We start from the raw sequence: 72,089 nt of genomic DNA, 5'->3' as shown, positions 1-72,089 counted from the left end.
ATATGTGCGTGTATAAATAAACTTCAAATTCATCAGTTGAACAATCGCACTTTAATTAAGATTTATAGACCTATTGCCTTCAGCAGGCATATGATTTTTACAGGCATATGTCTTTAAAATGGGTGCATGACGCATCAAACAGTGATATTTCTCTCTTAAATCCATAACATCTTACAATTTCCAATCTTAAACATATTCCATCGGGGAATTCAGAAACAATGAAACTTCAAAAATCCAATAAAAGTATACTTATATCTACGATTGGTATAAACAGCCTTTATTGTATGAGACTGATTGTAAAATATGGACCATATCTTTATGTTTCAAATTTAAATCATGATTTTGCTGTCGTGTCGGAGTCCATTATAAAAAAAAAAAAAAGTCTATGCTGATGCAGCTGGTTTTTTTAAACAAACCAAATCGTTTGATATTACCTTAGATAGATAGAGATTCCCCAACGCATAACTATTGTTTATCATGTTTATCAAACTTGAGTTTTTTTATCATTTAAATTTTATTGATTTTCATCAAAACATGACATTGCAAACATAAAAGACAATACATAATTTATCATTTCATAGTTGCATGATTTAGTGACACCACTTAAAGTGCACACCAACTCACTAAAGATATGATGTAGATGACAAGACAATCTTTACTATGGAAGCTTGAAACATTTGTGGTATTAAAAAGCATGTCATTAGAAAAGGTGTATTATTCTAAATTATGAATACATGGTATGTTGTCATTTATCACTATATCACCTTTTGATGAAGATACCACATTACAAGATTAAACCAATCATAAAACTAGAAGCAAATAAGCAATTTTGACACCAAACATGTACAGATAAATATTGTTTAATTTTGAAACCCGAACTCAAGGTGCACGTGGGTATGTATATATATGTTCATATATTTATATGGATGCTTATATTTAGGCATCATCTTGGTACTAATGTTTATTCCGCAACATATGTATATATGCATTTCTGACACCGCAAATGTGAAAGTTTGTATTGTCATGTTCGTCTTGTCATATTTTATCTTTAGTGAAACATGTACAGTAGCCAGTTGGAGTGGTAACTTACTCACCATGTGTATTCAATTTTAAAATGATAACTCATTATCTACACATTTTTGACATCACAATTATCAAATTTGAGTTAATTAATTTTCAAATTTTTTAAAAGTCACAACTTTGGCGAGTGTCTTTTAAAAATTTAAAAATTAAGTAACGAGAGTTAAGATAAACATGATAAACAACAGTCACGCGTTGGTGAACTTATTTAACCCAAACTTTAGCTCTATATTTATACTGAGGTGGCCATATTCTCGTCTTCATTCATGGAAACTAAACACCAAACAATGTGTAGTGATATCTTTCCGTCATAAAGCATAGGGCCTTAATCAGAGTGTGTAAACATAAATGATAACCAACTGCTATCACATTGGTTTTCCATTGTGAAACATGCATAGTTATGAGATAAATCCCAATTCCATATGCCCGAAATCCTCGCATGAGAACAATTAATGGAAGTATAAAACCCGTCAACATTGATTTTTAAATTCTAAGATTCAGTATTTATTTAAAGCAATATTATTGTTCTACGTACTTTGCTTAATATTTCTAGTATTGGTTTATTTGTCTTAATTAGTTCTCGATACTTGCATGCCATTGGTGCAATTCCTTGAACTTATAACATTACACAAATATTAATATTCCTAGCGAGGAATTTATATTTAGATTCGTTGACCATGAAAAATGTTTCATCCAATGATGAAAACTAGAATTGCAGTGGAATATAGTTTGATGACACAAGGAAGAAAACAATCTTTGCCTTTAAATTATAAATATTATGATTATACGTTTGTAAGTATTTTTCATCTATGTCATATTTATAACGTTACATAAAGAAGATCCGATATCAGGTATATGCAATTAAAGAAGACGTAAGATATCATCTAGTAATTGAAAATGTCACATGAACCTCTATGTTTTACTTGTTACATATAAATGGACCAAATAAACCGCTGTATAGGCTGCGTTCATGGATGTGTATCAGTATAATTTTACCATCAAAGATTATGCGACAAACATTAAACTATATATCCCGGTAAGGAGATTAGTTTCTCAAATAATAAAGACATTTGAAAAAGGATCATTACAAGTAAGGCCCGAGGAAGCCATAAAAGTATCTTCTGAAACAGAACCTGAGAGACGGTTTTAAATCCCAGCGGTCGATTTCAGACTCATTCAATCTCGAGATTAGCTGTTAAAATCGCCAAACTCACAGACAATTTAGAATTAGATTACTGGATGACAACACTATGGGAAACCCCGTAAGTTATCTACAGGGTGTATATACCAAATTATTACAGAAGTCTGCTGCTTCACTGGGCTTCCAAACCATTTCTATCTCTCACCTCTAGTCGACTGTAGAAACGTGTTCTGTCGGACGCATGTCTATTGGACTGCCTTGTCCTGGAGCCGGTTGGGCGAGCGATGTCAGGACCAATCTAATTTTCAAAAAATTGAAAGTGCTGGTATATTACTAACAGCCAGTCGACCTATTGGGCCTAGTGTATAACACGCTAGCTTTGTCACAGTCGGCCTACAATACACTATTTTTGTCATATTGTCTATCTTGAAAGGTTTTGACTTTCAGAACATGTAACTGCCTACATTTATATGATTTTCGTTTTATGAAAAAGTTAGGTATATGACACAACCTTTTCTTTCGTGGCAGAGTCAAGGAAGATATGAGCACATATTCGCCTGATATCATTCTGTGTAATGATTAAGTGATCTAGTGATCCGATGTATTGCCATAAGACCTCCATCTCTACAGATTAAAGTGTGGCAGTTTCCAGGTAATGACCGTAGATTGGTGTTTTTTCTCCATGTTCTTTTGTCTTTTCCTCACCTTACCCGGCCTAAAAAGGCATATTTTTGAATTTACTGAATAGTTTCCACGTTTAGTTTATGTTTATTCCATATATTCTATATTTCACGTGAACTGAACATGAAAACATATTTATCTTTTAATATGATATTCAACAAACTGAGTCCTACGTCCAGCCTCTAAATCTTGATACATTTGAATCCTTGCACTTATATACAAATGATTTAATTTTCTTTCTCTTATATAAAAATGATTTAATTGTCTTTCAGAACTGGTTTTCAAACCCTGATACATGCAAGAGAAGGTGATCTATCTCCCTGCTAAGTCTTTTAAGGTTATGTATAGAATCCATAACACCATCATTACTTTTCAATTGCTAGTTTATTTGAAATATGCATTTCATATAACAACTCTTACAACAGGTACATGTAATGTTTATTTTGACCAATAAAATGAAGGTATGTTGCTACTAAGTCTTTAATGTTAGATGTATCCAATCCAAATTAAGCTAAGTCACGTGATTATTCGTTTTATTGTTCAAATACATTTCCGGTATATTGTTACATCATTTATAAACATACAATATAGGCATTGTATGGCAAATGATAAAAGCATTCTTCGCACGCATTGTATTGAAAGCTAAAAAGGGTTATGACATTTTCCCTGATGGTTCCGAGTCATCTTATTATCGATATGTTCGTTACAAAGTGGATCGACAATGCGTCTCAAAACTAGGAAATAACGAACGCAAATACTGATATAATCTCATGGCCGCGTTCCGGCTATGACAAATATCAAATGGGTGATGGATTTCACGGAAAAGCGCAAGTACTGTTTCGGATCAAAAGTATTTCCGGTTTTATCGATGACGCCACCAATCAAACAAATTCTGGTCAAATATCCTTCAAGGCAGAGTTGAAATATGGATTTCAACAATGGCGCCACAAAACATAATGGAAATATTCCGGTCAATATCGACTTCATTTAGTAAAATAAGATAAAAGATTTCTTCTCGAGATCGGTCTGTCCTAATCATCCTTTTGAGCTGGGAATTATGTATATAGAAGTTGTCTATCGTCTCTTATCTTTTTATCGATGCAAGTATATACATAAACCCTCTTTCATGATATTCAGTGAAAATATAATTTAATCAGAACTTGTCAAATATAATCATAAACTAAAAGATGAATACCTTTATCTTTACATAGAGATTGAACAGTGTTTTGATTGCGTTAAAGGTGGTATGAACGCAATGGGATACAGACTAACGCGCTACATGTAGAATATGTCTGTATCCCATTGCGTTCATACCACCTTTAATGCAATCAAAACACTGTTCAATCTATATATTTACATAAATAAATCTACCTTTACGTACAATTTAAAACGGTGATGGTTGCTAAGTTGGGTAACTACGGTAGTCAGGATGACCGAAGATATAGTTCCGATTGTTGAATTTTATAGCTGCAGTTTGGTTTGAAATACAACAATGACACTTTTCAATTATTTCCAACATATATTTTTTTTCAATTTGATAATATATATTAATAATGTCCATTTCGAATAAAAATTGAGATAACCAAGGCGGAACGACTACCGGTATGTATCGTTGTCAGGGTAGTGATGCGGTCCGAAGTGAAGCGAGTCGCCATATTTGATTTTCAACCGAGGAAAGTGACTGTGATAAAGCCTATTGATGGTATGACCGTTGAGCTGCTGAATGTTTGTTATGTATGTATCGGTCTAAGAACGCGATATACACTAAATTCTTCGCAGTCATGACTTTTATTTTATTGTACAGAGAATAGACAAGTGTTTGCGTGTGTGTAGGCCTATTTTGAATGCAAAGACGGGGTCATTTAAGCTGATGATACTGTTTCGGATAGGCTACCTGTAATGGGTTTTTTTTCTGGAAACCTGTATATGATCTGTTAACCTATTGTTCGCTTAGACGCTCCCAGAATTATTCACCGACAATCATATGTTCTGTATATTTAGGTGAGATGAGTGACCGTACACACATGTACATCTGACGTAACTATGGGATTCCCCGAACATTCCTGAGGAAAGTCCCCCGGTTGTAGCCCCGACCAGCGATTCATTTTGTAGTTTATTACCGTTACAATGCTTAAACACATGTTTTGTTTTGATGTCAAATACATATTTAATTGGATCTAATAAAAACTCTTTATTGTTATTTTAAAATCCGTCAACTTATGACGCAAAATCCTATCGAAGCGTGAACTAGAAGTAGTCCGAACCTGCACTGCGTTTGTATTCATACGTCATTGCGTTTACGCTAATTTGAACGCAACTCCCCTCCCGTTGACTATATTGGGGCATATGTAAATACAAGTGTATGAAATATGGTAGACGCACTATCAACACTTAGAGAAATCAAGACAGATATTAAGAACTGTTTTGCTGTTCATCGATCCTATTTCCAAAACTGATGCTTATTTATGTTCTGCACTATAAAACAGTCTCACGAGATTCTGACAAACTTCCATGGTCCGTGGTTGCGGAGTAGCTGTAGTATGTTAGGACAACTAAACCAAGTGGTTACCGTCACCCCTGATAATCACACACGTCACACAGTGTATATAATGCACTAATTGACACTTTAAATGGCAAGGCTTCATAGTTCAAAACAAACTGAAATACCAAACTAAAGGGCATACATGTGTTGTTTGACAACGAAGAAAATTACCTACCACCTTATGTTTCCAATTTTTGCATAATGCAGATCTCATGTGGTTAAAATCCGTTGTTATGGTTTCTCTACGAATGTGACGTTATGTTTCTGATGTTCCGGTCACTACACTACATGCCAAAAATAGGTTTAGATGTAATTTGCAAATTCTGCTAGGATAAATATGGTTTATTATCTGTAAACAGTACTCTTAGGTTTTTTGAGAAAATCCAGAATGTAATGGAATAGAACGTCCGTTTAGGTCAGAGGACGAACATCTACTAATAACCAAAAGCAAGTTCAATCCTCGGTGGTATTCAAAACTCTGACCCGGAGATTGAAACCTAGGCACAGGATGTTTGTAATCGTATTCAGCAAACTTTGTGTGTGATACGAAGATAACAAAGAAAAAACCTCGTTTCCAGCTATTATGAGATTCATTGGTAAACTGTTTACACACTCCATCACATACAGATCTATTTGTGTGTATTCTCTGGGGAAGATCCGGTCTGGGGGACGAGTACAACACCAGACAGGCAATTAGTCAAATCAGAAGGCACCAGTAGTCACTGACGTGTGACGGAGGAAACTACAGCGCGTGAAGAATTCTCATGAAGACGACATGAACTGTGTATCGAAGTGAATATCAATGTGTTTGTTTATGAAATTCTAAAATAGAATTATACAATACCTACCAGCAGTCCTAACCAAGAGTTAATTTGATACAAAGTTACTGCCTGCATCCAATATTTCAAAATAAAGATTATTTTATTGATTGTCCTCTTGGCATTCAATAACGACTTCCTCATACCTTGGTAATTGTATATAAGTATGTAGGTAGCTTTGAAGACTGGTTGAATTTGGTTTCGGAGACATTGCGATAGAGGGATTACTTTGTAGTGTTATCTTCATAAAGCATACTAAATAACATAGAACACACTCCACAAAGTCGCATTATACATACAAAGTGTGATTAGGTTTGACTCACGAAGTCGTACAATATTCAAACAAATGTCATGGTCAATAGTAAATCCTGTGTAAGATTGCATCGATTGTTCTGATGGATCTACGTAGATATAAAGGAAAATTAAGAAACAAAAAATAATCCAGAAATGTTGAAAATATTAGTTCTATAAAATGAAACAATAACGTGTTTTTCAATAATCAAAAAGATTAAACCTGGTACATAAATCATTTATATGTTTCTGTCTGGTCGGGCCGTCATCGACGAATCTGATTAACGAAGATCGAAAGCCACGTCAAATCTGCATATACAAATACATATATTGATGACCTTTGACCTCGTTCTGATCGCCGTGACATTTGAAAGTATCGGTGTAGTCCATTCTGACTTCCCAGATGAACGTTCAAGGAGAGAATTTTACACTTGCGAAATTGATTATTTCCTCAAACTGTGCAGCTTGTCCTGAGCTAGTAGAGCAGTTTCCCGCGAGAGTATGTTTGTTTTAACCTGTGGAGCTTGTTGACATGTAACACAACTCCTACCCAGCAGGAGCTACCTAGGCACCTTATAGCTGTAAGTATGTATTAGTTATTACACGTTAAAAATGACTGGTGAAGCTATATGAAGTTTTTTCATTGATAATGGTTACTTAAACAAAAAATTACCTTTTGATCGTTGGACTACATCATGCTACCGACATATTTGATGCAATTATCATGTTATTTCACTAAAATTAACTGATTTTAAAAGCTGACCACAATATGTTACCAATTGTCATATAGTTTGACCGTTAAAAATACGAGAATAGCTGACCTATTTTGCGATAAACATGTTTTTCTAACAGAAACATAAAACATACTAATAAAAACTGTCCCTATACTACTGTATGGGAAATGAAAGCGAAATATGCGTCAAAACCTTTACGTTCGAAGAAATATGTTTCAACAGTTGATTCTATTTTTTTCTAAAATGATAAAACAAATCATCTAAAAACCAGTCTAGAACATTAAAACTCTTTATGTATATTGAACATAGTATAAAACTTATATTGTCTCCGACACCGAATTTGTATACCATAGGCCTTAGACAAGCTTTATAAAATAAAATCCTTACAATCTTTAATACACAGTACGATCCGGATGATGTTTTGATCTACTCGAATCACTATGGCATTATAAAGAGCAGTCTTTAAGACGTGACGTCAAAAAATGACATCGTTTTACGAATACAATAAATTCTTATAGACGTACATCAATATTGACATATTTACACATGTATGTTCTGACTAAAGCTTTTGAAATAATACAGGGAAAACAAATCGTATGTTGATAAATCATATTAATACAATACATCAAGAAAGTCAGACTATCTAGGGAATCTTATAGAAACAGTTTGACCATTGTGAAGATAGTGGTACAGGACGAGTGGCCAGACTATGTATTAACTTTAGTTCGATGGTTTTCTCCTCAAACTCGTCATTTTCGTCCACCAACACTATCTAACACGTCCGTTTGCTGCCTTACGTTTTATCGTTTTCCAAAAATGATTTACTGACGTCACCCAAAGGCCGTCTGCTCCTGGTTTTGATAGCGAAACAAAATGTGATTTGTCAACGGTGGAGCATCTTTAGCAATGGGTAGTTACAGATAAATAGTTTTACTATGATATCACATGATCTTGCTGGTTTTAATATAAGAATAGTAGGTTAACGCCACATAAAGATTGACTTGATTTATATGTTCTCGGACAAACAATAACCTATCGATTGTTATGGTAGTTTTGCTTGTTTGATCGGTATTAAAATGTTATTCTAGTAAGATATAATACCAAAGCAAAAATCAGTATGACACGTCTCCGTCAAAATTGCATAATCATACAAAATGATTTTTATATTTTGAAAAAACTCAACAGAGGTTTTCAAATATATTCTGTCTTTAACAAGACGCAATTCCGCGGTACAGTGTGATTCCGGGCATATTGTTGGGAGTAAGAGTTCGTTCCCGGAAGACATGATTCATTCCCAATTCCATGTAGATACAATTAGTCGATAATTGCTCTGAGATAGTTGTAATCAACATGTTCAACACAGCGGATAATGAATGAAGCCTACCGCAGCGATACGTTGAAACCATTACCGTCTGTTAAAACTGTTTCCCTAACAATAGTGCATGCGTAAAATTATACCTTGCTTGTGTCCTCGGCACAATGAACGTTCTAAAGTACACATTGATAATTTCATCTCTCCAAACATGCCTCCAGGTTGTTGGCATTTCGTTATTAATGATACCATCATCAACAACAATTCCTTAGTGTTATGTTCCCGTGTACTAGACTGGAATAATTATTGTAGTGTTTATTTTGTTCAAATTTCTTCTTTGTCCCTTCAGCCTTCTTCCTCCTTTCTTCCTTCTACATCTTTCCTTTCTTTCCCCTCCTATATCCTACCTACTGCCTCCTTCCTCTTCCTTCTCAATCCTAAATCCTGCCTCCTTCCTTCCTTTTATCCCTCCTGCCTAATATCTCTTACTTCCTTCTGTCGCCCTTCCTTCCATCCCCTTCTCCTTTCTTCCACCTCCATCCTGGTAGTGTTAAAAATCATATTGTCCTTGCGCTATGTTGGTGATGATTTGTTAGATATATTCTACATAGAACCATAATAACAGTACGTGTCCGCCCTCAATAAAAGCATGTCAGTTGAATATTTAGAAAATATCCAATCGTAGCTTCTCTTACATTCTACCGTTACCCAACCAATCAGTTTATTATTCTGTGGATTAAGTATCAATTACTCAATTACAGACACTTGTTTTGTATGGTTTTCATTACAAGTATTGCGGCTCCACATCATTTTTACCAAAATACTGAAAGTTCAAAGCATGAAAACAAATATTACGCGAAAATAAGATTTTTTTTATATCAAGGTTGCTGTTTAAAGTTGTAGGGTCAGTGACTTGTTATATTTTTGGTATAGAAAAAGTATTTAAAGTCTTCTACATAATTTTCTCCGCCTCTCTACGTTTTTAACTTTCGATACTTACTGACTTTTGTAAAATCTTAGTAAAGATATTTTGACAGAGCTAATGTATCTGGGAACTGTCATCGGTAGGTGATAATAGGTGGCAGAGGAAACATTAGCTGCTTTGAGATGAAAGTGCCATTTATCAAGTATGGTGTTAGTGTCACAGTAGAACCCGTTAGTGTTTTCGGGAAAATAAAAAAAAAATGCGTAACGTAGAAGAAACGGGTGTCAACGAGCAAACAATGTAAGACAAAACTGCCTGCCTGCTAGGGATTTTAGTCTTTTAATAGTCCTAGTATATACAAAAAAATGAACATAGAGGCAAGCCTTATAAGCCGACTTTGAAATCCAATTACTTTCTACATCATAGTTGTGTTTATGTGTAACTAGTGAGAGCTGACACGGTGTTATTCGTAAGGCCTTGTAAGGATAGCCTGACGACGGCTAAAATGGACGTGGACTCTCTCAATAATGGATCGGCTTTAATGCAATAAGTTACTGGGGATTTTCGTGAATGTGCTCCAAGTGCCACACAACCTCACTGCCACCGTTATCAGCATGGTATGGATTTAATGTCGGGAATTTCACATGTCTTTCATATTGGGTTTGTAGTCCTCTGTTTAGATTGCATAATCCATATTCTTCGTTCTTGAAAATTGTGAAAATTTATTGAATACTTTGATATATCTAACATAATATATCAAGCTCCTCTCTCGAAACTTATCGCTATAGTGTCATAGCAGACTAACATACATGTTTGATTAAATTAATATATAATGGTGTTTCAAATGTGTGTTAATTAGTTGTAGAATTTTTGTTATATTAAAGACAATACTCTTAATTAGTTTTGAAAGTTTCGTTTGTAGTATTTTATAGTTAATTGAAATATTAAAGACAGGGCTCTTAATTAGCTTTAAAAGTTTCGCTGATAACATGTTATGTTAATCAAAATATTAAGACAAGACTCTTCTTCAATAGCCCTTTCACTTATCTTGGTAAATACTGCTCTCTTCACCGGTGGACGAAAGCAAGCCTAAGTTTTAGAATTGGTATTTGTGTTTATGTTACAAAAAGTGCCTGTTGAAGAAAAAAAGTCTGATAGTTTTGATAAATAAGATTGAATTCATACAGCGAAAATGATCTTTAACTACATTTATACATTTGTGGATATGCACAATGTATACCTAAAACATCAATACGTCCGTAATAAACAGAAAAAAGTGAATAAAATAGAAGCAAGATCGATTGGAATTCAAATTAAAACTTTTATAGGTTTTCCAACTGAAAAGTGTCATACTCTATAAAGCGTAATAAGTAAGGTGTTAGTAAATGCTACTACTGTACACAGGATCATACCCCGCTTCTTTACTTGCTATGGAATGTTGCTAGAACCGGCGCCTAGTAAATTGTTGTTTAAGTCTGTCTTTATACAGATTTCATTAGAGCATATTTGGTTTAATGTGCCATCTAAGATATGTGTTGCTGAGCGGAATGACAAGCTAAGTAAAGCATAATTGTATGGTACCATTGATGATAGATATATATATATATAACTTTTATTTGGTTTATCCATTTAAGACCTTTCAAGCGACAATCAAATGAAAGTGAATAGAAACTCATGATAACTGTTACGCAACTTTTGCTTACTGAAGACTTCTCAATATTAAACTGGTGATCGCCCACCGCCACACTAAGTGAATTCGCCACCATCTTCCAGTAAACGTTCAATAAATCCAAATTATTGTCATTCCGTACAGGCTTGTTGTCTCATTTTTACTGCATTGTCAATTGTCATTTTGATTTACTTTTGGAGTTTTTGTTTTCTTTAATCTTATAACGTTTCGAAAAGTGATCGATATTTCTACATACTTGTATGCTAAACCTCTCTGATGATAGCTCGCTGCTTGTTTTAAATGATTAATTATAGTATACGCTATTTTGCATGCAGGGCTGTTAAAGTAACAAGTTTCTGATTCCACGATTGTGAAAGTCCGTTAGTGTGAAAGAGAATAAGTTGAACCAGAAATGCCAAGGACATGTTTAATAATATTAACAAATTAAATATTATTATTGCACCGATAGGATGAGCGTATTTTTCTTTTCGTCACCAATTGAAGACATGTATTTTTATTTTTCACGCGATGGATTAAGTCTATTAAGTCAATTTTCATATTTTTGTAAATTTTCGAAATTTCTTTTAAATAACTTAATGAGTTGAAAGTTATCCATATAAATTTTTCTTCAGCGTTATGTGATATTTTCGATAGGGGTTAATGATTTGGTTCCGAATGCGTTTCGTTAAGTGAAAATAGCAGTACATTTTCTTTGTTTCTTAACAGCATACAATGGCAAATATTCCATGCAAAGTAAGAAGATGTGCATATTAAAACAACCGAAAAATGTGTTATACAATGACTTCTAAACAACACTTAAAAAGTAATTACATTTCAGCTACTAGGGTTTCACAAGATAGGAGTATTGTTAATAGAAAAGGGAAAAAGACGTTCCTCGTCGATAATTATAAGTCACTTTAAATATAAGTGGAAAAAACATGCATTCTGACTTTGTCAGTGTCTTTTCCATTTTTCATTGAATTATAATTTTCAAATCGGATTTACTTAAACAAAACTATCTTCCGATATGATTTTGGCATGTTTTCAATTTGATTTGTAGATTTAATAAACTCCGTGTGTACTGTATTACCTCTGTATAATGCAGATGATAACAACTTTAAAAGTTCAACGCTCGTAACATCCTTAGAAACTGTAATCGTCTGTTTCCTTTTTTGAGAATTCGACCAATAAGGATTGTGGTATTATTGTTGGTAGCTTTGAGTAAAGAAGACATGAGATAGAAGGCTTAGTAAGTAAGCCTTTAAATATTTATGGCGTGCCAAGCGAGTCAGTTCAAAATATATTTCTAGTGGTGATGTAATGAAAAAACGATAACATTAAGAGTCGGGGATATCCGACGGCAAACATCATGTTCCTGTCCGAGAAGGTTTTTTTTAAGATTTACTTACTGTTTGTAACTGATTGTAATAAACATGACTGTTATGTTAATTTCTTTTGAACACATGGTTCTTGGTAATTAGTACACAAATGAATACGGGGGTTAGATCGAGACACCAAAATGACGTGGGTAAAATACAATTTACCATCCTCCTTCCGGTGACTGTGACGTAACAAAAATCACATCAAAATATGACGTCTTATTCACTAATGTGGGAACTATCGATGGCATACCATTCATAACCCATTTCGTTTTGATTTGTTGCATGTTGCATTGTAATACAGTATCCAAAACGAATTCTTCCCACTCGTCAGCATTGGTAATAAATTATCTGGCACTCCATACGATCCATACATAATATGAGTTGTGCAATAGAAATAACATTACAAGTCGTGATCGGTTATCGATTAAAAAGTCAAGACACTTGATCTTGGGTTCACCCAGTGTGTTGGTACAAGTTGTACCAGGTCATGGTTCCTACGACGTATCCAGAGGTAGCAATTAGACCTGGTCACAATCACATCTGCCCTTCCTGTTTTACCAAAGGATTTACAGGGAACATCCAGAACAATGCATTAGCTCATCTCTAATTGGATTCCATTCTCAGAGCTTTGATGTCGTTAGTGTTGTTACAGAACTAATCTTATAGGACATTGCCCTCCAATATATGCACTCAATAACAGATAGCAAGTTTCAAAGATCTGTATGGCATGTATTTCAAACATTTCAGTTTTTTCTTAAATTGGTTTGTTTTGCTTGAAACCAATAAAAACGAAGTTGTTTTGATGTTGTTTCTATGTTTTATTCTACATAGAAATAAGATAAGTAATCGTAATTTTTTTCATGATGTACTTTCATGTATATAACTTTGCCAATGGTGATTTGATTTTTAGTAGATATTAATTTTCGTGGACTCAAATCGCCCAAGAAAGACTCAAATTTGGTTTTAAGCATTAAAATATATACTTTCACAGAAAATAGCTTCAATGTAAAGGTGTTACATTATCTAAAGACCAGAAGCAAAAGAGTTCAATGTTTGGCATTTTATCAATAGGGGTCAAAGAAGTAATATCAACATCATGGATGTACAGCATGGATACATTTTGGTAGATCCGGCCTTCGGCTGCCACTTGCCGAAGGGTAAATTGCGCTCCATTGTGCTGTATAGTTAATTTTTTTTCAACTTTGTCCCGCATTACTGTTCGTATCCTATTATGTAATCGTGTTCGTTTTGTTTGTCTTGATAAAGGGGAAGATCGCCTCGAAAATTTGACAATTAGTTTTTTTGTCCACACGGTTGGAATTACTTCCTTGACCCGCATTTTATCAATAGATATATTTATATCTTATAAATAGCGATTTGATTTATGTTAACCATGCTTGTATGGAGCAATTCCTCTAAGGATATATTCTATGAGGCGCGTTCAAGCATGGTTAACATAAAAACGAAATTCAATCCCTATATTTACACTCACACGACTTTTTATTTATATTTTATGCAATAAAATCGTCATTTGAAAGCGACGTAATTATTCAATAAAAGTCGGTCAAAAGTGGGAGGAGTTTACTCAATTGAACAGTGAATGATGACTCTTCACGTAAGGTAAAATTATTCAACCGCGACGACTAAAGAGTTCAATATTTTATGTAAAATAAATATGACAAACAACGTCAGAGATAATTCTATTCTATCAGTAATAACGTAAAATATTTGTTTTCGACCACATGTGTGAACTCGGTGACCGACATTGTGCAGCGAGGCGAATGTGACGCACGCTTACACACTGTAGTTTGTCGAAGTTGTCAAAACACCGATGTTCAAGTAGCTCAATGTGTTTGAGATTGTCGTCTGACTTGACGATATGGAGCCATGTGATTATATAATCTACGCTTAGATCCATCGTCATCGATAGATGGAACAACTTCACTTGTGTTCGATGGATACAATGTATTTGTGGTGACGCGTAACTGTCAACACGTGGATTACTAATGGTGCATGTTTTATAATACACATCATGATTAAATTTTCAAAGAACAAAGACAAGAGGATATGTTTATAACTGACCTCTGTCAAAGGAACTCACGACCGTCCGACCCTAAGACTCGATCACAGGAGGAACACAGACACAGAGGTATTGTTTACATTTGACATTCACCATTTTTAACAAAAATGAGACTTAAAGCACTGCACGTCGCCCCGGTCGTGATATTTTTCCCCGTTTCTTTATACCATTGTTAATTCAAAAAATGTTGTATCATATATAGATATTAAACATATATGAATTGTTTACATTTTTTTCAAAATTCTATGCAAAGCAACAATATACAAGTAATGTTGCGTCAAAATGTAAACAAAGCCATGTGTTTCTTTTTTTAAAGTAACCCCTTTACGTTGCATAGAACATTTTCGTACGCAAGTTCAAAGTTCAATGTAACCATGCAGTTATGGTAAAAAAACGGCTAGTATTTGCGTATAGTGAACAAGCCTAGCAAGTGTAAATAAACGTTTATAAACTACTATTATACCGGAATGGTCGGGATAAAGTAATTTTATTGCAATTGACTTCACCAGTTGCTTTGGCCGACAAATAGGTTGATTTATACTTCTATTTATAACCAATGCCTGTTTTGCTAGTCTGTCCTCCAATGACGGCAGGAACAAACTCTCGTTTTATCATCTGATTAACCAGTTATTTCTCGGAAGAACTGACATTAATTCAATATTTAAATATCGCCACTAAAGATCAAATCTGAATTCTATAAAAATGCAATTTGTGTCTAATGTGAAGTCAGCAGCTTTATCTAAAGACACGGCCGAGTTAGTAAATGTGATAAAGCCGAACCCATTAACTGATATTAGATGTTATATAAATACGGCGTCGAATCAATGCAACCAATCGTTGTAAAATAAGTGATGCTACGGAACGACACACCCCTCTGTTATTTTGTCAAGATTAACGCATTACCAATTTCTTAATTAAATAATTGAAAACTATGGCGTTTTGCGATCACTTCCCTATTCCGTAAATAGTCTCTCCTTATTGAACATTAAAAGCTTAATAACACTGTCGGTATTGTTTGTCATTCAGTTAATTAGTAAATTGCGTCTCTGCAAGACGCTGCCAAGAATTATACAAGCTGCTTCACTGTTTGAGCGGTTTAGCCATTTGAAATTTGCTTATTAATGTCTAATCTATTTTTGTGTTGACAGACATTAGTCTCCCAAAACATATTTAGTTTCTGATTTAATTTATCGCTTAGTACCAACACAATGCGACACCCTGGGGTGAGCCTGGCGGTGTTTTATCCTTCCTTGAGGTTCCACTACAAATAATTAAGTTTCCGATGTCACAAGGAGACACAAAATAGTATGCCACTTTCAATTGAGACAAACCATTACTGCATAAATTCGCATTTAATAACACCATTGGCATTAATTGAATGTTCATTTATTGATTGAACATTAAAGTATTTTTGTTTGCTTAAAATGAAGTTCATATGTATGCTTCTTGGACTAAGGTATTTTAAATAGTTTAGAAAACACGATGGCATAAATATGTGTTACTGTGCGTGAAAGAGTTGGTAAATTAAAATATGAATATTTGATACTGGTAAAGCTTGTGGCAATTGAGTGACACTGGCAACAACATCAATTACAAGTTATCCTAATATACTTCTCTATCACAAAAATGGATAAAACGAAGTACAATTGTAGTATCAAAAACAAACACAGGTACATCAATTTAAAGATAGAACGTTTTCATGAATTCTATTACCTGTTTAAAAATTCTGAAGATAGTATATGTACTCCTTTTGTCTGATTAAAGTAATTTTTATAATGTATCTTGTAGACTTATACCTATGAGGAATTTTATAAACATTTATCATGATTGAATGAATAAAATGGTGTACTATACAGCTGAAAAGAATGCAAAAGTAAAAAAAAATTACTGCATAAATGAAGTAAATAAAACAAAAACCAGAAACCTTTGCCTTAGTTTCGTTTATTGTCTTTAACAAAAATGTTATTTATATGAGAACAAAAGCATGCTTCTAGCAAGTAATAGGATAGATGTATCAAAATTTTACCTAATTAGCATTTTACAGACGTCGTAGGACTCCTATACAAACTTACATCAGCTCAATATCGTCAAAATGTCCGACTTATGTCCAAGTTTAAATCACAAGCAGTTTGTTCTGATCTATTTTGGCACAGAAATATACCATTTCTTATACATTAGGGAGGGGAATGAAAGCCTTTGTCTATTTTAATGGTGCTAGTCTTTAATGGTAACTTCTTCATAACACGATATTCACTGTGATAATGGTGTACTTTTACCTAAAATGCTACCAATGCACAATCGTGTTTGTTTCCCTTCTGTGCCTTTTGCTTATTAAAAATCGAAGTAGTTTTATTGCATATTTCTACATCTTTTACGAAACAAAACAACAACACAGTCAAGCTCATACCTAAAGAAAGCGTGTTAGACATGAAAAGATGTAATCATATACCTTATATAAATATTTAATATCTTACAAATACAAGTATCTGTTTATGACTGGCATAAATAGATATAAGTACACTTGCGATTGGTAACAGGATCAATACACACAAATAGATAGCTCCGATATAAGTAAGGTTATAGTCACATGCGGGCCATGTTCCCTCTGTTTGGTAATAGTCCAGAGTCACCATGCCGCCAAAGTTTTGTGAGGTACAGTGCGAGGAATGATCAGTGATTGGTATAGCTTCCATACAGTGAGATGATTTACTGTTTGTCGTAACAGATTAACACCAGTGAGATGGGCGTCCAAACGGACGAGTGATCGACCTATCTATATTTGTAAACATATTGGCATATACTTGTGTGGGGTTTTTTTTCTTTTATTCGGGACAGATTCATATATATCTGCACTGTGCATTGATAGTCACGGTACTCCGAATCAGATCTGAGCATTGATATACCTGTTGCTACACGTATATGCATCCTTACTGTTCTCTCTTCATATTACCTACCAAGATGTGCGACACTTAAGTGTGATTTTAATTGGGAGGCAACCATGTATAATCCAAGGAGTTAACAATATATTGTTAATAACAATAGATTGTCTGCACCAAGGACGTTTTACTGATTACATAGTTCCTTTTAAAGGAGTAAGTAAATATCTTGATTGATTTTAAAGGTTGTTTAAAATGTCAGCTACGGTCGTCGCTGATGAAATTTCCAGCTGTTTGGTTGGCGAGTATGTATGAAAATAGATTAGTGTCATTGACCTTTATTTCAACCATTATCAACTAATGTCCGAAACGTCTTCACCTGCTTTACAGCACATGAGAGGATTGCGTTTACATTAAAGAAACTTAGCTAACGAGGATTGTGTATGATTACAGTTAACTATATTGGAACATAGGAAGGTATTCTATTTTTCTATTTTTTAATTTTTAATTTTGTTTTCATGGAAAAGTTCATTCATTATAATGTGACCAATATTTATTTTATTCCAATGGTGACATTAGCTTTTTCCATATAGAAAATCTCATACAAATATAACTGCGTTATTGGTTGAATTATTTTCCATGTATTGACACACTGAAAGCCTGGCGAGTGGATCTTTTGATTCTTCTTTCATTGTTATGTTGTGTTTTAGTTTTAGACTCAGTTGCTGCCAGGTATCTTATATTTTGATAAATTGTATCGCTAAGTTTGTCTCTCATCAATTTACTGAATTTATATCATAAGCTGACACAAATGTATGTACGAGTAATAATATCAACTGTAGAGTGTGCAATAGTATCAAAGTAGAAATCAAATACTTATTTTATAAAATATCTCTCGTTATATTCTGGTATATAACCTATTGTACATATGTGTGTATTTTGTTCACTTTATAATATTTTAAGATAATTTTCCGATTTCCGGATATCGGCTGATCAGCTTCGAGTCAATTTACCAAACACTCGTATGCAGTCAGACCTTTAGATAGCTGTTATTGTGTCTTATGGACAGTTCTCAGAAATGTTATAAACCCTTATTTTTGTATAGAAATGCAGGCTAGCACACTTTTCGTGTTATAATCGGTAATAAGAAAAAAAAAATGTTTTTCTATAACATGTATGAGTGAAACAATATAAAGCCCTTCCTTTGTCTATTTCAGTTGCCATTGCCAGACAGCCTAGCAGACATTGACATTCGGAATTATAACAGGAAAAATGTACCAGACGATGAACTGGTCCACTGTGTACTTGCGCACTTTAAGATATAACGATTTTTAAAATTTAATCAAACAAGACCCACGTCTATACTGTCCCAGGACAGAATGCTAACGCAATACATCTCCCCTACTGTCTGTGTCACGCGCCAATCAATGTGGCGTTTGGCACAATACAAAATTTAGTTATAAAGTAATTGATTATGAAGAAAGCACATATGGGGACTTACTTAATTAACACGGTGACGAAGGCAAGCACATGTAGTGGCACATCGAAAGAGAGTTGAGGGTTTACTATCAAGTCTACATCTTAATAGTTACTCGGCGTGATTAATGCTTTCTTGGGAATTAACTGTTGCCATATAAGCACGTCCATGACTGGGTTCTGCAGCGCCGCCTACAGCAATAATTTAGAACTTTTGTTTTCTGTTGTGGACGGCCTATAACGGGACGCTCAATTCCTGGAAGGACGAAGAAACATTTCCCAGTTGTGTCGTAGACATAACTGTGGATTGGAAGGATTATACGCATATAGATTGTTATATATAGGAAACGTCTAGACCTTAACTGACGGCCGTGGTAACCTTTAGAGGTTTGATAGACTCTATTCTTTGTGGAATTTGACTCTACAATGATGTGGTGTAATACTCATCGATATTAATGTTGATGTGTATGTGACTGGCGATAGAATGAAGGAGATATTCGGTTACCTTGATTTGCTATGGGAACACAAAGATCTACCGACACTTATAACTCAGACGGAAAAGTGATTAACATAGAAAAAGGAATCGAATTATAGAGAACAGTTATATATTCTACAATCTGCGTCCCACAAATTGAACCATTTAACTGTTGAAACAGTATACACATATTTTGATTTATTTTACCGTCTCTATAACAATCAACACAACAGAACCTGCACATAAAGCAGCTTGGATATAGACGCAATGTCATGCGATTCTGCAGCTTCTGCGTGCCATTGTAACTATCATTGGTCCCAGACATAATCAATCCGGATGATAGACTGAAACCAAGGATACAGCTGTTAGTGAAGTACAATACTAGTTATATAAAGCTGAAGGAAACCTGTCTATGATCTAAGACATTGCTAATTCCTTTCAACAAAAGGATCATTCCTGCTAGTGTACACAGATAGTAATAATTATTGTAGAATCACAAATGTTGATCTCTCATTAATGAAACGTGGTCTTGTTTTTATAATAATATAGAGCCGAAGATTGTATTAGTTTGATGTCCTCTCTACAAGGACATTTGGAGAACATTAACGATATTTCTGTTCTACTGATTTGGCATGAAACGAATGTATGAACGATTCAAAATAGATGACTATCAATGACAACTGATGGAAACTCCTCTATACAGTCTCACAACTCGGACATCAACCGGACAGTCAATGTTTGGGGTGTCCCAGACTGGTCAGTCGTGTCCGGCCACTGGACAATAGCGTGGCTTAGCTACGTCTACGTTTTCTGTATGGTGTATCTCATCATTCTTGGCTTTGACCTTGTTCTTTACGCCAAGTTTCAGCGACGCCTCGCTAAACAGCGTCTTCTTCACACACTTTTATGTTTTGTGACGGTTTGTAATCTGCTACTGTTCGGCTTTCTTGTAGTGGATCCGTACGGCTATTACGGGAGAATACCACAGATAGTGACCCGCGTTGTGTGGAAACTTCCGTATCCGGTGTTATCAGGAACCTTCTGCCTTTTACAGATGGTGATAATGAAACTTACGAGACTCGATATCCCGTCTATCCAACTGAACGGTTACTGCTTCCTAGTGCTCGCCACTGTTATCTATACAGCGGAGATCGTTACAATAGAAACACTAATTTCCTTATCGACCATACCTGCAAAATTGTCTTTTATTACGGACGCTATCTACGTAGTTTATGTCGTTTATCTGAGCTGTTGTTTTATTTACGGAGCACCAAAAATAGCTCGATATGCCAAAGAAGCCCAGCGAGCCAAAAAGGAATTAAGTAGTCATAGCTTGACGAAAATTGATACAAAAATAGCCGAAGAGAGACGGAATAAACCGAGAATTAATTACCCAAGGATAAAAACAAATCAAACAGGAAATCGAATATCGTTATTAAGTGACGATTCGTCAGGATCTGATAGCAAACATGAATCATCATTCATCGAAAAGAAAATGGCAATTAGACGGGAAAAGACTGCCGCCTTTGCAGCTTGGTATAAAAACACATTTTCAAGGGACAGACCAAATTATGACAAACGTTCATGGAAATCTCAAAGAAACATGTTTTATAATGATAAGGTGAAAATAAAAACGTATAATTCGTCCGGATCACTGGACGGAAGCATGACGCTGCAGGACTATAGCTCCATGATTGATGATAGTGGTAACGAGAGATCGAGTTTTGCACTTCCGAATTCTTCCTCTTATGACTTAATCACAAACGCGCACATGACTCCAAAAACGTCATTCCGAAATAGAGCGTGTAGAGAGCGCCGCCATTCACACGAAAAATCACGAAGACAATCAGCGGAGCCTCCACAATCCAACGGAAGTAATGTGCCAATATTATTAAATCCCTCGATATTAATGACGAATGAAACCAAAATATTTGAAAGTGGCTACGTAGCAGATGTCGAACGACTGAGTTTATACTCAGAAGACGACGAATATCAGAAGCTTAAGCCAAATAGGCGGCGCCGGAAACACTCAGAATATCCACCGGAAGTTACGTTACCAAATTCGTCATCATTTCTGAGCTTTCAGCGATTGCGACAAGGACGAATGCTGAACGAGCTGGTCCGCTACACGTATGTGTTGACTGCCTTCGTCATGTTGAGTTGTATAGGAAGTGTGTACGTCATACTAAATCTGACCAGTCGAGGGGTACAGTACTCACCCGCAGCACACCCAGTGTCTTGGTTAGTCATCAATTTCTTTCAAAGGTAAAGTTATATCATGGTGAGGTAACACCAAATATATACACTATACAAATGCAACAGGTATGTATCAGTATGGTCAAACAGGCGTGAAGCTATGGGAAGGCTAGCAAATGCAACAGGTAAGTTTTTACGACTATATTTCGCTAATTATATAAATATTTCAATATACCAGGCCATCGTCAATTCCCAAGGTACCGTAAATGTGTGTAATTAATTATTTTCGTGATGTGTATCAGGTCCAGTATATAAAGTACGTATTTTCCTTTTCCACATACAAGTATCATATCTAGTTTAACAACAAACCATTACATACAATAGGAACAATCATTAAAGGTATAATTCAGTGAGGCTAATTCTGTTACATAGCCACGAAGCAAAATAGGACATAAATGTATTGTTCTGTATTCCTTATGAAACATATAGCAGGAAATGTTGACAAATTCCACGACATTGTTTAGTATTTTGATTGATACCGTTGAAATTCCTAATCGTTGATCAATACGATAAAGCCGATACAACAGGTACTTGTACGCTCTACCGATACCCGAGCCAAAGTCGCACACGTTAAACCAAGTGCAATACATAACCACTGAGGGGTTGATAAAATTATATTAGACAAAAACATGCATCTTATAAGGTAAACACACTACTATAAGATCTAGAGCAATTCGAGTAGTTATAGACAATAAAATTGTTACTATATTGGCAAGGGCCAGGGTTCGGCATACCAGACATCCGATCACTATGTAATGGCGGAAAGTAAAAGTTTTTGAACATTTCACATACATTTCACTAAAGCGGCCTTTTCTGCCATATCACAGTAAAACTAACTAATCTTAATTCTATAAGAACAAGTTTGTTTCCGATATATGTGCAAATTTTAATATACTCTTAGACTGAATTGCCCTTTTAAATAACCTTAGCCATTAATATGACGTACCCATTATATGATAATAAGCATTTACATGTACAATATGTAACTTGTGTAATTATTTTATCATTAATTGGTATACTTTTATTCATTTTTCGTAATTTTTGTTAAACCAAAATACTTTTTTTGATGAATTCAGTATTACTTCTTTGATTCATGAACATGTCAAAACATCAAAGAAATATAAAACGGTTTTGCAGCGGAAATTTCATTTGGCTTCTTTATATTTTCCTCGTGCCTGTCAAACATGAAAGAGATACCGTATTATAAATCTTTATCTAATTGATTCAACGCAGCTTTTTGAAGGCTACGGTATATTTAAATGGACGGGCCGTGCAGCGCATGTATCATATTGCATGTCATGTTTCTGAGTCTGCCAGTAGTAGTGTAAAGCTGGTTTAGCGAGAGTGTATAGTCACCGTACCTTCGTCGGGTACTGTATTGGTAAATTTTTTATTTGTTTGTATGTGGGTATTTAATATCTAATGCTTACAGTATTTAGCGAGGTATCGAATATAAAATTTTATATATGAAATCATTTTAATTTGGGTAATTATGGGCGAAAAAAAATATATCATTCGCTCATAGCCTTTGGCACGGTAAAGCGACTCGTTTCAAGGATATAGTTCACTTAGTATAACTGCGTTGTTCCGTATTTTGATATCGTGCAAGTATGGGAGTTTGTTTCTCTCATACCTACACGTGTAATACTGGCTGGTCCAGGGTAATGTGCTCAAGTCGCCTGAAGCTGTATTGCATGGCTACCCATGCAATAAAGCATTGTGACGTCACAGCGCGCCACAACTATTTTCTCGGTGCAATTTTAACATTTTTTTTTTAGAATGTAGGCTTGATTTACTTTAAAATATATAAACAACGGGGTTTACGTTGAAAACATCACGCAGTTTTCATGTATGGAGAATTTACTTGCAGTCGCGTTTTTCTTGAATTTATTTGAAAATGTTGGAAAATCATAGAAGTAAAATTCCTATAAAACGTTGAGGCATGAGAGAAAAATACTCGTTCATAAGTGGATATGAAGGATAGGGATATTCTACCCTAGGGATCACAAAATATTGCACAACCTCGGCAAGCAACGGGTTATACAACATTTTGTGACCCTCGGGAAGAATATCCCTATCCTTCATATTAACGTATGAAAGAGTCTTATAATCCAACCCGATAAAAAGTTTCAATCAACAACATTGGAAATAAATAAACAAATAATTATATATTAGTTGATATCGTGTGTAATTACTTAACAATTAAAGGATTGTTAGATTGCATTTATTGGAAATATAAATGCAATCTGGGTGGCAGATAAATAGAATAGCCCCCGTTAGGGCGCTATGAATATTTATCTGCCACCTAGATTGCATTTATATCTCCAATAAATGCAATCTAACAATCCTTTAATTGTTATATTTACATTTTACTTTCTAGTTCAAAGTAAAACATAATTTAGATGCAAGTGAACATTTGAATTCCCCGCTTCAGACATTTAACCCCAACAGCCAAGTTCAACATGATAAATATAGTCCCTATAAAAAATGGAAAAGATAACAAAATTTAAATGTTTTTCAATAGCTTTTTCAATTTACTTTCATTTATCCAGACATTTAAAAGATATTTTTATAAGTTTCATAACCATACTGGTTCATTCAACTACAATGTCAATTTTCCCGCGCGGACTAACATGGTGTCAGTAAACAAGACTCACATCCATTTATGTAGATATTACTACACCAAGTCTAGGCTGCATTTATTCGCTCATAATGCAGATCACGATTATCATTAGAATTATGGGAGTCGCAGTGGCAAAATGTGAATATATAAAAATAACATCAATAAACTCCTTAATTTAAATTTTTAGTTTGAAATGATTGTTTAATTTAGAAAGTTGTGGAGAAATCGAGGAAAACCCCAGACACAGAACATAAAATTGAAACCCAAATAAGTACATGTTTGTCAGATTGATACAATTAAACATCATATAACATCAATATATAGTTTACCGGTATATCACAAAATAGAACAAAACCGACGCTGGTAGATTTTTAATGTTTTAAGAGAAATGTTTTTTATTCCAATAATGCATTGTTAAGGTTCCATTACTGTGGTACACCAGCATATTGTATTAGGATGAAACCTTACACATTTATATAAAAACGAATCCCGGAACTCTTTAGGGCATATTGTGTCCAGGAATTGTGTGCATTTATGCATTTCTCTTCGGTATCTATCAAGGCAAACTACAAAATTAATTGATTTAAAATGGTTTGCTATCTACAGAAAGATATTTTGGGTAAATTATTATTCTTCAATTAACAGGTGGTGAAATATTACAATTTCCAAGGAGAATGATTCAAATAAGTGAGAGGAACTTACATGTATTGCATACATCTAATAGATGAAGACGTTATTTTGTCGACTTGAATAATATTAATAAATCTCAAATAAACAAATATCAAGTTTTCTTTGTAAATTAATTACTCTGTCTGTTCTTTAACCACATTTGCTCTACCGATGTTTGCTATTCCCGGAGGACACTGTGAGTTACTTGTCATAAAGGGAGGTTTTTTTCTGACGACTGCTGTTTCTTTATTCCACATGGAAACCTTCATAAACCTTGATAAAAGGGAAAGTTTTATCCAAGCCCTAGCAGACCTTAAACCATTGATGCATCAGAAACGCTAGCTGCGTGTTGATGGATAGTCAATGATACTACACATCATAATTTACACCTGAAATACCTCATGTGATTTCAAGTGAAATTTACCAAGTAATTGATTTACAAGAATCCTTAATCTATAACAAGGTGACCTTGGCTTCACATTTCACAATTTCTTCCCGATCAATTAAGGGAAGCTGCATGGCACTATAAATCACTAGAGATAGTGATGAGCTCCGCTAATTGCATTGCTTTCTGAACTGATTGTGCAATAGAGGAGAAAAAAAAAATTATCTTAGTGAATATGATACAGGCAAGTTACATTTTGTGGACTAACCTAGATTTTAACAATAGTTTTGTATGCTATAATCGTTAGGAGCGTGCAGGTATGAAATATAAAATAAAGCATTGCTTATGTTGAAGGTCTCATTTAGCCTCTTGATGAGGTTGATACAGAGGTTCTATTAACAAGATAACACACTGACCGAGAGCGGAGTCGATTTGTTGTGAATTATGTATTGACTGTCGTAGGAGACTTTTTTCTACGTTAGTTGTGTGATAAACGTCCGATCACAGTACCTAGGCTATACAGCGTGTTCATATACAAGGTTTCAAGATATATAAGTTTAATTTAATTGTTCTGATGTACAAGAAGTACCATTGTATGCATGTATGTGTGTACTTTTCCCCTCCATATAACTTATCTTTTCGGAACAGTCGCTGAGACATACAACGATACATCGATGTCGTATACCTTTCCGCTTGAGATAACTGGGTCTAGTGCATGTAACAGGTAGGATATATGATATCACGAACGACCAGCCATAACCTATACATATATAAGCATGCAATGGCATACACGTAAGGATATATAGTATATGCATGCTCCCCATATGTCAGCTCAGCTACACAATAATTTACTGGCACCTGTTATTATCTAATGGTGGAGGAAAACCAAAATGGAGAATCATAGACAACCCAAACAGACATTACTATTGTATGATTTGTTTATTTCGACATTTCGTGCGTTATCTCTTTTGTTGCCAATGACCTTATGCAGTTTCACTAGACATGTCATTTGTTATGACGTACAAAAGCATTACCGGTTTTCTTGTTGTTTCTCAAAATAAACAAATTTATCTGTCCATTGTTTAAGTGTAAACATAATGCTATTTTATAAATTTTCCTTTAAGCAGAATGCAGACACATGGAATTTACGACTTATCTAGATAGTATTGCTTTACTGTGACATTTAGGATTCATCGTAATAGTATTGCTGTACTGTGATATTTACGATTCATCTTGACAGTATTGCTGCTGTACTGTGACATTTTCGATTCCGGTTGATGGTATTGCTATACTGTGACATTTACTATCCCTGTTGATAGTATTGCTGTACTGTGACATTTACGACTCCTCTTTATAGTATTGTTGTACTGTGACATTTACTATTCCTGTTGATAGTATTGCTGTACTGTGACATTTACTATTCCTGTTGATAGTATTGTTGTACTGAGACATTTTACTATTCCTGTTGATAGTATTGCTGTTACTGTTGATAGTATTGTGTATGTGACATTTCCGACTCCTCTTTAATAGAATTGTTGTACTGTGATATTTACGATTTCATCTTGACAGTATTGCTGTACTGTGACATTTACTATTCCTCTTGACGTATTGCTGCTGTACTGTGACATTTTCGATTCCGGTTGATGGTATTGCTATACTGTGACATTTACTATCCTGTTGATAGTATTGCTGTACTGTGACATTTCCGACTCCTCTCTTTATAGAATTGTTGTACTGTGATACTTACGATTCATCTTGACAGTATTGCTGTACTGTGACATTTACTATTCCTCTTGATAGTATTGCTGTACTGTGACATTTACTATTCCTGTTGATAGTATTGTTGCACTGAGACATTTACTATTCCTGTTGATAGTATTGCTGTACTGTGACATTTCCGACTCCTCTTTATAGAATTGTTGTACTGTGATATTTACGATTCATCTTGACAGTATTGCTGTACTGTGACATTTACTATTCCTGTTGACAGTATTGCTGTACTGTGACATTTACTATTCCTCTTGATAGTATTGTTGTACTGTGACATGTACTATTCCTGTTGAAAGTATTGTTGTACTTTGATATATGTTGATAGTATTGTTGTACTGTGACATTTACTATTCCTGTTTGATAGTATTGTTGTACTGTGATATTTACTATTCCTGTTGATAGTATTGTTGTACTGTGACATTTACTATTCCTGTTGATAGTATTGTTGTACTGTGACATTTACTATTCCTGTTGATAGTATTGTTGTACTGTGACATTTACTATTCCTGTTGATAGTATTGCTGTACTGTGACATTTACTATTCCTGTTGATAGTATTGTTGTACTGTGACATTTACTATTCCTCTTGATAGTATTGTTGTACTGTGATATTTACTATTCCTCTTGACAGTATTGCTGTACTGTGACATTTACTATTCCAGTTGATAGTATTGTTGTACTGTGACATTTACTATTCCTGTTGATAGTATTGTTGTACTGTGATATTTACGATTCATCTTGACAGTATTGCTGTACTGTGACATTTACTATTCCTGTTGATAGTATTGTTGTACTGTGATATTTACGATTCATCTTGACAGTATTGTTGTACTGTGACATTTACTATTCCAGTTGATAGTATTGTTGTACTGTGAATGTACTATTCCTGTTGATAGTATTGCTGTACTGTGACATTTACGTTTCCTCTGATAGTATTCCTGTTGATAGTATTGCTGCACTGTGACATCCACGATTCATCTTGATAGTATTGCTGTACTGTAACATTTACGATTTATCTTTATAGAATTACTGTATTGTAATATTTACGATTTCTCTTGGTTGCATTGCTGTACTGTAATATTTCGAAAGGGGTACGTCCTCCAGCTGTAGTTCACGCCTGGATCTATTTTGCCATTTAATGGACAATTTAGCTCTCTGGCAATTGACAGTGTTTGATTTTACGTGTTATGTTGCGATCCACGATAAGTGACGGTGTTGATAGCTATTCATATAAATGGTAAACGATAACCTGTAATTTTGTGGTGAATTTCATATGGTTACGTTCGCGATTTATATTGAATCTCTGATAAATGTCATTAATTGTGATATTCTTATATTGATCACTCAAATTAGTTATTTAAAGATGCTCCATCGCCGACATAGCATAAAATATTGATCATTTGGACAATAAATTATGTTTAATCGTGTATATGTATACGTCTCATACGTGACACAAAGCTACGTATACAATAATTTGTTTTCATATTATTGTCTGCGCTATTAGAACCTCATTCCATAAAGGGTATATTGCTGTGGAATTTTATGGACGGAATTAATTATTTTAACTACTTTTTTTATTGAAGTGAAATTGTAAGTTCACACTTTTCAATGATGGTGATAGTGTGAAGTATACTTATTCACCTGTTTTTGTTTTGTTAGATAAATGTATACTTCCGCGGCCGTGTAGCATCAAGTCAAGTTAGTACAAATTGTTATTTCACCATGTAACGCTTTGACAGCTAACGTTATGGTGTATATGTATATGATTTACCTGATAAGAATAACTAAACACAGTATCCACACATCAGTCATCAACATTGTCATCGCATTTTAAAGTAGTCTTACATTATGTGACTAAACATAATATCCACACACATAATATCTACACATAAGTCATCAACATTGTCACTGCATTAACACAGTATCCACACATCAGTCATCCACATTGTCATTACATTAACACAGCATCCACACATCAGCCATCAACATTGTCATCGCATTTTAAGGAGTCTTACATTATTTGACTAAAAACAATATCTACACATAAGTCATCAACATTGTCACTACATTAACACAATATCCACACATCAATCATCCACATTGTCACTACATTAACACAATATCCACACATCAGTCATCCATTGTCACATCACATATCAACACAGTCATACATTGTACTACATTAACACAATATCCACACATCAGTCATCAACATTGTCACTACATTAACACAATATCCACACATCAGTCATCAACATTGTCACTACATTAACACAATATCCACACATCAGTCATCAACATTGTCACTACATTAACACAATATCCACACATCAGTCATCAACATTGTCACTGCATTAACACAATATCCACACATCAGTCATCAACATTGTCACTACATTAACACAATATCCATACATCAGTCATCAACATTGTCACTACATTAACACAGTATCCACACATCAGTCATCAACATTGTCACTACATTAACACAATATCCACACATCAGTCATCAACATTGTCACTACATTAACACAATATCCACACATCAGTCATCAACATTGTCACTACATTAACACAATATCCACACATCAGTCATCAACATTGTCACTACATTAACACAATATCCACACATCAGTCATCAACATTGTCACTGCATTAACACAATATCCACACATCAGTCATCAACATTGTCACTACATTAACACAATATCCACACATCAGTCATCAACATTGTCACTACATTAACACAATATCCACACATCAGTCATCAACATTGTCACTGCATTAACACAATATCCACACATCAGTCATCAACGTCATAACACATATCCACACATCAGTCATCAACATTGTCACTACATTAACACAATATCCACACATCAGTCATCAACATTGTCATCGCATTAACACATATCCAAGATCAGTCTACACATGTCACTACATTAACACAATATCCACACATAGTCATCAACTATTAACACAATATCCACACATCAGTCACATTAACATGTCACTACATTAACACAATATCACACATCAGTCATCAACATTGTCACTACATTAACACAATATCCACACATCAGTCATCAACATTGTCACTACATTAACACAATATCCACACATCAGTCATCCACATTGTCACTACATTAACACAATACCACACATCAGTCATCACATTGTCACTACATAACAACAATATACACATCAGTCATCAACATTGTCACTCATTAACACATATCCACACATCAGTCATCAACATTGTCACTACATTAACACATATCCACACATCAGTCATCCACATTGTCATCATTCAAGTTTACACTATCACATTGTCTAATAACACAATATCCACACATAAGTCATCAACATTGTCACTACATTAACACAATATCCACACATCAGTCATCAAATTGTCACTACATTAACACAATATCCACACATCAGTCATCAACATTGTCACTACATTAACACAATATCCACACATCAGTCATCAACATTGTCACTACATTAACACAATATCCACACATCAGTCATCAACATTGTCACTACATTAACACAATATATCCATCACATCAACATTGTCACTACATAACATTGTCACACATCAGTCATCATTGTCACTACATTAACACAATATCCACACATCAGTCATCAACATTGTCATTTAAGTCACTCTTACATTACTAAACACAATATCCACACATCAGTCATCAACATTGTCACTGCATTAACACAATATCCACACATCAGTCATCAACATTGTCACTGCATTAACACACACATATCCACACATCACAGTCATCCACATTGTCACTACATTAACTACATTAACACAATATCCACACATCAGTCATCAACATTGTCACTACATTAACACAATATCCACACATCAGTCATCAACATTGTCACTACATTAACACAATATCCACACATCAGTCATCAACATTGTCACTACATTAACACAGTATCCACACATCAGTCATCAACATTGTCACTACATTAACACAATATCCACAACATCAGTCATCACATTGTCACTCATTAACACACATTGTCACTACATTAACACAATATCCACACATCAGTCATCACATTGTCACTACATTAATTAACAAATCCACACATCAGTCATCAACATTGTCACTACATTAACACAATATCCACACATCAGTCATCAACATTGTCACTACATTAACACAATATCCACACATCAGTCATCAACATTGTCACTACATTAACACAATATCCACACATCAGTCATCCACATTGTCACTACATATCCACACATCACATCACTATCATCATTCATAACAGTCATCAACATTGTCACTACATTAACACAATATCCACACATCAGTCATCAACATTGTCACTACATTAACACAATATCCACACATCATCAACATGTCATACATTAACACATTCCAACATCACATCACATTAACACATTATATCCACACATCAGTCATCAACATTGTCACTACATTAACACATATCCACACATCAGTCATCAACATTGTCACTATCATTAACACAATATCCACACATCAGTCATCACATTGTCCACTACATTAACACAATATCCACACATCAGTCATCAACATTGTCACTACATTAACACAATATCCACACATCAGTCATCAACATTGTCACTACATTAACACAATATCCACACATCAGTCATCAACATTGTCACTACATTAACACAGTATCCACACATCAGTCATCAACATTGTCACTGCATTAACACAATATCCACACATCAGTCATCAACATTGTCACTACATTAACACAATATCCACACATCAGTCATCAACATTGTCACTACATTAACACAATATCCACACATCATCATCAACATTGTCACTGCATTAACACAATATCCACACATCAGTCATCAACATTGTCACTACATTAACACAATATCCACACATCAGTCATCAACATGTCATCATTAACATCAACATGTAACATTGTCACTACATTAACACAATATCACACACATCAGTCATCAACATTGTCACTACATTAACACAATATCCACACATCAGTCATCAAACATTGTCACTCATTAACACAATATCCACACATCAGTCATCAACATTGTCACTACATTAACACAATATCCATTACATCAGTCATCAACATTGTCACTACATTAACACAATATCCACACATCAGTCATCAACATTGTCACTACATTAACACAATATCCACACATCAGTCATCAACATTGTCACTACATTAACACAATATCCACACATCAGTCATCCACATTGTCACTGCATATTAACAACACATATCCACACATCAGTCATCAACATTGTCACTACATTAACACAATATCCACACATCAGTCATCAACATTGTCACTGCATTAACACAATATCCAACATCAGTCATCAATTTCATCATTAACACATATCCACACATCAGTCATCAACATTGTCACTACATTAACACAATATCCACACATCAATCATCCACATTGTAACTACATTAACACAATATCCACACATCAGTCATCACCATTATCACTACATTAACACAATATCCATACATCAGTCATCCACATTGTCACTACATTAACACAATATCCACACATCAGTCATCAACATTGTCACTACATTAACACAATATCCACACATCAGTCATCCACATTGTCACTACATTAACACAATATCCACGCATCAGTCATCAACATTGTCACTACATTAACACAATATCCACACATCAGTCATCAACATTGTCACTACATTAACACAATATCCACACATCAGTCATCAACATTGTCACTACATTAACACAGTATCCACACATCAGTCATCAACATTGTCACTGCATTAACACAATATCCACACATCAGTCATCAACATTGTCACTACATTAACACAATATCCACACATCAGTCATCAACATTGTCACTACATTAACACAATATCCACACATCAGTCATCAACATTGTCACTACATTAACACAATATCCACACATCAGTCATCAACATTGTCATACATTAACACAATATCCACACATCAGTCATCAACATTGTCACTGCATTAACACAATATCCACACATCAGTCATCAACATTGTCACTACATTAACACAAATATCCACACATCAGTCATCAACATTGTCACTACATTAACACAGTATCCACACATCAGTCATCAACATTGTCACTACATTAACACAATATCCACACATCAGTCATCAACATTGTCACTACATTAACACAATATCCACACATCAGTCATCAACATTGTCACTGCATTAACACAATATCCACACATCAGTCATCAACATTGTCACTACATTAACACAATATCTACACATCAGTCATCAACATTGTCACTACATTAACACATATCCACACATCAGTCATCAACATTGTCACTACATTAACACAATATCCACACATCAGTCATCAACATTGTCACTACATTAACACAATATCCACACATCAGTCATCAACATTGTCACTGCATTAACACAATATCCACACATCAGTCATCAACATTGTCACTACATTAACACAATATCCACACATCAGTCATCAACATTGTCACTACATTAACACAATATCCACACATCAGTCATCAACATTGTCACTACATTAACACAATATCCACACATCAGTCATCAACATTGTCACTACATTAACACAATATCCACACATCAGTCATCAACATTGTCACTACATTAACACAATATCCACACATCAGTCATCAACATTGTCACTACATTAACACAATATCCACACATCAGTCATCAACATTGTCACTACATTAACACAATATCCACACATCAGTCATCAACATTGTCACTACATTAACACAATATCCATCACATCACTACATCATCATCATTGTCACTACATTAACACAATATCCACACATCAGTCATCAACATTGTCACTGCATTAACACAATATCCACACATCAGTCATCAACATTGTCACTACATTAACACAATATCCACACATCAGTCATCAACATTGTCACTACATTAACACAATATCCACACATCAGTCATCAACATTGTCACTACATTAACACAATATCCACACATCATCATCAAATGTCACACATTAACATACCACACATCAGTCATCAACATTGTCACTACATTAACACAATATCCACACATCAGTCATCAACATTGTCACTACATTAACACAGTATCCACACATCAGTCATCAACATTGTCACTACATTAACACAATATCCACACATCAGTCATCAACATTGTCACTACATTAACACAATATCCACACATCAGTCATCAACATTGTCACTACACAATAACACAATATCCACACATCAGTCATCAACATTGTCACTACATTAACACAATATCCACACATCAGTCATCAACATTGTCACTACATTAACACAATATCCACACATCAGTCATCAACATTGTCACTACATTAACACAATATCCACACATCAGTCATCAACATTGTCACTTCATACATTAACACAATATCCACACATCAGTCATCAACATTGTCACTACATTAACACAATATCCACACATCAGTCATCACATTGTCACTACATAAACACAGTATCCACACATCAGTCATCAACATTGTCACTACATTAACACAATATCCACACATCAGTCATCACCATTATCACTACATTAACACAATATCCATACATCAGTCATCCACATTATCACTACATTAACACAATATCCACACATCAGTCATCACATTGTCCACTCATTAACACAATAACCACACATCATCCACACATCAGTCACAACATCAACACAATATCCACACATCATCATCACATTGTCACTACATTAACACAATATCCACACATCAGTCATCAACATTGTCACTACATTAACACAATATCCACACATCAGTCATTCATCAACATTGTCACTACATTAACACAATATCCACACATCAGTCATCAACATTGTCACTACATTAACACAATATCCACACATCAGTCATCAACATTGTCACTACATTAACACAATATCCACACATCAGTCATCAACATTGTCACTACATTAACACAATATCCACACATCAGTCATCAACATTGTCACTACATTAACACAATATCCACACATCAGTCATCAACATTGTCACTACATTAACACAATATCCACACATCAGTCATCAACATTGTCACTACATTAACACAATATCCACACATCAGTCATCAACATTGTCACTACATTAACACAATATCCACACATCAGTCATCAACATTGTCACTACATTAACACAATATTCCACACATCAGTCATCAACATTGTCACTACATTAACACAATATCCACACATCAGTCATCAACATTGTCACTACATTAACACAATATCCACACATCAGTCATCAACATTGTCACTGCATTAACACAATATCCACACATCAGTCATCAACATTGTCACTACATTAACACAATATCCACACATCAGTCATCAACACATTGTCACTACATTAACACAATATCCACACATCAGTCATCAACATTGTCACTGCATTAACACAATATCCACACATCAGTCATCAACATTGTCACTACATTAACACAATATCCACACATCAGTCATCAACATTGTCACTACATTAACACAATATCCACACATCAGTCATCAACATTGTCACTACATTAACACAATATCCACACATCAGTCATCAACATTGTCACTGCATTAACACAATATCCACACATCAGTCATCAACATTGTCACTACATTAACACAATATCCACACATCAGTCATCAACATTGTCACTACATTAACACAATATCCACACATCAGTCATCAACATTGTCACTACATTAACACAATATCCACACATCAGTCATCAACATTGTCACTGCATTAACACAGTATCCACACATCAGTCATCCACATTGTCACTACATTAACACAGTATCCACACATCAGTCATCAACATTGTCACTACATTAACACAATATCCACACATCAGTCATCAACATTGTCACTACATTAACACAATATCCACACATCAGTCATCAACATTGTCACTACATTAACACAATATCCACACATCAGTCATCAACATTGTCACTACATTAACACAATATCCATACATCAGTCATCAACATTGTCACTACATTAACACAATATCCACACATCAGTCATCCACATTGTCACTACATTAACACAATATCCACACATCAGTCATCCACATTGTCACTGCATTAACACAGTATCCACACATCAGTCATCAACATTGTCACTACATTAACACAATATCCACACATCAGTCATCCACATTGTCACTACATTAACACAGTATCCACACATCAGTCATCAACATTGTCACTACATTAACACAATATCCACACATCAGTCATCAACATTGTCACTACATTAACACAATATCCACACATCAGTCATCCACATTGTCACTACATTAACACAATATCCATACATCAGTCATCAACATTGTCACTGCATTAACACAATATCCACACATCAGTCATCAACATTGTCACTACATTAACACAATATCCACACATCAGTCATCAACATTGTCACTACATTAACACAATATCCACACATCATCAGTCATCAACATTGTCACTGCATTAACACAATATCCACACATCAGTCATCAACATTGTCACTACATTAACACAATATCCACACATCAGTCATCAACATTGTCACTACATTAACACAGTATCCACACATCAGTCATCAACATTGTCACTACATTAACACAATATCCACACATCAGTCATCAACATTGTCACTACATTAACACAATATCCACACATCAGTCATCAACATTGTCACTACATTAACACAATATCCACACATCAGTCATCAACATTGTCACTACATTAACACAATATCCACACATCAGTCATCAACATTGTCACTACATTAACACAATATCCACACATCAGTCATCAACATTGTCACTACATTAACACAATATCCACACATCAGTCATCCACATTATCACTACATTAACACAGTATCCACACATCAGTCATCAACATTGTCACTACATTAACACAATATCCACACATCAGTCATCAACATTGTCACTACATTAACACAATATCCACACATCAGTCATCAACATTGTTCACTACATTAACACAATATCCACACATCAGTCATCCACATTGTCACTACATTAACACAATATCCACACATCAGTCATCCACATTGTCACTACATTAACACAATATCCACACATCAGTCATCAACATTATCACTACATTAACACAATATCCACACATCAGTCATCAACATTGTCACTACATTAACACAATATCCACACATCAGTCATCAACATTGTCACTACATTAACACAATATCCACACATCAGTCATCCACATTGTCACTACATTAACACAATATCCACACATCAGTCATCAACATTGTCACTGCATTAACACAATATCCACACATCAGTCATCAACATTGTCACTACATTAACACAATATCCACACATCAGTCATCAACATTGTCACTACATTAACACAATATCCACACATCAGTCATCCACATTGTCACTACATTAACACAATATCCACACATCAGTCATCAACATTGTCACTACATTAACACAATATCCACACATCAGTCATCAACATTGTCACTACATTAACACAATATCCACACATCAGTCATCAACATTGTCACTACATTAACACAATATCCACACATCAGTCATCAACATTGTCACTACATTAACACAATATCCACACATCAGTCATCAACATTGTCACTACATTAACACAGTATCCACACATCAGTCATCAACATTGTCACTACATTAACACAATATCCACACATCAGTCATCAACATTGTCACTACATTAACACAATATCCACACATCAGTCATCAACATTGTCACTACATTAACACAATATCCACACATCAGTCATCACACATTGTCACTACATTAACACAATATCCACACATCAGTCATCAACATTGTCACTACATTATCACAATATCCACACATCAGTCATCAACATTGTCACTACATTAACACAATATCCACACATCAGTCATCAACATTGTCACTACATTAACACAATATCCACACATCAGTCATCAACATTGTCACTACATTAACACAATATCCACACATCAGTCATCAACATTGTCACTACATTAACACAATATCCATACATCAGTCATCAACATTGTCACTACATTAACACAATATCCACACATCAGTCATCAACATTGTCACTACATTAACACAATATCCACACATCAGTCATCAACATTGTCACTACATTAACACAATATCCACACATCAGTCATCAACATTGTCACTACATTAACACAATATCCACACATCAGTCATCCACATTGTCACTACATTAACACAATATCCACACATCAGTCATCAACATTGTCACTACATTAACACAATATCCACACATCAGTCATCAACATTGTCACTGCATTAACACAGTATCCACACATCAGTCATCAACATTGTCACTACATTAACACAATATCCACACATCAGTCATCCACATTGTCACTGCATTAACACAATATCCATACATCAGTCATCAACATTGTCACTACATTAAACACAGTATCCACACATCAGTCATCAACATTGTCATTACATTAACACAGAATCCATCAACATCAGTCATCAACATTGTCACTACATTAACACAATATCCACACATCAGTCATCAAAATTGTCACTACATTAACACAATATCCACACATCAGTCATCAACAGTGTCACTACATTAACACAATATCCATACATCAGTCATCAACATTGTCACTACATTAACACAATATCCATACTACAGTCATCCACATTGTCACTGCATTAACACAATATCCACACATCAGCCATCAACATTGTCACTACATTAACACAATTAACACAATATCCATAAATCAGTCATCCACATTAACACAATTAACACAATATCCACACATCAGTCATCCACCATTGTCACTGCATTAACACAATATCCACACATCAGTCATCCACATTGTCACTGCATTAACACAATATCCACACATCAGTCATCAACATTGTCACTACATTAACACAATATCCACACATCAGTCATCCACATTGTCACTGCATTGTTAGTAGTCTTACATTATGTATGCTTTCCAACGTAAAGCAGAGCATTTAAACAGTACCAAGTTGGATACATGTTCTGATATATTATTTCACATACAATCTCGATTTTCAAAGTATCCTCATGTCATGATCGAAGTTATTTTTTAAAACAATTTAAAATTTGCCATCTGAAAAAGGTCAAGTGGTTATATGGGCACCTGGTGTTTAAAATCAATAACACAGTCAGACAACATTGACTGAATTCGAATTCATTTATAAATGCGCAGCGCTCTGCGCTGCAAGAGGCCGACGATATTTTGAAATATTCCCTATAGACAAAACGTGCATTCAGGATACACTGTAAAATAACTGTAATTATTTTTAGATATCAACACAAAGACATGAACAACACAATAAGTGCACTGATCAAAATTATGTACTGTCTGTGTGTTGTCGAGCGCATTGCACCGTCAGTCGTGACGTCAGGAAGCCTGGTGTCAAAGATGACGGCACATATTCCCGCGCGTTTTTTATACATGGCATGTTGCCACATTTTCCGCCTTTGAGAGGTTCCAATTGAATATTTCTTTCTGACTTGTATTCGACGACTATCAATAGAATAGCATTTAATAAAAGTCAATGATCGGACTACAAGTTTAAAACAGTTTTAATCTCGTTCTTAGGTTATAATCCTAATTATATTCATGACATTTTTACATGCGCTCTTCTGAGGCTTTGTCTTAAATTCATTTTATTACACATAAAATGTACATGTATGTATGTATACATTTTTATATATAATTACAGGTTTGTAGAAGCTGTGATACTACTGATTTGTTCCGCGGCTGTACATACGTCTGTATCATTCAGGTCACACAAGACAAGGAAGAAACGAGTGAAAAAGGTTCATGACAGTTGCTCGGGATGTGAAAACTACTGAAGATTTTTGCATCCTACTGAAAGTTTTTTATTTAAATTATGTTACTGTCGTGTCGGTCTAACCGTTGACGATGACAGTGATGTACTCGCCGCGCAACTTGTGCAATACCTATTGCATACTGGGTTACAATATAATGCTAAACGCGAGTTGATTGGTTGGTGGGCGTCGCGCAACTTGCGCAATACCTATTGCATACTGGGTTACAATATAATGCTAAACGCGAGTTGATTGGTTGGTGGGCGTGGCTTATATCGTGTGATATGTGTGACCCACGTGTGATAGATCTATCCTGAACTCATCGGGTATTAACGTACTCATAAGAACTAGATATATCCTGAACTGATAGGGTATTACCGTATTCATCAGAACTGCAGGATGTATCCATACTTTCTATTCCCGGCAGTTTTTACAACAGACGTTTCTTCAAAGAAAGCTCTCACATTAAATGCGATAACGCGATTTTCATGAGCTGCTGTCCGTGTTTCAGCCGGGCTAGACTGGATAACTTTTCGCGTCATCGCTAGCATAACAGTAGGGAATGTGCGTCACAAACGTTACTTCGAGAATTACGTAATGGCTGCCGTGAGGCCCGCCTCGCGGTAAGTTTACCTCTGTTTGTTTCTTTATCAATCAACTTTTTAAATATCAATGCCGTCTAAAGTACTTTTAATTCACTCTAGATTTTTCGGCTGTTAATGGATTTCTTACAGAATGTGCCGTTTTTCAAACATTCAAAGACAAACATTGTACGCTCGTAGATCTAACGTTGTTATCGTTAGGACTTCTACGTGGAAATGCCTCTAAATTCTAAAATCGCCGATGGAACCATCTGCGGCGTAAGAACATTCCTCTCCGAAAAACGGGTCATTATTTTATGACTGTTTATTCTATAAACTTAAGACGTCGTTGGTAATTTTACTTGGGTGCCGATGAACAGGTGACTGGGTCAAATGCCCCCCTAACATTCTTTATAATCTTGTGACAACCTCCAATCGTAACATCAATTTTTTTACTAATCCCATGAAAAAGATAATCCTTTAGTTTATAATAAAGATCCAGTATTTCACGACGAAGTTTACCGTCCGTCATTACGCTGATAGCATAAGATCTTCCACACATGATTTTCCTGTCAGGCGCAGCCATATTGCCTTTCAGACTCGAGACCATTGTCAGATAAACTCCGCCCACTCGTTCTATCGCCTGACGTCGGGTAGGCTATCTAAACTCTGCCCCTCCAGACCATTGACAGAACCACTCGACAAGTTGATAATACTCTCGCTCAACATACCGAGGTATTACATCATTATTTTGTCAACGGTTAGACTGACACGGCAGTAATTACCACCGTCACAGTACTTACCAGGTTGTGTGCAACAGATCTCATAGTTTCGTCAACTGTATACGTTAACATTGTTGCGCTAATCTATTTTCTGTTAATGAGTTTTTCATTTTTTGCATATTACAGAGTTAGCTCCCTTGTGGTAGCGAAGGTAACCATTGTGACGTCAATAATGTGTGAGCGCAATTCCCGTCGTTTTCTCCGAAATGAATGACATTGCGCTCGCACATGACGTCACAAACAATGCCTACCCGCAAGGACAGATGACTATGTAAAATACATGATATAGATATCATGGTGATCACAAAACTTCTAGATCAGCAAAATGTTTACATTATTAAGTTTCAGTTTAGGAAGACGGAATTTTAATATGTACAAGGTATAAAGAACTGTAATCACACATTGTCTATTTGTTTTTTTGATCTGAATTAAACAGAGGGGCCATTGGTTTATATTCCGTGTAATTTATGAGAATTATTTATAGTTTATTTCAGGACGAATAACGCCATATTGACATACTTCGTAATTCGTGTTTCTCTCATGTAAGTCTGACATTTATCCTTGTTTACATACTAATTAAGTTGTAAAACGTATTCGTAGCAACAGACATACGTGTGAAGTGGTGTCAGTATTATGGATGGGTATTTTTCAGAATGTTCAATTTTGTTGCATTCTATAGAACACATGGGCTAATATTGCTTGATCTAGTATGTCTTTAGTTACGCATTACACATTGTATTACACTGAATACCTTTCCAATCTTACAGTCTTAAAACCCGTATTTTAAAGATGCTCCGCCACTGAGGAATGGTATTTTTTCTCTATCAAAAAACAGAAGCAGACAAATTGGTATTTATCAGTTACAAAAGTTACCACCATTGAAAAGCTTCTAATTTTAATTCGAGGTAAAAATATTACAAAATAATTAATTGCATCCTGAAAAAAAATCAATACACTATATCCTATATGGAATTCAAAACTGATTATGCATTTTGTGTTAATTATACACATCTGAACACGATTATACATCACTTATTGTTCAAATCATCGGTATCATTTATGCTCTGTCAGCGTTGGAGCATCTTTAACTGTCTAAGTATAATCGACTTATAACTACTTCTTAATGTTTTGCCAATTCTATCGACTAATCTGTTATTTCCATGAAGATAAACTTAAAGCGACTGACTAGAACATATCGCCACTATATATTGGTGAAATTACTATGTTGTGAGATAGGTGAAATTCTATGTAGTACAAATGTAAATAGATAAGAAGGATCATATTACTATAAAAGTCGAAACGAATGCTTCAATATGTGTAATGGGTCTTTGATGTATCCAACGTTTACAACTTTTATTTAGAAACTTTAAACCGATGCCTTGCACAGAACCCATAGACGACTAGTGTCACTGGGTGGCGTATGCATCACGTAAATACTTCCTGGGTGTTTGGAAATGTTGTTTTATATGTGAAACTGACCCTCAGTAGATTTTTATACATTGGGCACATGTGAATGTTTTAAAGTGAAATTAGTATATCTACGATGTTATAAAATATCGTGTCTGTTTACGTTTATCTTTGCAATCACTATAATATGTTTTTTGTTCAACGACAATAAACAATGCTTTCCAGCTGAACTGCACAGGCGTGGTACCGGTGTAGCTGGCACATCCTATTTTGTATTTATATTTACCACACATGTCTTAAAAAATCTTTATATAACAGAGGAATATACTGATTCACTGTTAAACATATATGAGACGTCATCAAATAAAATGTGCACTACTGTCGCGTTGTTGTCGTATTTTAATGTCTGTTACGGATATAACTCTGAACGTAGAAGCTAACAATTCATGGAACTCCAACTTTGTAGCTGTGTGTCATCGTTATCAATATTAAAGGGGTTACAGCTAGCCTGTTTCTATCACTTAGAAAATAGATAAAAACTTGTTGTAAAAGGTGGATAACAGTTAGAAGTTCATTTTCATTTAAATAACACTTTACACGTAACATGTATAAATTAACACAATAATAACACTTTCCAAATACTTAAGTTTATTTAGGATTTTGTAAATTGACCATATGTTACAAGGGAGACAACTTCTATAATGAAACAGCATGTCAAACCGTTTCTTGAAGTAACTTAACATATAGCACCGTATACATCCTCATCATACACAGCATAAATCCTTAACGTACGAATTGATCCACGTTCACTATCTAGTTTACCCTACCGTCCGGGCACTTTCACACTTATAAATGTATTCTCACAGTCTCCATAAAGCCTCTAGAAAGTCAATAACAATTACTACCAATAATGCCCATTAACAGAGCTTCAGGTCAGCTAACAACTACTATCTACAACTGCTTCTTACGGACCACACTAGCAAGCTGTATGCCAAAACACTATTAGATATGTTTTGATTTATTCAAATTATACAAAACCAAACTTTGTTATTTGTTACTATTTAAAATCAGTATATGATATGTTTTACTGTACTCTATATATGCCTTACCATTACTTTTCCATGGTGGCATGCCTTACAACACCCCGCCTCTAAACCTCTTAGTCTTGCCATCAACCCCTCAAAAGAAGCGATATGTAAAACGCGCATCTCTCTGTATACGGCTTTATCATTTCTAAATAATAGTCATGTTCATAAATCCTTTTAGTCTATAAAGGCTTTACAATTGACCAATCCTGACCTCTCACCTCGCATCATACCTAATATGACACGAGACAATGACCACAATGTGACACTTAATTAACAGCTTTTTAACGACTGATTTCCAGTGTATCTGTTAACTATACATATTTATGGTATACATCTACAGACACGGTAACAACAATGTCAGCCATGCTGCATAAACATACATACAACACAAGTAATATCTTGATAAAACCAAAATGGTGGAACATTAAAAACATGTCAAAACATCAACATACATAAACATACATAAAACATTATATAATTTATAGTTACAATATATATTGCAAAAATTACCATAGAAAAGGGTGGATATCAGAAATGCATCATAATGCATGATAGAAGAATGAAAATTGTGAAAATGGATGAAATGGTGGGAAATCAAAATTCCGAGCACCAATCTTCCGAAGCAAAATTATTTCTTTGTTTGGTCGTGTATTAAGCAACTCCCTACAAACATGAGCTAGAGGCGTAAATCTATATTAGACGTTAAATGAAAGAACTCGAAAAGTACACACTCACTTTATTTCCCTGTGCTGATCTCGTACAAATGTAAACAACACCAAAGCAACGTTCAAATTAATGGAATCATCGCTCCGACATGGCAACAGTAATAAAGTGTCCAGACACAAAGAAAGTACTTGTTGTCCATCTTCTACTTAGTCAATATTACATGAGGTCATTTTACAGTAGAAGCCACTCGGATCGAGAAACCATTTAAGATGGCCATATCATTCGTTCTGTGACCCGAGTCAGCATGCGGAGAACATCTTTAGTTCTTAATACTGTGGTATCCGAGTACACAGAACTGTCTTTTTCTGATGCAAACCTTATTCAGACTAGACCGAGCTAGTGGAAAGGTATCCTATATATCATTGGTACAGTTTTGTAGTCTGTGATTTCATCAGGATATGTAATGTTAATCCATGACAAATATCAATGATTGTCTCTCACATAGTCATCAATCTGAATTACCTCTCTATCGCCTGACCCTCCCATAGTCTCCAAGGTCGAATCTGGAAATAAAATGCAATATCAAAGTATATCATTAATATATATATTTCATCGCAGCTCTACCAATGAAGCCGCTACTATGAATTCGACATTATATTTTACTCAGAAGTAATGAAGGTATTTTATCAAATAGAATCGATGTGGCCGAGTGATTAATATGTCCCGACATAAAACCATACACCCTCCACCTCTTGACCATGAAAACCTATGTGAGACATTTGCCAGATACTGGCCGCTTGTCAGTTGTTTTTCCGGGTTACTCTCTCCACCTCATAAATCTGATATATCCATAAACTACCTATTAATGTTTTAATATTTATCAGCATTTTAAATTCATTATTTTAAATTATTTTTGTAGTGAATAAATTATTGGTATCAGTCATATCAAAGATACTGACCATCTCACCATAAACATGTTACCCTATATTACACACGCACCAACCAAGGGCAAACTAATTATTTACTATCGTTTACAGCAGATGAAGGCAGTGGCCGTTATCTTGGCGTCACATAACTCTGTTCAACATCAACAATATGTTCTAACGTTACTGTACCCCATTTGGTACAAATTTGACATATTTTTTGCGATATTTTCAATATGCATTCCTTGGGATTCAATGTTTGTCAGTTTCTGACAAGGACTGCCTTTGGGGTGTACGTCCACAATAAAAAAAATATCGTCGTAACTGCAAGCTAAAAATAGACCGGTTTTATTCCTCACTACGTCACTTCCGGTTTTGATACAGCGAGCGGACCCCTTTTGGTACACGGGACTATTTCTTTGAGATTCTCGATTGGTGTGCTGAAATTTTAATTTATGCACTTTGATCGAAAGGTATGGTATTCATTCATCATTCTGTGTGACTGTCTTTGATATTTACCAACGATTATTTAAAAAGTACCGCCATTCAAAACACTACCTAATCTGACGAGTCATTTCCCGTATTTTTCAGTGAAATTGAAAGACGGTTTGGTGTTACAATTAAAATATGGGGAATATCCACTACACTTCTTCATATAAACTGATTTAAAATAGAACAGACCTCTTTTAGAGTATTCTGCAATCTATATTCCCGGTAAATACCAATTTTCCAAACTTTTTGAAATATGTTATCAAAACGAAACAAGCACCTGCTCATTTGCATATAAAATTTGATATAACATGCCTAAACAGTCCATATTATAACTAGGTCTATAGTATAGATCTATCCATTCTCCAAATGAAGCATTAGACATAACGCAAATAGAACATAATTATAAGATATGTTATCTTGTTTTATAAGATCATTTTATTAATTGTACCATGTAGTGTACATTACATGTTGTGAAAAAGAGCTTGTTTAGAACTGTCTGTATCTAAAATGTATATAACCTTATAACGTGCATGTATTTAATTTGATACAGAGCTAATGCATAATAGTACATACATTCTGTACATGCTGAAAATCTTGTTATGCAACGGTATTTTGAGGTTGAGGTCTTGTTTATAATGTTATTTTATGAAAAATTAAACAAAAAATGATAGATACATGTAGGTATATTGGGTTATTAAAAATGTTGTTATGTATTATTTGTGTATGATATTTAAAGATATTTTTATAAATTACATTACAAAATAAATTTATATACTCTTCTGTTTTAATTTTTTTACAACTCTGTAAATTTTGTTATAATCTTCCATTTTTGATTTTAAAAGGTTTGCATTACAAAACATTTCATATTTAAATTTTCCCATATCAATTTAATAAGAGGATTCAAATACATGTGATTCATGTATAATTATTTTATAGCATATACAGTGTATAGATATTGTTACGGTAAAACAAATACCATTTTATTCAATTACTGGGTATATAAATCACCAATGACTAGATATCTTTCCTTCTGTCAACTTATTACATGTAATTGTTTAGCTACATGTAAATCATTTTTACCTGGGAGTTTATCTGTAAAATGGTAAAATTGGGAATGATATATCCTGTCCATTATTACTGAAAGACCACAAATAAGAGCCTTAGAGGTTAAGAGAAGTCCTCATAATGGTCATGTCAATGCACTAATATTATATTTTTACCTGTACATAGTGCACTTTGCTCCCTATAGAACAAAGATACCCTATAATCCAGCCATGATAGGATATTGTTAAGATCAATAGATCTGTACCTGGTATAATTTTTCATGTCTAATTTTCAATTTTGTTTATGTTGCAGGCATGGAAAACTCCAGAATATAGGAGGAATTTCTTGAGGCTACACATACATTTTCTTATATAAAAACCAGACAGTATTAAATGCATAGAAACCATAATATCTCTTTCTTTTATTTTCTGAGTTCATCACCTGTTACAAAATTTCATTTGTTCATTTCAAAATTGCAGCATTCACAATTTAGCACAATAATTTTGGAACATGTTGTCATATACAAACATATATGAAGACATGAAAATGGTTTTATTGTAAAATTAAGTATAATTTTTAAGAAAAAAAGATCTAGTTTATAACTGGAATTGCCCTTATACTTGTTAAATTTCAGTACTCATAAATTTATCAATTTGTACCTTCTTTAAAATCATAATACTGGGAATTACAAGATAGAGTTTGCATGGTAATAGTATAGGTACAGTCAATATATACCTGGTACATGTACATTTATACTTGTAGGTACTAGGTAATACATGCAGGTACACTGTATAATTGCATATTAAGTTGATTAGTGGATAAAAAATGGATGCAATAGGGCCTAAGGAGGTAGTACAGGTTCATTTAATCACAACAATACTGAACACACAATTTTAAAGATTCTTACAATTTCTTCTTACAGATGAAAATAAATGTATCCACATTTGTTCAATTCAGGATCACATGGAATATGAATTATCTATACATGTATGTGTATAAATGGCCTCACATTGACAAATTGATATTAGTTTTGATGCTATGCACTGACCATATTTTGGTAGGTATATCAATATTGATTCCTAAACACAGTTTTCAGAAATGCAGAATTTGTCATACCTGTTTAAGAATTACATATATATATATATATATATTTTAAAAACATTGCAACTTTAAATCAATAATACAACAACCCTTTTAATGTAAATAGAAAAGATGGAGAGAGAGAATAAATAAAATATTTGTGAGCAATGTCTTCTATATAATGAAAGACCTAGGATGTATATGTAAGTTCATTGTTATATTTTTTCCATGACTGCATGTGACATTAAATCCCCATGGTGATTCTCAACACTGATACAGTTTATTGATGTTTTTGTGTAATGAACTCTATTAACTATGAAATAGTATTTGCTTGCAAATCTGGATCAAGTCATTTTATAATTTTGAGGAACCTTTTAAAAAAAAACTTACTGAGCTACTGCTTACATGTAAGTTACATGTACAGTGTATCTGTACTGAGTACATTTAATTTGTATGTAATTTCTTGGGGAAATGTCATTGGTCTGGAGTTTGATTATCTCATTTGATTAAGACAAAGGTACATTCATATGGTGTACATGTAGGTTATCTTACAATCTTAGTGATTAATAAACAAAAAAGTAATAATTGATACCAACACATAATATATATCTTTGCTATAAATCCGGACCATTAAACCCCAAACCGAGCACCTGGCCTGGCAGATCGTTTTAGTCAGCAACGTTGAGGCAAGCGCATTGGTAGTAAAAACGAAATTGGCGAAGCGGGATGTTTGAAATGCGGTGTTATACTCAGAAAAGTGGCGTATCTGCGCTTATAAAAGAGGTATCGTTATGAAAATGATATATGAAGAATTTTAGTGATATAGAGATTCATTTAATGCGTTTACTTTAGATGAAAGCGGATAACAATGTAGCATAAAATAGCCGTCGAATGGCTCTACGGCACCCACTGCTAACATTTACGGCCCTTTCGCCCATTTCGATGTAGGTGTATACGAATATAATCTAGACGATCGAAGTCAAATTTGAGCTTAAATTGTCATTTTATACTTGTATTTTCATATCACAATAGTATAAATAACAAAACACAGTAACTAGGATTTTAGAGGGGAAAACCCGAATTTTGTACCAAAAGGGGTCGTGTACCAAATGGGGTATGTTCTAACAATACTTTGGTATGTTTTCACTCGCTCTCTTTTTACACATACATCGGTATCTTCATTTTGATTATTTAAATATTTATTGAATGAGTTTAGATATCACTTGAGCTTCAAATACTTACATTTAAAGTCAAACGTTAGTGGGGGTGCCTCAGAGAGATGCAGTGTCGATCCTTCTAATTCTTTAAGATGTGTCATGGATCGTGATGAGGAGAGACTGGCGTCAGGTCGTGAGTATGGCGGTGGGCCATCCCGATAGGATGGAGGACCTGGTGGAGGCATGTCTGTCACAAAAATAAGCACACAGTATCAGATACAGACGTGTTGGTTCGCCTGTCATAAATGTAGTAAATGGACTAAATTTGAAAATGGTGAATAACTTACTAAATTTACCTTTGTACAACTCGTGACATCTAACCAATTGACTGATAATTTTTGCGTTACATAATATCATATTTTATAAGTAATGCCAATAATATGCGATTTATTACATATCATTTTCTTGTCATATGCCATGACTTTTATGACAGTCGAGCTCTACATTTTGCATTAAGGTTAAAATAATATAATTTAGAGGAGGAAAGGTACATTAACGCAAAGGTTTAGCAGACTACAGAAAAGGAAAACACATAGCATCACATAATGTGAATAGGATATGTCTAGGAAACCGTACCCGAAAAGGCAAAGTAAAATCGACGGGTTTGGGTTATTGGCGAAGAGAAGGTAAACGTCGCTCATTTAGGTGAAAGAGGACGTAAGAAGGAAATAAATACATGACAGACAGCGAATGGCATTGCTCTTAAGGAATGTGAAAGCGAACTTCACCTTTTATAATAAATGTGAACCACATGAGCAATAGTAATCATCACCAACCAATGTGTGTCACTCTCTCGAAGGCGAAAACAAAAGAAAATCCCTCTTTGTTTTGTTTTGAAAGAGTTACTTATTTGTACTAACGGCATCGTTACATGAAGGAACATAGTTCTCTAGAATATTATGTTATCATATTCACGATAAGAAATTATTGTTAGTGAATTAAAATAGATGTTTTATTACACTTATTTTGCCATCAATTTGTTAATTATCATAACTCACCAATACTGCATGAAGACATGCGATCGCTGGCTATCAATTCACTCTCTTCAGTCGTTTTATCTAGAAGTTACAACTCTAATGTTAAGTTGGCAATAATATCAACTGTATATATAGGATCAATAATGAAAGATGAATATTATATAAATGATAAATGTAAAAGATTAATTCGGTATTTGAATCTAAATTTTGTATAACGTTAAAAAATCTGAATGAATTACAATGAATTTACTTCGGTGTTTATTTGATCAATAAACATTATATAGTTTTGCCTACCATCGTTGTGTGTCGTGTCACTATTGCCAGTTATCAATGAATAGACTTTCAAATTGTAGTCAGAATCATAAATTTGGCCAAGCGTCCTTTTCTCACTTGTACCTCACAAATATTTTATCCCGGTCAAAATGATATAAAATTGAATCATGATTAAATAAAGTCGGAAAGATACTTAAGATATTTAGATTTTGACAAAACATTGCATGTAACAAAGAATGCACATTGTTCTTGATTCGGTTTCATTTCAATATAAAATCAACATACAGGAAAGTTGGATCAGATAGTAGTTAAGTAAGAAAGTCAAGAGGTCACATCATAATGGTGCTAACAACACAACTATTTACATATCCGTCACGGCATTCCGTCTTTGCATATTACAGAGTAAGCTCCCTTGCGGGTTGGTATCGATTGTTACGTCATTATTTTGTGAGCGCAATTCACGCTGTTTTCTCCGAAAAGTATGACGTTACGCTCGCAAACACATGACGTCACAATCAATACCTACCCGCAAGGACAGATAAATCTGTAATATGCAAATATGGAATACTTTTCTGGATCTGCATTGACCTCATCAGCTACTACAAAACAACGGGACGACTTTAAGTAACCTTTGCATAATAGTGAACAGAGAAGTATTGCTTTCTTATATTGCACTTAGGTCCTCATATCCATTGGCTTATAATTCATATTCTATTGTATAAGTGACGTAAACGAGATATCATTCTCCTTTGAAGTAACGTAACGATTTCTGACTCACTCCAGGAAATTGAAATTTTATCAAAGGATTAGACTGAAGATTAACTTGAATATATTTCTATTAAATGTTATTCAGATTGTAGCAACAATATAACAACACTATATACAAGTACTCTTATTCTAACTGTTGTATTCTTATCATAAATCATTTCCGCTTTGTCATATGAAAATATATTAGGATTAAGTTGAGGAGAATTAAAATTTCCTAAAGAAAATATTTTGATTTTGCTCACTTGTTAGACAGATTATTACACCTCATAAACAACTGGTATGCTTCTTAAATATCCATTGATAATGTTCTATATTATAAGAATCTTTGAAAAGACGTGTCTCCATAAAATAATTGATATAGAGAGGTTCCCCAACAGGTGACTGTTATATGTCATGTTTATCTAAACTCCCGTTAGTTAATATTCAATATTAGCGAATGTCTTTAACAATCTGGATATTAACTAACGAGAGGCGCCGTAGGTGTTCCACACTGAGGTTATAAACGACAACCAACTGCTAGGGAATCTATCACATGTGTTTCCATTGTGAAAAACAAATAACATTGGCGAGAGGCATTTGAGACGTAATATGTATAGTTACCACTGTACTGTGCATTGTTCCTTTTCTGTCTTCTATATTGTGTTCGTTCATTGATTTTCTGTCGTCCACACATTTTACACGATAGATAAAAGGTAAAACATAACGCCATAATCCCACAGCTGAATTAAAGGAAATATTAGATAAGCTCTGATTTTCTATTCTCATTGGCTAATACATAGGCACAATACATAGCCTCACTTCCAATGAGGTTTGATATTTAAGATATTATCTTGGTGTATATTTCAGTAGAATTCCGTCCATATTTTGGAAATAGCGCTAAACTTTTACGAACATCTATATATTTTATAAATTCAAGTAAGTAATACAGGGTTCTATCAAACAAATGTTTGTTTTATACTACTTTTTTCTAGGAATAATTGTCAACTTTTCGAGGTGATCAAGACATCAGAATAACCAAAATAAAAAATAAAAATGTATATACATGCCAGTCTTCGGTGATCACATTCAATATATAGCGACCGACCGAAGGGATCTTTGTCCGCAGTTTATGTAGGCGCCCTTATGTACATGTTTACATCGTGCAAATGTTTCGTGATCGTCTTTTCCATGTATTTGTTTATATTTATGTCTTCGAACCTCTGCTAATATTATTTACATATATATAGTATTGTATTTACTTACATGTATAAGATAAAGTCTGTTGGCAGCTTGTTTTCTTCTTTAAAAAAAGAAAAGAAAACAAATAATCAGAATCGTATAATTTATAGAAACAAATACCAAATTTATCAATTCAAACGGCCTTTAGGAGCCGGGAAAAGTCTCACTTGTATTAGATATGTATTAGTCCGATAACACAAAACATGAATGGTAAAGAGACGATTAAAGTCAATGAGCTGAAATAAGGATCCTCAATCCTATGTCAAGTTGGCATGTTGACATATTGATACTTTTATATTCAATGGTTGACATTCGTCCTCAAAATAATATTTCATGTTAATTTCACTGGAATGATATGTCGCTTAAACATTTGGTGGTTTGGTTTGATTAGTTTAACGTCCTATTAACAGCCAAGGTCATGTAAGGACGTGCCAGGTTTGTTGGTGGAGGAAAGTCGGAGTACCCGGAGAAAAACCACCGACCAGAGGGCAGTACCTGGCAACTGCCCCACATGGGATTCGAACTCGCTACCCAGAGGTGGAGGGCATGTGGTAATATGTCGGTACATCTTAACCACTCGGCCACCGCGGCCCCCATTTGATATTTGAACATGGACATGTAACTTGATGATTTAGCTCCCAAAATGCATATGTCGGCATATAAGAGAGCCGAAATCTAGAGATCATTTTTTCCTGGTTTTGCATAAAGAGACTTCAATCACCACCATGTTCAGTACCTTCGTGTTTTGTCGGAATTCCGAATCCTATCACGTGACTGACGTCGACACAACCTGCACGTGGTGAGCCAGGTAACTAGCGTAAGCGCACATGTAATTGTTAACGTTTTCCTTCTGGCTTATATGAGCAAATTATGCTGGCATATGTCAACAGAGTGAGTATTTTTAACATCTAATTCACACATTACCGTAAAATATTGTGTGTATCAGATAATGTAATGCGCGAGCATTATTTTCTGTTAAGATCCAGTCTGTTGAGGTCATCCACATGTTTTGTTTATGAAAAATTGTTGACATTTTCTCTTGGTTTCACAACTCTCGTGTTACTTCGAGATCGTCGCGGCCATGTTCGGAATAGTCCGGAATGATTCGGCATCTTTCGAGCCTATTTTTCACGTGTACACGTGTCAAAAATTTTTTTCTTTTATAATTAAAAATACTTCCAATGCTGCAACTTTATAAAAGGTGGTAAAAGTTTAAACCTCAGACAGACAGAGAAAGATATGTATAACACTTAAACAGTTTTCACTGTGACAAAAAGAGCGAAGTTATAGACCATACAACTTTAATTTCTGGTATAAATGCTGAACTATTGAAACATTAGCATTCAAGCAATCGTTATTGCGTTAGTAGTATTAATAGTAAGCTAATAACTTTTTCGACTCTGCAAAATTTGTTATACATTCCCATTCAAAACATGTAAATAAAAGCCAATTCGGAAGTTAGAGGATAAGTCGGGTACCTTTTACTCATGAAAGATATCTAGGTTATGTAGAATGTTTGAAGTTAAAAATATTTAGCGCAATTACCTGATTGAGACTGTGTTGGCTGTAGGCTTGTTGGTAACGTCGTTGTAGATTTGTCGTCCGCTGTAACACAATAGACATTTAGATACCCAGCTACTGTATACACTAGACATATTTACACCGATGTAATTCAGATCTATAATGGCCACCAAGAGTATCGCCATCACAGGTTAATATCTAACATGAACACACAATAGGTATTTTTTTATATACATTTTTAAGAATTTGAGAACTTTCAGTGGGAAATGGAATGAAGAACATGTTAGCCATGCATTTATCTCCACCTACTGTTGAAGTGCGTTGTGGATGATGGTGGACCTGATGACTCTCTTGTTGTAACATCTGTATGAAGATAAAAAAATAATTGTCTAGAATCCAGATGAACACAGTACTAATTTGAGTTTTGTGTGAGGCATAAACCCAGACATAAGTCCCTTTCCATTGCTAGTTTTATAAATACCTGAACATGGTTCAATAATCTAAAGTGAACAAACAACTGAAATAGACAGAGATGTTTACAATGGTTGTCTAAGCTCCAACAAACTTCACATCGATGGATGCTTAGGTGTCTTTCGGTATACCACACAATTCCTTATCATGTCATACTGATGGTATTTTTTCTCTATCGAAAACAGCCGCAGACGAATTTATATTTTTCAGTTACAAAAGTTATTTTACATCTCTTCCATGATTGAAAAGTTTGAGATGAGAGATAGCAATATTCTATAAATAATTAATTACGTCCCGAAAAACAAATTCATGGCACTACGTCCTATACGGAATGAAGTACTGAATGCGCATGTACCAAAGGTAAAATAACTTATTTTATTTACATTTTATGATACTTAGACACGTATATCCACGATTAAACATCAGTTATTGTTCAAATGATTGATATCGTTTATGCTCTGTGGACGGTTTAGCATCTTTAATTGGATATACTTATTTTCATTACTTTAACTTATAACCATATCGCATCCACAAGAAACTTTGATGAAAGTATGTATCTGACAGGGTTCATTGGTATAAGAACTAGCACGTTTAATTCAGTTTCAGTGAAAATTACTACGTTGTAATCTTTAATTCGTTGTGAGCGTGCTGGTCATTATCGTGTTCTAATGTTTAATACATCATGTATAACAGATACAAATAGTGTGAAATAATATAATATATGACATTCTCTATACATATTATAGATAATACCAACCTGTATCTGGTTTTGTCCACGCGTTCGGCTCTGTTCTGATATTAACTACAGACGCACAAACAGTGTCAGCTTCCGTGTTTCCTGGGGATACTACGTATTCTTGTTGCTTACATCTGTAAATATCCACGTTTCAATAGTTAAATGACATGTTTAATTAATATTTTACATGTCAGTATCATGACCTATATGTCAATTGATGTTTCACATATCAGCATCCATGACCTTTGTTATTTGATGTTTCACAAGTCAGTATTATGACCGATATGTTTATTGATATTTCACATGTCAGTATCATGACCTATACATGTTAATTGATATTTCACATGTCAGTATCAAGACATATTTTAATTGATGTTTCACATGTCAGTATCATGACATGACATATGTTGATTGATGTTTCACTTTTTAGTAACATGGCCTATATGTTAATGATGTTTCACTTGTCAGTATCATGACCTATGTTAATAATGTTTCACATATCAGTATCATGACCTATTAATGTTATATGATGTTTTAAATGTCAGTAACATGATCTATTTATGTTAATTGATGTTTCACATGTCAGTATCATAACATATGTTGATTGATGTTTCACTTGTCAGTAACATGGTCTATGTTAATTGATGTCTCACATGTCAGTAACATGACCTATATGTTAATTGATGTTTCACATGTCGGAATCATGGCCTATATGTTAATGATGTTTTACATGTCAGTATCATGACCTATATATGTTAATTGATGTTTCACATGTCAGTATAAGTTAATTGATGTTTCACATGTCATGATCATGACCTATATATATTAATTGATGTCTCATATGTCAGTATCAAGACGTAAGTTAATTGATGTTTCACATGTCATGATCATGACCTATATATGTTAATTGATGTCTCACATGTCAGTAACATGACCTATATGTTAGTTCATTTTTTCATATAACAGTATCATGAAATATGTTAATAGACGTTTCATGTCCCAGTATCATGACCTATATGTTAATTGATGTTCCACATGTCAGTATCGAGACATAAGTTAATTGATGTTTCACATGTCAGGATCATGACCTATATATGTTAATTGATGTTTCACATGTCAGTAACATGAACTATATGTTAGTTCATTTTTCACATATCAGTATCATGACCTACATGTAAACAGACATTTCACGTGTCAGTATCAAAACATATATGTTAATTTATATTTCACATCTCACTATTACATGATATATATGTTAATTAATATTTCACATCTCAGTATTACATGATATATATGTTAATTAATATTTCACATCTCAGTATTACATGATATATATGTTAATTAATATTTCACATCTCAGTATTACATGATATATATGTTAATTTATATTTCACATCTCAGTATTACATGATATATATGTTAATTAATATTTCACATCTCAGTATTACATGATATATATGTTAATTAATATTTCACATCTCAGTATTACATGATATATATGTTAATTAATATTTCACATCTCAGTATTACATGATATATATGTTTATTAATATTTCACATCTCAGTATTACATGATATATATGTTAATTAATATTTCACATCTCAGTATTACATGATATATATGTTAATTAATATTTCACATCTCAGTATTACATGATATATATGTTAATTAATATTTCACATCTCAGTATTATGTTAACAAGTGTTATGACCCGTTGATGGTATTACATGTTCCGCTCGATAACACTATAACACACAATGTAAACTAGATCCAATAGACAATGAAACTATTCCAACCTCCCAAAACGTTATCAGACATTTATCTTGTCTGAATAGAAGGGGAGACCGTCATTTAACGGCCATGGATGATATGATAATATTTCAATATAACAAAAGTCTCTAAAATTTAACTGTTTGGGGTATGACGTTAGATAAAGAACTATGACCCCCAAATATGTCAAATTTTCAAAACATTTATCAAGTATTTTAATTGTTGGATTTGACATATTTAGTAGATCCCTTACTTATTTGTAATGAGAGTTTTCTAATTTTGAAGCTTCAGTTTCCATGATAACTACTCGAAAAATCCATAAATTATGAAAATCTGGAAATTTTGACAATTTCGGCTAAGTTTTGGTTTTAGAAACCACAATGCACATCCTTGAACAAACATTTTATTTTTCCTAACGATGTATTGGAAGTGTATACATATTCTTATTAAATATTCAGTTTGTTCAAGGATTCGCTTTATAGTTTCCTAGACAAAAACTTGGCAAATAATGACCAAAATTGTGAATTTTTTTCCTATATTTTACCATTAATGAATATTATAGATGGTTACTATGGCAATAACAGTTGAAAACAATCATTATAATTGAATCAGGGATGTACTAAATACTTAAAATACAACAAATTAATCACTTAATAACACTTTTGAAAATAACATGGATTTGGAGGCCAAAAAGGGCCCAAACTATACAGATTCCTTTTAAAATAAGTATGTACTTTCCTAATTATGATACTTACTTTGTTAACTGCTTGCATGACAAACAATCTGATTTGTTAGAGAAGAACCCCGTTTTACAAGGGAGGCACATGTCAACTGTAATACAATCATAAAATAATACAAAAAATTAAATATTGATCTATAAAAATGTGAAAGTTATTACAATACTTCAATATTCCAATCCAGTACCAACTGTTAATTTGTATCCGAGATCACGATTAAGTGTTTCTCTCATTGTTATTTTGTTAACATTTAGTCTAACATTCCTATTATGTCATTTATATACAATTATGTTGCGATATCATATTGACATCTAAGTTATAGCAAGATAGCAAGAGAAATCAGCAACCATGGCCATCGCATTGAGCAAACCTTCACAGGTGTTCTGTTTATCGACCACCTATGTTCACGTCACCAACAGGAGCCAGTCATGTAAGGATATAAAAATAATTAAACGATACCATATAAATATATACGTACTAGTGTGATCCGGTTCATATCCGACAGGACAGCGCTTCATCTTGGCACAGTTGCCATAAATCACCGGCCGATAGCATCCGTCCGTTTCATCACACTGGCATTTGTTACCAACCAGGATCTGTGGAGCTGATATAAAACTTCATTTTCTCTATTATTAAAGTGCCGTAATTTTTATACTTATGAATAAGAGCTCAAAATAATGAAAATAACGTCTACTGTACAATACAATAAATGTACACATTAAACAAAGAAGTAATACAACATAACATAATTGAATATGCATGGCTTGAATTCTGTGATGTAATAATGTTAATAAAGCGTCATTTATGTTTATAAGTGCCTTTGAAATATTTTGACATCTTAATCATCAATGTCAATATGGATTTTATTTGATCACTGAAGGGGAAAAAAACAAGCTAAAAATTTTGCCCGGTTATGGCAGATATAAATGTTAGTGCAAAATGCATTAAATACCATTTTATTTCCTAGGCACTCTGCAACTGGATACAGAAAGTTGGAAGGCATACATGAAAGTTTTATCCTATTATCAATCGCTAAAAATAGCTCGGCTAATAAATGTTTAATATTGAGTCTCTACTCAATAACAATAAACAGAGGAACATCGTGCGTGAATAAACTCCCTCCAACAATCTCAATTCAAATTCAATTGCATTACAGTTATTGTTTATATTTCCCTAAGTACTAGTTCATTGATACGTAGATTTTCCCCTAAATGACCCTGCAATGACTGTCGATGGACAAAATAAACAAACAAACATAGAATTTTGCATCCTTCGCCACGTGATATGATCATTATTAAACGAATTTAATTATTGGGTATGCCGTAGGTGTTAGAAAGGATTTTCCTTTTTATAACGGTACATCTTTCTTAACAGAAATCACACAATTATTGGAATTCAAAATAGCCCATGTAAGATCATATAGAAACTGTTATACAGCCGTTCTACATACACTGTACTTGTATATTGGATGTTTATTAGTTGTTAAGATTTGTCCCAAATAATTCATTCGTGGTTTGACAGTAAGAAACACAGATTGTACATATGTATGTTACTCTCTGTTTAATGTATAATGCAGTCAATATTAGTCAAAGGGAGACCACTCGTATTAGTTGGCCACCATACTGTGTACTTACCATCACACTCCAAACCAGACGCAACAACGCTAAACTACAATTGAAATTGAGTATGTTGATACATCGATTAGATATAGAAGATTTTTCCAACAAAAGTTTCATACTATTAATAAATATTTTGTGCTATTACCACATACTAACACAAAGAGGAAATCTACAGTTCAATATATATTAAGATTAATAGGTATTACTTTACTAAGAAACAAATGTATAGATATGTACATGTACTTTCATTAAAGAGCAAGCGTTGTGGTGATATATATTAAACATAGTTTTATTAAAAAACGAAGTATAATATAGTTAAGCCAGGAGAATATAACTGTAAAACTAAATCATATCTACATATATACGTACTATATACCTACTTTAGGAACTACACTTCTGTACATTGATAGAATTATATGATTCGTTTATATACATTAAATGTGTTATATTATACAGTAAAGATGCTCCACCGCCGACAGAGCATATAACCGATATTCGTCAATTTAACAATAACTGGTGTTTAATCGTGTATAAATATGTCTAATTAACACAAAAAATAATATGAAATAATTCATTTTGCTTTTGGTGCATGCGCAACCAATACTTCATTCCATATAGAACATAGTGCAGCAGAATTTTTTTTGGGATGCAAATAATTATTTTCAATAATTTTGTCTTGAAGTAAAATCAGAAGCACAAACTTTTCAATAGCAGTAATGGTGTAAAGTAAGTAACTTTAGTAACTGAAGAAAAATACTAATTTGTCTGCTCCTGTTTTTGATAGCGAAAAAATGCCACTTGTCAGCGGTCGAGCATCTTTAATGTGCATTGATGGTATATATAATACATTTATGTACACAAATGGTATATATAAAATATATTTCATTTATGTAAAATAAAATGGTATGGCATATATACTACATTTATGTACATTGGTGTATGTTCATTGATGGCATATATATAACACATTTATGTTCATTCATGGTATATTGAATAATCATACGCACATAAATTGTATATGTATTACATTTATCAACATGAATGATACGAGTATACATTTACATACATTAATCAATATCAAATCTATTTGTATAACACGTTACTTACAGATATGAATATTTTTATGGTAGTGATGAATAGATACCACGATTGCATGTTTATTGTGTTCATTCTTTGTATCACAGACGAGAGCTTTGATGAGCTAGGAATCACATGTACCACTACATGGAGACACGCAAGCTTAAACCGAACAGAAACATAGAAAAGTATTAAAAAATAAACTGTTTAATGGCATAAAGTATACTGTATGTAAAACTAACAGAATAATAGAAAAGTATTCCATATTAAACTGTTGTAAAAATCGTTTACTTATTCGTTAAATAATGAAATATAAATATGTTTGTTTTTATAGATATAGCACTCTTTCTAAAGATGAAATATCTACAAACTACACTGGTATCTTATCGAAACATATTATAATGCTTAAACAATTCAAAAATGCTGTCTTAGATATAAGCTCTTAATTGTGTTTCTCTATAAATTATTTTCACTTTAAAAACGTGTAGTGTCTTCGTATGAAGTCCAAACAAAACAAACAATGCAGTCTGACAATTGTCATCCAATAATTTCTGAAAGCGATTGAAACCTTATTCTTTATATACAGATATGTATTTAATTTCAATATGGAGATTAAAAGTTTCGTTTAAGTAATCCCTTTTCTTAAAAAGCTGATATTGTGGTCTGATTTTGTACCTATTCAAAAAATGCCAGCAATATCAAAAGTCCCATATAATAGGCATATTGTATAATAATAGTGCTTATTTATAACTATTTATAGATCGTATTATTTCCTTGTGCTAAAAATAGACAGTGATGGATATATATATAGTATAGAAAGCCATAGACATTATATTAATATACTTACTTTTGATAAGATTATGTTGTATTTTCAGTGTAACATTGTGTGATACTGTATTTATTTGTCTTCAGTACTTCTGTTGCGATATTCCCACTTCATTCTGATGTACTGCGAGTATGAATGACCGAACGACAGTATGTAGGTCAACATAAACGTAACACATGCGTTGTAAAATGCACCTTACCATGAATATCAGGTACCATAACTACGTTGTGCATATCAATTAACAAAAATAAACTGGTTAGATACGTTTTCCATCTAAATATTATAAGTCGTACTTACAGAAACACGGGAGACAGTCCGATCGACGGTAAAGAGTGTTCACCGGAAGAACAAAGACAACATGGTTCCCCTGATTCCACTGATGAATCTTAAAATAAACATGATTCAATATCCGCTATAGGATAACTAAATATATCTGATGTGTTTCGTACATATTAATTTAATGAAAAAAATAGAAAGAAAATGTGACAAATGTACACTTAAAGAAACGACTCAAGTTCGAAAGTTCCATTTTTTCAATGAAATGATTATAAATATCATAATAAAATTAGGGTGCTGTTTTTGTTTTAGAGCTTTAAATTTGCTCGCTATGGGAGAAGCTAAAATCACATTTAATGCACTACGTACAAAAGTAAATATTTTGAAAAAGGCCACTACATTTCGAAACGGCTTTTGATTGTTTTAAATGGGAATATTTATAAAACGAGATTGATAATTTTGTAGAGTCGCAAAAGTTATTAACTTAACGTTAATACTACACTTATTATCAATTCCTAAACAATTTAATCAAAATATGTGTTATGTTTCCCGCCGTCGTCCTTAATACCGCTCGTTAGCTGATCATCACTGCGCCAGACTACAAAACAGCGAAATTAATCTTCTCTGTAAACATAGATGACGCAGGAAAAATTGCACTTGCTTTAATTTTTTGTTTCGGAAAAGTAGTAGGCTTTAATATTGAACAAAATAATGATATGTCCCTTAACGCATTACAGTCACTTATATGTATCATAAACATTTGCAAATCAATAAGTATTTATGAAAATGTTTTCCAACTTTAAATTTCATATTCATATTTTGAATATATTTCTCGTTAAAACAGTTGTGTCCCTTTCATTAGACATCCACATTTATATCGGTGACGATATTGGTGAAAGTATTTTATTTAATATAATGACTAATTATATGATATGAAATCGAGCTAATAACCCGATAATTAAAGCAAACTATTATTTGCATAACTTACTGTTCCTACCTTATGAAAAACTAAAATTACGCTTAAAACCTGACACTTGGAAATGGTATCACAATTTTCAGAATACAGCTTATAGATCTACATAACTTTATACACAGAGAACCCAAACACATGTTACTCACAAACACACACATACTCACATAATGTTAATGACTATTTGATAATATCTTAGAACCACAATTAACTAAAGATGACAACTCGGACGCCCGATCACCTAGTCAAACTTGTGGCTTACACCACTGCCTAAATTTACATCATCAGAAAGAACATGTGTTTTTAGTGAAGTGATGGTCGGCATGATATCCTGACATGATCATAATAGAAATGACCAGTTAATGATTTAAATACCTGGATCGTGATAAACAATATATCTATAATTCGATACAAATGTTACACATATAATTATCATCAACTAAGTATAATTTTGACATAAAATTCAAATCTTCCCCCCCCCCCCCCCTTAATATTGGATTCAAATCTTAATATTGGATTCAGCAGCACATTATATTTATGCTACACTGTCGATGACAATGCGATATTTTCTTGACAACAGAGATAACACATTACACGATGAAGATTATTAAGTGTTTGCGAATGATTAAATGTAGAATTCTAGGGGAACTTATAAATATTTAACAGCTCTTTGATATAATTTAAATTTAAGAATTGACTTGCAAATTAAGTCGAAATTCCATAGCTACATGTGCAATCAATATCAAGAGAACAAGTTACCCATGAACCAGACATTGATCTACACAGTAAGTCCTCATTTAAATTTACTGCTTAGAAATTTGCTAGTTACAATGCTAAGTCGACCATTAAAAGTTCCCTCTAATGTCATCATCTTGCAGCCAACTGTTTTACCATTAAGGTATCTTAACCTACCGAATACTTTTAAGGTGTCTAAAGGTATTTCACTTGTATTGTGGATTAATAGAATCCGATAACAAATGCGGGTATTAACAAATTAAATTTTCGATATGTGATCCAATATGCTGAAGTATGACATGTACTAATTAAAATTTTTCTTCGGGAACTCCGAGTTTCCTCCTACCCCAATAGGGTGATATGGAAATGCTCTATAATATTGTTACGATGATACATGTAAATAAAGAAACAATCTCTATTGGATTGTTACGATGATACATGTAAATAAAGCAATAATCTCTATTGGATTGTTACAATGGTACATGTAAACAAAGCAACAATCTCTATTGGATTGTTACGATGGTACATGTAAACAAAGCAACAATCTCTATTGGATTGTAACGATGTTTCATGTAAATAAAGCAATAATCTCTATTGGATTGTTACAATGGTACATGTAAACAAAGCAACAATCTCTATTGGATTGTTACGATGGTACATGTAAACAAAGCAACAATCTCTATTGGATTGTAACGATGTTATATGTAAATAAAGCAATAATCTCTATTATATTGTTACGATGGTACATGTAAATAAAGCAACAATCTCTATTGGATTGTAACAATGTTATATGTAAATAAAGCAACAATCTCTATTGGATTGTTACGATGGTACATGTAAACAAAGCAACAATCTCTATTGGATTGTTACGATGGTACATGTAAATAAAGCAACAATCTCTATTGGATTGTTACGATGGTATATGTAAATAAAGCAACAATCTCTATTGGATTGTAACAATGTTATATATAAATAAAGCAATAATCTCTATTATATTGTTACGATGGTACATGTAAATAAAGCAACAGTCTCTATTGGATTGTAACGATGTTATATGTAAATAAAAGCAATAATCTCTATTGGATTGTTACGATGGTACATGTAAACAAAGCAACAATCTCTATTGGATTGTAACGATGGTCATGTAAATAAAGCAATAATCTCTATTGGATTGTTACGATGGTATATATGTAAATAAAGCAACAATCTCTATTGGATTGTAACGATGTTATATGTAAATAAAGCAACAATCTCTATTGGATTGTAACGATGTTATGTGTAAATAAAGCAACAATCTCTACTGGATTGTTACGATGGTACATGTAAATAAAGCAACAATCTCTATTGGATTGTAACAATGTTATATGTAAATAAAGCAACAATCTCTATTGGATTGTTACGATGGTACATGTAAATAAAGCAACAATCTCTATTGGATTGTAACGATGTTATATGTAAATAAAGCAATAATCTCTATTGGATTGTTACGATGGTACATGTAAACAAAGCAACAATCTCTATTGGATTGTTACGATGGTATATGTAAATAAAGCAACAATCTCTATTGGATTGTTACAATGGTACATGTAAATAAAGCAACAATCTCTATTGGATTGTTACGATGGTACATGTAAATAAAGCAACAGTCTCTATTGGATTGTAACGATGTTATATGTAAATAAAGCAACAATCTCTATTGGATTGTTACGATGGTACATGTAAATAAAGCAACAATCTCTATTGGATTGTTACGATGGTACATGTAAATAAAGCAACAATCTCTATTGGATTGTTACGATGGTACATGTAAATAAAGCAACAATCTCTATTGGATTGTAACAATGGTACATGTAAATAAAGCAACAATCTCTATTATATTGTATTGTTACGATGGTACATGTAAATAAAGCAACAATCTCTATTGGATTGTAACGATGGTATATGTAAATAAAGCAACAATCTCTATTGGATTGTTACGATGGTACATGTAAATAAAGCAACAATCTCTATTGGATTGTTACGATGGTATATGTAAATAAAGCAACAATCTCTATTGGATTGTAACGATGTTATATGTAAATAAAGCAATAATCTCTATTGGATTGTTATGATGGTACATGTAAATAAAGCAACAATCTCTATTGGATTGTAACGATGTTATATGTAAATAAAGCAATAATCTCTATTGGATTGTTATGATGGTACATGTAAATAAAGCAATAATCTCTATTGGATTGTTATGATGGTCATGTAAATAAAGTAACAATCTCTATTGGATTGTAACGATGTTATATGTAAATAAAGAAACAATCTCTATTGGATTGTTACAATGGTATATGTAAATACAACAACAATATCCATTGTGATTGTTACTATTATATCTAAGGATTAACTTGAATAGATTTTTATATTATGGAGATATAACACAAAAATCTGAGTGTAAATAAACCGCGAAGCTGTTTATGATGAGAGTACACCCAGATTTTAGTCTTATATCTCCATAACATAAAAAATCTATTCAAATTAATCCTTATGGTTCAATTTACTAAAAATAATCTCTTCAACATTTAAAATTCTCTTTTGTCTATGAAATTATTACGCCGTCATCTCAGCCAATCAGAAACGACGATACAAACGGTGACGCCATTTTTTTCCTTTATGTGCTGATAAAGTAAATTTTTAAGCCAATGAAAATGCTCGTGACAAGCAAAATTGAATTATTTGTAAATAAAACAACATTATCCATTGAATTGTTACAGTCGTATATATAAATACAACAACAGTATCTATTGTTTTGTTACGATTATATGTGTAAATACAACAACATTATCCATTGAATTGTTACAGTCGTATATATAAATACAACAACAGTATCTATTGTTTTGTTACGATTATATGTGTAAATACAACAACATTATCCATTGAATTGTTACAGTCGTATATATAAATACAACAACAGTATCTATTGTTTTGTTACGATTATATGTGTAAATACAGCAACATTATCCGTTGGATTAATAGAACGAGTATACGTCAATGCAATTATCTATGCGAGATATCGAGCAAATTAGCAATAATCTTAATGCAGCCGAGAATACCAGACCAATCTGTACATATTACAGGCTGAGAAAATAACAAAATACATACATATAAGCTTGTGATGTGACATGACTCTCATTAATGTTCCCTAATAGTGGTAATGTTCCACCACACCCGTAACGAAAAGTACGTAATTGTTGTCATAATACGTATGGTTTATAAGTAACTGCTAATATCCTTGCGTCATCGCTCCTATCAACAGCATCACTAATAATGATATATAACTGTCGATTATTACTTTAATTGTGTAAGTTATATAAGTAATTACATCGAAATCACTAAAACATTTATTTGTTTATCAATATATCTGTCAATTCAATTTCAATTTGTTTATTTCCGTAAGCCTTGCGGCTTATAAGACACAAAGTACAATTTTAATACATATTGAATAATTTAAACATGTACAGGAGAGTGATTGTATACAATAAAACACAAATATTAGCACACAACTATTATACATCAGATACTATACAGTTACGGTGTATTAAGAGACTGAGAACATTTCTGGAATGCAAGTTTTAAGAATTTTCCGAGATTATTTAAAACTTTAACATTATTTACACTGAGTAATTGAACAAGTTTGAACACACTTGGATGATAAAAATAATAAGGTTTCAGATATCTGACTCGTAGTTGGGTATAAAGAGGACATTTAAGGATGAAGTGAAACTCATCTTCTATATCATTGATATAACAAACTGTACAGATTCTATTAGGTCGTGCTACATTTTGGAACCTACCACTTTCTATATTTAACTTATGACTACTTAATCGTATACTTGCAATACTGTTTTTATACTTTCGATCAATGGGTTTCTTTAAATAATATTGTAAACCAAAATTGTCTACTAGATGTTGATATAAAATTCCTTTTGAGGAATTCTGTATCCTGTATAAAATTTCTTGAGTACATACATCATAAAATTTTTGTTCAATTAGTTTATATACAATATTACTCTCATACGTACTATTCCACAAATACCCCAATCCTAGCTTATTCAGTTCGGCTTGTACATTCATGATCCAATCATCATTATCTAATATTCTTTGCTCATAACATGCTTTTAATATACAATTATCGGTTTCTTTAAATTTTACCCAGTATTTCAATATTTTCATTTTCCGGATAATATGCATAGGCAATCTACCTAACTCATTGTATACAAGATCGTTACAAGTGTTTTTACCGACGCCTAGAATTCTTTTACAAAAACTAACATGTACTTTTTCAACCTCAAGTGCTCTATGAAAACCCCATACTTCACATGCATAACCTAATACACTACTTACGTGTCAAATACTGAACATAATGATTCTGTGTTAAAACTATGACTTTTTAATTTATTTGATAATGCAAAATATGCTTTTCTGCCCTTTTCAGCTACATGTTGTTGTGTTTTGTTAAATTTACCATTATAATTAAAAAACATACCTAGATAGTTAAAATCATCTACCACTTCTACTTCTTTATGGTTGTAAAACCATTTTTCTTCTTGTCTTACAATACCACCATGTCAAAGTGCATCTAAAATAAAACCTCATCTGATGGTATCTTTACTAGAAAAACATGAGCATGAAATATATATATATATATAGAAGTAATCAGTCCAAAAATAATGCTAAAATGACTTTTTAATCTACGAAGTATGTACAACTAATTATACAAACACTGAATTCCTTAATAATTATTAGCATGGGATTGTTAAACATTACCAAAATATTAATACTCACTATATTTGATGTTGTATCTGTTTGTAAGCTAGTTGCCTATTAAAATGCAGTCAGAGATTCCTTTCATTTCAAATAAATCAATATTCCATGAACAGATGCATAAAACAAATTTATTATTACATATAAAATATAAGTATGTACAAAAAATTCTTCTTCTAAAAGTTCGACTTCTTAGCCTTGGACGAACACGGTTTTTGAAGTTTACTCCTCAAATCACCAGAACATCAAAGATGGTGACTTGAGGAGTAAGCTACAAAATGTTTCCTCGTCAAAGGCTATAAGTGTAGGAACATATGAACAAGATGTCTTCTTGTACATATGTATTGAAGATTGCGTTCCCTTTGGAACGGTTTTGGCAAGTTATATAATATAGATAATGAGACAAATACAATGCCTAATAAATAGGAATACAATTTTGCAGCATTCAATCAAGTCTTGAACATGGAACTTAAAGACACAAAAAAATATACTCACTGATCCACTAATGACATTGTGTAGAGGACATCGCACAAGAAGACAGAAAAAGTATGAAACAATGTAGAGTGATTCTTAAATGAATTAAAACAGATTGTGACAACTCTCACAGCTGAGGGAGTATGTTCATTTTTTGTATGACGTTTATTGCCGATGACCCATACATACATTTGTAACTTTATCAATTCATCTATTTATCTTTTAATTTTTTTAATATTTTGTACTTCTGTGCATGACTTTAAAATGATTATACAAATATATTCACAGTATATTAAAAACTTGATTTTGAAGTTACGAAATATAATGAGCGCCGTAAACAAAAATATTAAAGTCCTCAAAAGAATATTTTTACTTCAAATACTCAAGTGTTATGCATTACGACGTAGATGTTTGCAGATGCAGGGAAGGTACAAACATTTATGTTATGCAGTTTTATTAACTTTGATGTTACATTTTTCTGAACAGTTGTGTCTTGATATTTTTCATGGAATTCCTAATATTGGTATTACTATAGACAGACCACCCTCGTTATACCGACACTTTTGATATTGGTGTCACTATATACCGAACACCCTCGTTATACCGATATTATTGATATTTGTTTCACTCTTGATATTGATATAATTACATTTTGACCACCCTAGTTATACGGACACTCTTGAAATGAGACAAATACAATGCCTAATAAATAGGAATACAATTTTGCAGCATTCAATCAAGTCTTGAACATGGAACTTAAAGACACAAAAAAATATACTCACTGATCCACTAATGACATTGTGTAGAGGACATCGCACAAGAAGACAGAAAAAGTATGAAACAATGTAGAGTGATTCTTAAATGAATTAAAACAGATTGTGACAACTCTCACAGCTGAGGGAGTATGTTCATTTTTTGTATGACGTTTATTGCCGATGACCCATACATACATTTGTAACTTTATCAATTCATCTATTTATCTTTTAATTTTTTTAATATTTTGTACTTCTGTGCATGACTTTAAAATGATTATACAAATATATTCACAGTATATTAAAAACTTGTTTTTGAAGTTACGAAATATAATGACGCCGTAAACATAAATATTAAAGTCCTCAAAAGAAATTTTTTACTTCAAATACTCAAGTGTTATGCATTACGACGTAGATGTTTGCAGATGCAGGGAAGGTACAAACATTTATGTTATGCAGTTTTATTAACTTTGATGTTACATTTTTCTGAACAGTTGTGTCTTGATATTTTTCATGGAATTCCTAATATTGGTATTAACTATAGACAGACCACCCTCGTTATACCGACACTTTTGATATTGGTGTCACTATATACCGAACACCCTCGTTATACCGATATTATTGATATTTGTTTCACTCTTGATATTGATATAATTACATTTTGACCACCCTAGTTATACGGACACTCTTGATATTGATGTAACTACATACTGACCATCCTCGTTATACCGACACTCTCGATATTGGTGTAACTGTATACTGATTACCCGCGTTACACAAGCAACCTTAATATCGGTGTTACCACATACTGACAACCCTCGTAATACCGACACTCTTAATATTGATGTTGCTATATACAGACCACCATCATTATACCGTCACTCTTGATATATATTGATGTTACTATATATACAGAATACCATCGTTATACCGACACTCTTAATATTGATATTACTACAAACTGACCACCCTCGTTATACCGACACTCTAAATATTGATGTTACTATATACTGACCATCATCGTTATACCGACACTCTTAATATTGATATCACTACAAACTGACCACCCGCGTTATACCGACACTCTAAATATTGATGTTACTACAAACTGACCACCCTCGTTATACCGACACTCTTAATATTGATGTTACTACAAACTGACCACCTTCGTTATACGGACAATTGATATTGATATTACTATATACTGACCACCCGCGTTATACCGACACCTTGATATATTGATTGCGGTATGTGAGGATGGCAGACTACATGGGGCAGCTAAATAGGACAGAAATCTGTGCTGTGGGTTCTGTTTACGGTATACGAGGGTGGCGGACTACAGAGGGGAGGTAAATAGAACAGAAATCCGTTCTGAGGGTTCTGTTTACGGTGTACGAGGGAGACGAACTATAAGGGGAGCTAAATAGGACAGAAATCCATTCTCAGGGTTCTGTTTACGGTATGCGAGGGAGGCGGACTACAGGGGTAGCTAAATAGGACAGAAATCCGTTCTCAGGGCTCTGTTTGCGGTATCAAACCACGTGACACGCGTCTTTGGAAAAATGTACAACACTATATAGAGCTTGTCTTTGAATGCTTTACAGTCTTAACTTTAACCATTTGATGTAGTGTAAAATGCAAATTCAAAATAAAAGATTTAAAGAAATCAGAAAACTACTACGTTACAATTGTGTAACATGTACGGTATACGGGTCCCTGCACTGTTTCCAGTGATAAGATTATTTTAATGATTGTTCGAAATATTCCATTCTCAACTTAATGACATTGGTGTCTGCAGAGAATCAATTGTGGGGCATACACAGGTGAGTCTGTGTTATGTATGCACTTGACCAATTAAACATTGTTGTGATCGGGATTATTGATCAATTACATGGTGAGCAATGTATGAGAACGATACACACTGAAAATCTAAGCTGTCGTCATTATTTTTTTTCCTTTTTATCAGAACAATCATTTTATTCTACATTATTATCTATACTACTCTATATTGTACCATTAACCTGAAATGACATTTGAATCTTTAGTCTGATACATCTAACATGTACCATTAACTTTTATGTTGTCCTGTTCACCTTTAACATAAAACCTTTGAGCATGTTTGAGAAACCTATGCGGATGAATGTTTTGAATGCCACCAGTTTAGACTGTAAGTTTGGTTTTACACCGTCACTTTTTTCTATTTTTTATTATTTAGTTATATTATCCAATCACAGTCTTGGGATGTCCTATCATCGCATTATAAACTGACTTTGATCACGTGTAGGTGGTCTCTGTCAATCAATGTATACCTGGCTTCGTAATGAAGAAAGAAAATTATGCTTTTACGGCAGCATATCTGGTTTCATGAACTATTTCATTTTTATTGATCGACACTTAAAACTGTTTCCTTTTATATCTGCAATTAATTTGGTGAAATTTTGTAAAACATACAGCGACCAACTGGTTAATTATGAGTTGTTTACGTGGTTTCTATATTTCAGTCTCTTGACTTTAAGCTACACAGAGGTTCCCCAAAAAGTGACTGGTATTTATCATAGTTATCAAACTCGAGTTAGTTAAATTTTAAATTTTGAAAAAGACACCAGCTTTAGCGAGCGCCA

At 33.6% G+C, this 72,089-nt stretch overlaps 2 protein-coding genes across 4 annotated transcripts; one reads left to right on the top strand and one right to left on the bottom strand.

The window, feature by feature from the left end:
* The first annotated feature begins 18,844 nt into the window (after positions 1 to 18,844).
* Positions 18,845 to 42,762, top strand: LOC138322611 (uncharacterized). The gene is made up of 2 exons (XM_069266590.1): positions 18,845 to 21,747; positions 40,070 to 42,762. Exons 1-2 carry the CDS (start codon positions 20,156 to 20,158, stop codon positions 40,200 to 40,202), a joined length of 1,725 nt encoding a protein of 574 aa, XP_069122691.1. The 5' UTR covers positions 18,845 to 20,155; the 3' UTR covers positions 40,203 to 42,762.
* A 1,997-nt stretch (positions 42,763 to 44,759) lies between these two features.
* On the bottom strand, positions 44,760 to 61,830 carry LOC138322593 (uncharacterized). Of its 3 annotated transcripts, XM_069266574.1 has the most exons (14): positions 61,750 to 61,829; positions 61,474 to 61,575; positions 60,657 to 60,788; positions 59,565 to 59,598; positions 58,409 to 58,534; positions 57,949 to 58,024; positions 55,444 to 55,556; positions 54,525 to 54,578; positions 54,240 to 54,299; positions 52,719 to 52,755; positions 52,077 to 52,195; positions 50,457 to 50,516; positions 49,484 to 49,645; positions 44,760 to 45,265 (listed from the first exon to the last, which is right to left on the bottom strand). In XM_069266574.1, the coding sequence occupies exons 3-14, from the start codon at positions 60,717 to 60,719 to the stop codon at positions 45,186 to 45,188; spliced, it is 984 nt and encodes a 327-aa protein (XP_069122675.1). In that variant the 5' UTR covers positions 60,720 to 60,788; positions 61,474 to 61,575; positions 61,750 to 61,829; the 3' UTR covers positions 44,760 to 45,185. The 3 variants fall into 3 exon arrangements, with proteins under 3 accessions (XP_069122675.1, XP_069122667.1, XP_069122680.1); XM_069266566.1 differs by lacking the exon at positions 61,474 to 61,575 and having other exon boundaries at positions 61,750 to 61,830; XM_069266579.1 differs by lacking the exons at positions 60,657 to 60,788; positions 61,474 to 61,575 and having other exon boundaries at positions 61,750 to 61,818.
* Between the last annotated feature and the right edge of the window lie 10,259 nt (positions 61,831 to 72,089).

The sequence above is a fragment of the Argopecten irradians genome, chromosome 1, assembly GCF_041381155.1.
Source record: "Argopecten irradians isolate NY chromosome 1, Ai_NY, whole genome shotgun sequence".
NCBI classification, from domain to species: Eukaryota; Metazoa; Mollusca; class Bivalvia; order Pectinida; family Pectinidae; genus Argopecten; species Argopecten irradians.
The sequence above is the reverse complement of the archived record's forward strand: the minus strand, read 5'-3'. Positions and strand labels throughout refer to the sequence as shown.

Bases quoted from the DNA above. Each gene is read 5' to 3' on its own strand.
- LOC138322611 (XM_069266590.1), top strand. From the start codon at position 20,156: ATGACAACTGATGGAAACTCCTCTATACAGTCTCACAACTCGGACATC. The intron at 21,748-40,069 runs GTAAAGTTATAT...ATATAATTACAG, and splicing joins GTCATCAATTTCTTTCAAAG to GTTTGTAGAAGCTGTGATAC.
- LOC138322593 (XM_069266566.1), bottom strand. From the start codon at position 60,719: ATGAACACAATAAACATGCAATCGTGGTATCTATTCATCACTACCATA. The intron at 58,025-58,408 runs GTACGTATATAT...ATTGTATTACAG, and splicing joins ATATGAACCGGATCACACTA to TTGACATGTGCCTCCCTTGT. The intron at 54,300-54,524 runs GTAGGTGGAGAT...ATTGTGTTACAG, and splicing joins ATCCACAACGCACTTCAACA to CGGACGACAAATCTACAACG.